Source organism: Pleurodeles waltl, chromosome 5, assembly GCF_031143425.1.
Source record: "Pleurodeles waltl isolate 20211129_DDA chromosome 5, aPleWal1.hap1.20221129, whole genome shotgun sequence".
NCBI lineage: Eukaryota > Metazoa > Chordata > Amphibia > Caudata > Salamandridae > Pleurodeles > Pleurodeles waltl.
In genome coordinates this window covers 735,811,066-735,883,154 of record NC_090444.1, presented here as the reverse complement: position 1 = coordinate 735,883,154, position 72,089 = coordinate 735,811,066, and positions in this window count along the sequence as shown.

Sequence of the window (72,089 nt, the reverse complement as noted above, 5' to 3'; positions counted from 1 at the left end):
GAGGAAGGATGGGAGTGGAGGTAGAGGGAGTGGTTGTAGGAGGAGGAGGTGTGCTGGACTTGGGTGCAGGTGAATGGACAGTGTTCGTGTGTGAGGTGGATGGCTGTTAGGGGTCTGAGTGCGAGCGTTTGTGTGTCTGTGGAGGGGGGTCAGACAGGGGGGAGGACAAACATGACATGTGGATGGATGTTGTGGTGGTGTCTGCAAGTGAGGTGGGTGTGCTGACTGAGGTGGTGATGATGGTGGTAGTGACTGCGCGTGTGGTGTGTGGGGTGCATGTCTGCGGGTCTGCTGTTGTGGTGACTGTGGGCAAGGCTGTGCAGCTGGCAGGTTCAGGGACTATTGATGCAGTGCTTGCAGGTGTGAGTGAGGATGTGACTGTGAGGGAGGAGAGGGGGAGTCAGTAGAGTCAGTGGATGATGTTGTGTGCATCTGGGTGTTGGCTGTGTGAGTGCTTGTGGACTGAAGTGTGCTGCCATGTGTTTGTCTGTGCGAGTCTTGTGTGTTGTTTTGTGGGCATGCTTGTCAGAATGTGTGCGTGGGATGGGTTGGGGGTGAGGAGACTGGGACTGAGAAGTGGTAGTTGGAGGGGGGACAGATAAAACAGGGACACTGGCTGCCGTCAGTGAAGAGGCCAGAGCCTGAAACGATCTCTGTAGGGCCGCCAATCCACTGTGAATGCTCTTCAGGAAGGCATTCCATTGCTGCATCTGGGATGCCAGCCCCTGGATGGCATTCACTATGGTTGACTGCCCAGAAGAGATAGACCTCAGGAGGTCAATAGTCTCCTCACTGAGGTCAGCAGGGCTGATGGGGCAGGTCCTGAGGTGCCTTGGGCGAAGTAGCTGCCCATCCTCCTGGGTGAGTGGGCACGGGCAACTCAGTGGAGGGCTACCGGGAGGGCAGTGCTGGTACGGGGGTTGGCGGTATAACCTGTAGCTGGGGTGGTCCCAGAGAGGTCCACCACCACCAGGGAGCTCCCATCGGAGGATGAATCAGAGTCAGTGGCATCAGCTTCTGTCCCTGCCATGGTGCTCCACTTGCCCTCCGTCCCACTGGTCCCCTCGGCGTCGGTGGACTCTGCCTCCTGGGTCCCATGGGCTACAGCTCCCTCACTCGCCGGTGTCCTTGCTCCTTTGCCAGATGATGCTAATGCACACATGGACAAGATGACAAAAGGAGGGGGGGAAGAAAGGGAGCACAGGGTCAATCACAGCACCAACTGCACAAATGGCATACACATCACTGTCACACACTGAGACTGAGAATGGGCAGTATGGACTACACTGGCATACCATTGGCTAAGTACCACAGCAGGTAGGCACCAAACACTCCGAGCTGCACACCAATTGGGACTAGCTAAACCCTGTCTGACATGGGAAGCCAGCTACCTAACTATCAAAAACATGCATTTCACCCTATTAATCCTAAGCTGGACCACGCAGCAATGTCCAAACTGGCACATTGGGGCATACACTGACTAGTACCCTGCACCCAAATCCCATGCCAGGCAAAAGTGATGGTTGTCAAGCAAACTGTACTTACCCCCTTGTGGCTGCTGTGATGCCCTCAAGTGCCCATCCAGCTCTGGGTAGGCCCCCGCCAGTATGCGGGCCATCAGGGGTAAGGTTCCGACGGGCACCCCTTCCTCGTTGGGAGGCTGTTCCCAGCTGGGCCTCCACAGTCTTCGAGACCCAGCATCTTAGGTTATCCCACCGTTTCCTGCAGTGGCTGCTCTGCCTGCTATAGACCCCCAGGGTATGCATGCCCTTAGCGAAGGCACGCCACAACCCCTTCTTCTGATGGGCGCTGACCTGCAGAGGAACCACAAATAGTGGGACAACATTAACCAGACAATCCAGCCTGTCACATATATGGCCTACAAAATGCATTATCCCCTCATCAGGCACACACATGACCCGTATCCCTGCATTAGCCCTGCCACCAGCCATACCCCCCATATGACACACTGCCAGCACACACACACATCTCCATGCAGCCATGTCGCATGCTACTTACCCATGGTGTACTCACCTGTTGGTCTGGAGGCCCATACAGCTGCCCTTACAGGGGTCGGGCCCCACCCATGAGCCTCTCCAACTCCTCTGATGTGAAGGCTGGGGCCCTTTCCCCTGTTGCGCGAGCCATGGCAGATTCCATACACAGGTCACTGCAGCACATGCAGTGGAGATGTCATCCTGTGGAAAGTCAGGAAACCAGTTAAAGTGGTCGAAAGAAAATGGCAGACACGTCCGCGGCGGTCAACACCGTCACCGCTGGTGTTGATCATCATTGGTTACCATAGTTACCATACTCCATAGATGGCTATGTTAGCCAATGAGGAATTGCACGGCGGTGCAGACTGCCTCCCGCCATGACCCGAACGCCAGCATAGTTAGGTCACTTCCACATGTTCCTGCATACAGGACAGGCAGGTGCCATTTTTTAATGCTGGTACACATGTACAGATTGATAAGTGCATCATTGTAGTCGAATGTACTTACCTATACAATTCCAGTGTCCAACATACAAGCATGCTCTGTGTACACTGCTGTAGTGTGTTCATGGTTCCTCTTGTCACTCCCTTCTTACTTTTGGGTCCCTTAGGTACCAACCACTGCAGGGGAATAGCAGGAGGAGGCAAGCACCCGTGTACAGACCCCTTGTTGACTTGGCTACACTGGAGGACCGGCACATCATACTCACCTATCGTCTGGACAGGGCCACAATCACAGAGCTGTGTGCACAATTGGAGCCTGATCTGCTACCTGCTATCCGTTGCACCACAGTAATAGCCCCTCTTGTGCAGGTACCCCCAGTGCTCCATTTCCTGGCAAATGGCTCTTTCCAGGTGACCATGGGCTTGGCTGTAGGAATGTCATACCCAATGTTTTCTATTGTGGATGCAAGGGTTTTGGCAGCCTTGCTCAAACACATGTGCAGCTACATCGCATTCCCCCAGGAAGATGATTTACCTGCTGTGAAGGCTGGATTCTATGCAATGGGACATACACCACATGTAATTGGGGCCATTTACCTACCCATGTTGCCGTAGTCTACCCTAGGGCCAATGAACAAGTGTACAAGAATCAGCAGAATTTAATATCCAGACTGCTGAGACACATTTGTAGGATGGGTCAACATGTTACTAGACATTTACACAGGATCATGCAGTTCATTACAGTTCTATACATTGTACATGACCTGTAGATAAAGCACTATTACTCAGGTTGTGTCCAAGGGTGTTTATTGAAAACTGGTATACAATGGGAAATACAATAGAGTGGGGTGATAGTTGGGAATAGTCCATCATAGTGGGCCAGTCTGTTTGTAGCACAGGTTCAGTGTCCAAGGGGCCATAGGAAGGGGAGCAATGACAGTTCAAAGTGGACAAGGTGACACAGTGAAACACAAGGGGGACATTCAGGAGGGCCTCATTTCCTGGCTGTGATCTTTGTCTTGGCAAGTGTCTATGGTGTCTGTCTGGGTCGCAGGGACCGTATCCGGGTTGGTTCACCTTCTGCAGGGGAAACAGTGCTGGTGGCCTGTGGGTCCTATGGCAGGGCCTCCTATCCACTAGCTGCAGCAGATGTGGAGGGCTGGTCAGTGCACTGGCTAGTGGAAGGGGCCCGCTGGTGTGCTGTGTAGTCCCTCATGATGTTGGCCATGTCGCCCAGCACCCCTGCTATGGAGACCATGGTGGTGTTCAGGGCCTGCAATTCTTGCTTGATCTCCTGGTGGTGTTTCCCCTGCAGTCACTGTTTTTCCTGCATGATGTTTATCACCTGACCCATCTTGTCCTCGGATTGTTGATATGCCTCCAGGACATTATAGAGTGCCTCCTGAGCAGTCGGTTCCCTGGGCCTGTCCTCCCCCCGGCGCACAGCTGTACTCCGATCATTCCTGGCCTCCTGTGCCTGTGTCTCCTGAATGGTGTGCCTGCTGCCACTGACCCCTGGACCCTTATTGTCTTGCCTGTGAGGTGTGGACTGGTGTCCCTGTACAGGTGGGCACACTGCTGATTGACGTGTCCTGGGGACAGAGGTCTGGGGATGTTGGGTGGCAGCTGTGGTGTAGGATACTGAGGGGGGAGGCTCTGTGGTGGACTGAGTGTGGGCTGGGGTAGTCGACTGACCAGTGATCCCTGATGGGCCAGGGAGTTCATCCAGATCCAGAACTCCAGAGTTGCTGTCATCACTGGGAGCATCTTCTGGTGGGGAACTGGGTAGCCATGGCACCTCCTCGCTGCTGAGATTGGCTGGGTCACCAGTGGGGATGTACGTGGTGTATTATGCTACATGTCTGTGACATATTCTGCATCCCTAGCTTCCCCTATTCTATTGCTGTTGCCCTGCCACCTTTGTGTATGGTGATGGGTTGTGGGATTATTAGTTCTCCATGCTGTGCTTGCATTGGTGGGGGGTTGTACATGCAGGGCTGGAAGGGATGTGCATGCAGTGGGTATGGAATGCAGGGCTTGGAATTTAGGTTTCTTCATTGTCGGGGTGCACTGTGTGGGATGAAGTGGGGTGATGGGAGTCAGGGTGGGGGTCAAGATGGCATGCAGGTATGGGGGGGTGATAGGTAGTATATGTTTACTCACCAGTGTCCAGTCCTCCAGCAACTCCAGTGAGTCCCTCAGGATGCAGGATTGCCAAGACTTGCTCCTCCCATGTTGTCAGCTGTGGGAGAGGAGATGGGGGTCCACCGCCAGTCCCCTGGATAGCGAGCTGGTGCCCTGCTGCAATGGAACACACCTTCCCCGTAGGTTCCACCTCTTCCTTATGTCGTCCCTTGTGCATGGATGTTGTCCCATGGCGTTAACCCTGTCCACGAGCCTCCACCATAGCTCCATCTTCCTAGCAATGGATATCTGCTGTACCCTGTGCTCCAAACAGCTGTGGCTCTACCCTGACTATTTCCTCTCAACCATGACCTGCAACTCCTCATTAGTGAAACGGGGGTGCCTTTGTGGGGACATAGGTGTTGTGTGGTGTATGTAGGTTGTGCAGGGGTGATGTGTGATGTGGTGGGGTGTGTGGTGTGTGGTGCATGTTGGCTGAATTGGTAGTTGTGATATGTGTGTGCAGTTCTCTTTTGGATTGTCTTCGCAAAGTGTAGCCGTCTTGTCATGTTTGCAGACGTTTGTGGGTGATGTGAGTGTGTGTTTTATAGTGCTGTTGGTGGGTGTGTGGGGTGTTAGTATTTGTGTCAGGTGTGGGTTTTTTGTTCTGGCCAATGTTGTCTTGTTTTGTTTTTGGGTGGCCATATCCGCCACGGCAATGTTCACCGCCAATGGTTTACCGTCGTTGAATGTCTGCTGTGGTGATTCGTGGGTCATTATTCAGAGGGTGTTGTTTTCGTGGCGTAATGGTATGGGTGGTAGTTCCGTCAGTTTATAACGTTCAGTGGGTCTGGCGAATTTGTGGTTGTGGCCGTTTTCTGTCGGTTTTGTGTGTATGTGTCATTATCTGGCGGACGGATGTTTTCCTCCACGGCGATATGTTGGTGGCAGTCACCACGGTGGAATTCGGAATTTACCGCCAATGTCATAATGAGGGCTTGTGCCTCTTATTCTAAGTTTACACCCATATGCAAATCAAATCATTGTTTTTCCTCACCCCAAGGGCGCTGTGGGTTATCTCAAATTGGTAAATGTACAAATATATATAAAACAGTTTCTTCAAGGTACTCGTTTCTACTTGTATAAGCCAGCTGCACCAGGTGTCTCGCCACGTCAACCATCCATGATTAAAGCACCATACAAGATAGAATTAATTTCCTTCATTTAACACAAATACCAATATGGGAAGCCAACGATTTTTGGCAAATGCCTTCAACAGGACCAATATATGAGTGTGTGTGTGTGTATTATATCAATTAAAAAATACATATATCATATAAACCATAAATAAACACTTTGAAACATGCATTACAAGATATAAAACAGTTAATTACATAAGCAAAATTAATATAAAAATTTATTTTAGATAAAAAGTACATTTGAAAAAACAAATAGTACATTAAAAAAAATAGAGAAACACAATTAGGCAACAGTAGCAAAAAGAAAAATAGGGAAGGTGTTATACTTTACACACATTAATTTACTATTCACACTCCAACATGATGAAAAACTGAGAAAGTGTTGGACGTCTGAGAAGTTAAATTTACTAATCCCACTCCAGTCTGAGAAACAGTAGGAAAAGTATACAACTTCAGAGGATTTAGATTTACTATGTCCACCCCAGTTTAAGCAATATTAGGGAGAGTGATTTGACTTCAGAGGGGTTTTATTTACTATACCCACTCCAATTCAAGCTGCTGGAAAGAAAGGGCTGGACTTCGGAGTGGTTAAATTACCATTCCTTCTCCAGTCCAAGAAACATTAGGGAAAGTGTTGGACTTCAGTGGGGTTACATGTACCATTCCAACTCATGAACATTTAAAAAAAGAAAAAATACCTAACTAACTAAAAATATTAAAACACATTTAACATACAAAATATATACTATATAAATTGAAAAATGTAAATTTTAATAGAAGCACAAAAGACTTACCAAATAAATTAAATATTTAAATAAATTTATATAAAACTCACATCCTTCCAAATACCCAAAAATCACAAGCACAAAAATTAAATGAAATTATAAATAAAAAAAGAATAAAATTAAGCAAAATAAACCAAACCCCAAAATAATAATACATATAAAATACTTTTTACAACTATAACTATTATTAAATACACTTATCAATAAAATGATAAATAATTAAAAAAATGATTTACATGATAGTCACTTAAAAAGTGTACATAATTCATTACCAATTAAATATTTAAAGAACAAAAAAAATAAAAATAAAAACACTCTAATTAGTATAACTACCCCATTCTCCTAAACAGCAAATAGCCCGCCAGTAAAATATACATTACCAATTAAACTACAAAAAATAAAATGTACATTAAACATTTACAAAATAATCATTAATATAGAATAAAAAACAGTTTGCATAAATAATAGCCAATTAAATATTTGATTTACATATAAATGAACATTAAAAACCTAGAAATTATTACTTAGCTTCCCACCCTATTCCCCAACAAACCCCAAAACCTGCTACTACATTATGAATTACTAATTACATTTAAAAAATCAAATTACATAGTTAAAATTGCAAAATATATCTAAGAATGTTTTTATAACAATCATTCTAATACAACTTACACCTAAATTTAATATACTAACTCATATATATTAAATAAATTAGAAATATTTGCATTACAACTATATAAAAATAAATGCTATTAAATATAACAATATTCTTTAAAACCATATGACATACTAAAGAAACAATATTCCTACCTTCGATATTCTATATCACTATATTTTTATAGTGACAATATTTTTGTCACAATAATCATGTCACAAGAAAATTCTGAGTCAATATTTGTGACATTCACTCTCAGGAGCAACATACTCTTTGCTAGTCCTAGTAAGCCTGGCTGCAGAGTCCCTAAAAATGGTCAACCTCATGTCATTAATTTACACACTGAGCTTGAAGTAGTGATAATTGCTGGGCGCTTGTCAGAGAATACTAGCCTCAATGGAGACTATGATCATCTGGGAGAGCATGCCTTTGCCTTATCGGTTTATGTAAAGAATGAAGCTTGCTGTGCACATACTGTTCAAGTGAGTAGGGTGGCCACTCCAGTGGTTCCTGCTCCATTTTCTAAGTAGCCATCATCTCCTTTGGGTCTAGAGTACCCTTAGCTAAAGAATGCGGCCTCTACTCAGACGTTTCTTTCTGACCTTGATACATAGGATACCAGACTATCTCAGGTATGCTAGGTAGGATGTTTAAAATGGTTGCTCGATTTTTGTGACTGCCCAGCAGACCGTCTGTTATTATTCACCCGGTTGGTAACTATCAGTCTACCACCACAGCCATCTGCCTCAGGTGTGACCCCAGACTGGAAGCAAAGTGATGGTGCAAAAGTGATAGACAATTTCCCCAAAGGTCCTCAGCTAATAATTTAAACAGAGCTTGAAACAAAAGTTGACTTCTTCCTACTCTTGCATCCACCACTCCTATGTCATGTTTTTGCTTCATGGTCCTCTTTAATCAGTCTTGGCTGAAACTGAATGATCCTTCGTCTTCCTATACTTTGGCCTTCCACTCACATCCATCTCTACACCTACTTCTGTGCCACTGGGAAGCAAATGGCATGTGTGAGGCCAGTTTTTGCACCAACCACTTGAAGATGTCACTATTTATGCATGAAGAGTGCAGTAATAGTGTTCATGTGATGTTGGAGTGTTTTAGGACACGCATAATGTTACATTTTGATAATCTCCTTCATAAACCTGGTTATGTTTTATTGGAGCACTAATGTGTACCCTGTTTTTGATGTAGTATAATATTCTGATTGTTTGCCAGCTATTTAGTTTGCATACACTTTTCTGTCTTTCTAGACCGTCAAGGAGAAATCCAAGGTTGCTTTTAGACTTCAGTTCCAATTTTTCTTTATTAATTATCAGGCTTAACGCTGGCAAACACATGGAGTTTGCATAGGCATTTTAAACAATCCTGAGCATATACAATGTATGCTTTCCTTTGTGATTTCAGTGAAGAAGTAATTATTGAATAAATCACTTTTTGTTAAAAGTTAATACACTGTACACTTCAATAGGCTAAAACCTGGATGTATCTACATGATTTATCATAATCACGTAATGCTGTAGTATTCTGCAAATTCAAATGTGCTGCTTCAAATTTGCATGTTTTATTAGAATCGATTAATTATGAGTGTCTGCGAATGCACCTGTTCTAGGGGTGTGACAGGCTCCTGCAGCACCTGCAGCAGATACACACAAATTGTTTTGGCATCTAGATTCTCTCCTTTGAAAAGCGTCCCAAATGTCATATAACAACCGACAGCAGACCTGTCAGTCAAGTCTTCACACTCCAGCAGGATCTGACAATGAAATGTCAGTAAGAAGGTCACTGTGATAGATGCCAGTCTGGCTGGGGGGACAAAAGAAGAAAGCAGGCTTGGATATTACCTACACCTGCTTATGACAGGGTAGGCTGAAGTTGAAGTTAATCAAGTAATTGAGCCTAGTCTACAGGCCATCTTGTCAAGGACACAATAACACCTTCCCACACCCAAGGCCATTTGCCCCTGTCCTGGGGTCAATTTCATACCTCATTCACACTTACTGAAATGCTAATTACTGGCTGGCATAAGTAGGAGAACAAAATGAAGGCTTAGAGCCTCATTATCAGTTTGGCGGTCCCACCACGGGACCACCAAACTCACGGTGAGGACGCCACTGCCATGAAAAGGCTGTCAGAAAGTGAGGTTGTAATTAGCCAGGCGACAAAGAGTTCAGCACTGCCCTGGCTGGTTACAAGCCTGACTGACATCGACCGGTCAGGGTCTATGATCCTGGCGGGACTGCGGTCTTTAGGCCGGTCCACCCACCGAAGTTGTAATTGGGTGGTCAGACCATCTGGACTGCAGTGGTCTGACCATTGATGCCAGTGTGGCAGTCTTTGGACCACCACACTTGTAATGAGACCCCAAATTTCTGGGGACTTCAGGCAGGCCAAAGGTAACTTTTTAAAAGTCACATTTCTAAATAGTTATTACAAATTCGATTTCACCAGTGAATTGGGCGTGTAATTAATAGTTTAAGAAGTCCCAAAAATTAAATTTGTAAGTGTTTCCTACGTGGAGATAACATTTATTAAACATAATATTGTATCCCAATGTTTTCTTATGGAACAGCCAAACCTGCTACAGTGAAAATATCTTTTAGTGCATTTTCACTGTAAGGACATGTTTAACATTAAACTATTACATGTCCTTCTGTTAAATACCATGTACCCTGCCTTATGGGCAATAGGACATACTTAAAGAAGGGTGGCTTATAAATATTAAAAAGGTTAGGCTTGTCAAAAGGAGTTAATGTGACAGGTTGAATCTGCAGTTAAAATCTGCGTAGCCAGGCTACTGGTAGCCGGTCTGCAGTCAGGTTTACATTGTCACTGTAGGGGACGGCACAGTGGGTGCTGCAGTCCAGTAGGCCCTTGGTATACCTTGATACCATATACAAGGGACTTATAGGTACGTTAAAAATGCTAATAAGGAGTACACCAATTTTACCATGTTGAAAGGGGGAGCACAAGCATTTTACCTCTGGTTAGCGACGGTAAAGTACACAGAGTTCTATAGCTAGCAAAAAAAGGTTCAGCAAATACATTTGGTTGACCGTGAAGAAAGGACAAATTTCCAATGTTGCATCACTTGCAATAGAAGCAGTGCCACAACATGATTGCAAGACTCAAGAATTACATCCTGTAGCTCAATATTCCTGTACTATCAGAAACTGAGCGGAATTATACAATCTACTATTATGGAATTATTAGCAATTAAAGAGGCTTTCTTTCACTGTAGACTTTCAGCATCATTACGAGGTGGCAGTCAGACCGCCGCACTCCAGGCGGTCCGACCGCCAAATTACAACTTTGCAGGCAAACCCATCTAAAGACCGCTGTCCCCACCAGGAACATGGTTCCTGACATGGTGACGGCAGTCGGACTTGTAACCAGCCTGGGCAGCGCTGAACTCAGCGCCACATGGCTGATCACATCCCCACTTTCTGCCAGGCTTTTTATGGCGGGAACCCTGCCATGAAAAGGCTGGCGGAAAGCCAGTGACGGGGATGACAGGGGGGCCACTGCAATGCCCATGCCCATGGCATGAGCAGTGCAGGGGTCACCCTGCCCAGCACCGTTGGAATGCTCAATGACTGCTTTGCAGACAGTGCACATTTTGTGTGTGTTGGAGTGCTAGGATATTGGCCTTGGCTACCTTAAAGGAGCCGAGGCCAATATCCTAGCACTGTTCTCATTGGTCAGCTCGGCAGGAACGCGTATTATAATGTTCCCGGCGGTCAGCCCATAGAGAACGTTGTAATATGCTTGGGTGGAATATCACCGTAATGGCGGTGGCGTCCTCCCTGTGAGTTTGGCAGTCCTGTGGTGGGATCGCCAAAGTCATAATGAGGCCCCAGTAGGATGAGGCACATCCTAAAATCACATTAAGGGCTGACCCTAAGAATGTATTGTACCTTACTTCTGTGAAGTATGCCAATGTGCATCATACTAAATGGATACTACACTAATATGTAACTATTTACAGTTCTGGCAAAAGACATGGCTAGGCACATCTCCTCTCATGACAAACTGATGAACCAGAAATGCCCACTACTTTTCTTTGCATCGTTGCTGCATCAATCAATCGATCAGAGGATTCTTTTACTTTTTTAGAATTAGTCAAGAAGATGCACAAAAAAACTAAGAGTCGACAGTGTAAAAAGGGGAACCCAAAAAGAGGTTATTGCAAAGAGAACTGTTGCATCACAGAGAACCTTAATTTCTACCATGCAAGTCTACTCAACAAGCCTCCATGAAATAGTGTCATGATTCTTCCATAGCTGAACACCCAGGATAGTGGAAGATATTATTGGTTATCTGGTCTCAAATCATCAATAAAAGAATACATTCAGAAGTGCACAGTATGCCCACAAGGAAAGACATTGCATGTGCTTACAGCAGGATTATTGAAGCCTCTACCCACTCCGACTCAAGATTGGAACATGATTTCACTTGAGTAGCTTAAATAATCATATTCAACATATCATCTAATTGTCCTACTGGAAACCATCATCTCTGACATAAGAATGCAATTCACAACTCTTTTTTGGAAAGAAATAGTGAGAAGAGTAGATACCAAGCACTTTAAGTCTATCTATTACAAACCACAAACTGATGGACAGAGGGAGCATTTGAATCAATCCATGCAGTAATATCTCATGTATTTGTAATGGCTCAGCTCATCAGAATGCCTGGTTTCGATGGCCAGTACTTGCAGAGTTTGCATATAATATATCTCTACAACAGTGTTTCTCAAATTATGGGTCACAATCATCTGATGGGTGGTGAGCCACATTTTTGTGGGTCGCAAAAGTCCAGGCAATAAATAAAGATGCCTTTAAATTCTGGATTTATCTTGTCACATTTGCTGTGCTTCAAAGGCAAAGTTCAAATGTCAGGCTATGTCTCCTGATAAACTGCTGCTCATTTTTTAACATGGGAATTGGTGTCTACAAACTCCTCTCACTTTGCAGTCACAGAAAGAAAAGTAAAGTGAATTATGTGACAATCTTGCTGGGTGTTGGAAAGTGGGGTGTTATGCAGTGAAGCTGGTTAGGCTTCACTACGCAATATCATGTTACCCGCCCAATAGGTCTCTTGGATTCACACTAATAAATCCCTAACCCAGTCCTGGTAGTGTGGTACAGAGAGGACAGGCTTTACTAGAGGTATGTGTTAAACATTGCAGAGTGCAAACTTGAACGATGGATACTGGACATGAATTGAAAGAAATTTGACACCAATGTATGAAAGTAAAGCAGATTTTTACATAATTTTAGACACCAAAATGGAGACAAGCATGTGAGCATAACCGGAGTTATGAATTTTTAAAGGAAAAATAAATCAGTGCATTTCACTCTTGTAAAACTTTACCATTCTCCCTCGGTATTTCATGTATCTTGACTTAAGGCCATTACCTTAACTACAGTAAGCACCTCACCTCCAGTATTGATCGATGAATCATCAGAGTATTAATGGAGGTTATTTTAGCCTCATGTACACTTTGAGGTTAACTCCAGGATCTGCTAGCTGTGAGGGGCTACAATACATCTGAGAGATCATGGGACCCTGCAGATTTTTTCCATGTTCTCCCACTAGTGATAATGTTTTAGAGATGCTTTCTTTTGAGTCCCGGTCCTTACACTTTTTCCTGGAGGAGCCTGGGGTGGAGGAAGAGCAGAGTCAAAATTCAGGCTCAACACAGACAGATCATCAAGCTTAGAGCTAGCTAATGATGGAGATGGTGGAAAATGGGACAGTGGAAACTGTAGAGATTTTAAAGACTAGACTGCTAACTGACTGATACCCTTACACACCCACTTCCTTGTTAATGGACCACTTGCAGTAGCACGTAAGGGGTACCACCAGTATTCAAGGACATTCTGACATGTCTGGCAATGGGTTGTTACTTGGTTTGACGTTCCACTTCGTACCAGTTTGCACCTGTGTATTTGTGCCTTACATTTGTTTTTTTTCATCTCATCACATTTCCTTTGTGTTAGGTTCCGTCCATTTCCTCTCTTCTTTTGGGTTTGCTGTTGTTCTAGGTACCTTCAGGTATCTGTCTTCTTCTTACCTTCACGGCTCCCATCTGGTTTGGTTTGTATTGTTGTCATGGGTTCCTGTCTGGATTCCTTTTCCTCTAGAGGCTTGAGATAGCCATATCCTCTGCGAAAAACAGTAAGCTTGCATCACTCACATATTCTAATAATTATTTCCAATCTGTAGCCCCCTGTTTAGCTGTGGTCTCCTCAATCAATAGTTTATTCGGTCCAAATTTGGGCCATTTAAAAGGTTTAAAAATATATACATACATACAGAAAGATAAAAACCATAAACCAATACACAGTAAAAGGAACAATAGTAAAAAAAGTAGGGGTCCAGTAGCTGCCTGAGAAAGATTTCATAAATAGGTGGGGTGAAGGAGGTGCTCGGAATAGTCTCTGGATCTTACCCTGTACATAACCCTGAACAGTAAAATAACAATAACGTAAAAACTGTTGTGTAGCACATCTCTATATAAAATCAGGCATTGAAACTCCAGACAGTAAAACCGATTAAAAATTTAAGAAGTCAGACAGTGGTAGATGATGCTCTAGGTTAATTAGTTCTTTTGGGTTAATTAATCCAATAAATTGCATCTTGACAATTATAAAATTAAGTATAATTTTAAATTTATAAAACACTTTAGTTAAAATAACTCAATGTAGCACTTATTCAGAGATACGGTCTTTTGGGCTCAATAAGTCGCGGTTTACAATTAGAGCCCAAGGCTAATATAACAGGATGCTGATTTACTATTTTCTAGACAGCTCTTCAAACAGTGAGTTAAAATCTAAAATAGTCCTATTACGAATTTTCCATGCTGCTGCCAGATATTTAGAAACAGCGCTGATTATCAGTATGGAGGTGTCGTATTTACATATTCTGAATAGACTGTTGCGGGATAGTGGTTGGAGTGTTCTGCACAAGGGAATAATCCACTTCCCTCGGGGACCTTTGTACAGAGGGCAAAAAAATAGGACGTGTTCAGCAGTTTCCTTGCATAAGTGACAATTTATGCATTTGTCCGATGGGGAACTGTTAGTCGACCAACCAGCCGTGTAGCTATTGACCGCCAATGTCCCGTACCTGAGCTGGAGTAATAGAGAGCGAGCACGGGCTGGTATGGGTAGATCCAGGGAGCTTTCAGGGAAGGGAACGTGTTTGACCAGCAGGAATTCTGCTGTCAGCCGACCTGACCCATTTGGACCGAGAGATTCCTCGTTGATTTTTGCCCAATAATGTTCTTTGATCAGGCGTTTAGCACTGCCAGGAATCATCTCGGGGTTCTCCCAGTACTGGGATAGACTCAATTTGGCCCATGCCGCTTTCATCTCCCTAAGCCACCGTACTTTTTCCCATCCGTGATGAGGTGGTAATAGTTCTTTGACTGCTGCCCTGTAGGGTTCAAGTTCATCTGTTTTCCATAGTCTGACCCAATACAGGAGTGGTCTTAGATATGCTATGTCTTTGATACTATTTAAGCCCAGGTCCAGTCTGAGGGGGAGCATTGGCGTGCCCCTCCCCAGTCTAGATATGTGTCTAAGGAAGTTATTTTCTTTGATTTGGAGAGTATCCATCTGTCTGTGTAATCCCCAAAGTTCTGCTCCATATAGGGCCGCAGCACGGATTTGTGCTTTATATATTTCAGAGATAAGGATCAGAGGGGGGCTTGTGGCAGTACTAGCTTTGCGTCCTATTACTCCACATCTTTGGCTAATTGTTAGTGCCCCTTTCCTTATGGCTGGCTCCCAGCTGCCCTTGTCAGATAGTCTAATGCCCAAGTAGTCATATTCCATTACTCTCTCCAGGGGAGTTAAATCCATCTTTATGTTTGCGCTGAGCTTCTTGTTCGGGGCGCTGTATATCATAAGTTTAGTTTTCTTATGGTTTATGTCTAATCCATAGTTTCTGCAGTATACACCAAACTGGTTTACCAAGTTTTGAATTCCCATGGGTGATTTAGACAAAAGAATAGTGTCATCTGCGTAGAGTAGGCAGGGGACATTGGTTCCAGCCTGCTTGGGAGAATCATTTGTGCAGTTTACTAAGTACTTGATACAGTTGTTTATGTATAATAGAAAGAGAGTTGGGGCCAGGACGCACCCCTGTCTAACTCCCCTCTCAATAGCCACTGGTTCTGTGTGATCACCCTTCTTGCCGTTCCTGATTTGGGCATAGGTATTTTCATGTAGGCGGGTAATAAGTTTCAGAAGGCCATGTGGGACACCCATATTGGCTAGCGTCAGCCATAACTGGTTTCTGGGGACCAGGTCGAACGCGGCTCTGAGATCGATAAAAACTACGTAAAGGTTACCCCTTCCTATTTCTACAGTTTTCCATTTTATTGTTAAAAATCTTAGCACCTGATCTATAGTACTGACTGCTGGTCTGAACCCTGCTTGTAGATCAGAGATGGCATTTGTTTCTAAAATCCAGTCTTCTAGACAGGACAAAATTTGCTTTGCAAAGATTTTTTGGAAGTTGTCGAATAAGGAGATTGGGCGATAGTTGGCAGGGTTAGAGGGGTCGCCTTTCTTAAAAATGGGGACTATCTCTGCTCCCAACCAGGAGCTCGGAACAGGTGCTCCAGCAGCTATCTCATTGGAAATGAGGTTTAAGTATGGGGCCCACACATCTGGATTCGTCTTGTAAAGGTCTCCTGGTATTTTATCAAGGCCGGGGGCCTTTCCCCATTTCATTGAGGCAATCGCAGCCTTGGTATCTGCCAAAGTGAATTCAATTTTGGGGGTCTCGGTGGTCATGATATGGATCAGATCCCGGGAAGCAGCATCGGTGGTCCCCAGGTATAATTGGGAAAAATGGTCGGACCATTCTGCAGGGAGTATTGAGGCACCAGGCGAACGGTGTGGTTCATTGCTGGCATCAGCTACCAATTTCCAAAATTTCGTGGTGTCGTTTGTTTTAGCAGATTCCAGGAGGAGGACCCATCTTGATTCATCCCATTTCCTACGGGCTCTACCTTGTTCCTTTTTGTAGTCTTTTCTAGCTTCCCTTATATAATCCATCTGGCCACCTCTTAGGGCTCTCAGCAACTTATGCTGTGCTTCTCTGCATGCAGTGTTGAACCATCTTGCGTTAGAGTTCTGTTTAGGCTCTGTTGCCGACTCTTTAGTAAGTAGGGTTTTTAGAGAGTTAAAAAACAGTGTGTGGGCTGCTATAAGCCCACCACTATCTTTCGTGGGTTGAAGTATATATTCCATATGATCCGCCAGCTGCCTGTACACTTTTGCCAAAGTGGTTATGTCAGTGTTCAGGGATTTCCATCTAACATTTCGCCTGTTGTTGGTCAGTGCGAGCTGCTGTCCATAGGACTTGGGGCAGGAGGCTTCAAGTAGGGGTAGTAGGTTCCTGAGAGATAAAATCAATGGTTCATGGTCGCTTTCCTCATGTTCTGTGATGTTCATATCGACCATGTGGCCCCAAAGGCGGATGTCGAGCAAGATGTAATCAATCTGGCTCTTCTGCAACCCACGCCTAAATGTGGGGTGAAGGTTAAGATCCGAGCGGGAACGGCCATTGCAAGCCCGGAGGCCGTGTGCCAATGTAATGTCCATGAGCTGGTATGATAGTCTGTTGATTTTAGGTCTTTTGCTTGACACTAGCTGGGGGATGCCCCAGTGAGCATCTTCATCTTTATATAGTTCCTGGGCCAGCGAGTAGGGTTCAAAAGTGGTGTTAAAATCTCCGGCAATGAGAATAAAATGAGAGGGTGATTTATCGGTGAGAAAATTGTCTAAAATAGTCAGTGCGTTGGACTCATATTTATTGCCCAGGCTCCTATTATAGATGTTAATTATTAAAAGTGGTTTCTCTCTAAGGGATGGTATTGATAGACCCATTAGATCAGGGCAGCCCAAGTCAATTGGTTCAATTTGACATTTGAGAGAACAGCTGAGCCATATTAGCAGGCCACCTGAGGGTCTCCCTGAATTCGCCTTATTTGCTGGAACCCAGTAGCTTTTGTAACCGATTCTATATTTAGGCTCCAGCGCCCATGTTTCTTGGAAGAGACATATTTTATGTTTGTCTATAAATTTTCCCCATTCAGGGTTGTTCATTTTACTCTCCAACCCGGCAATGTTCCAACTGAGGATGGTATCTAAGCCATCTGGTTTGTTATGGGGAGCTTCAGCCACAGGATTCTCTCTTGGGGCTAGGGTACCGTGGGGAAGCATTGTGCCCTTCTCAGTCGTGTCTAGGGTGCTTCCAGCCCCATCTAGGTCGGGGGGTGGCCTAAGCCATTCAAATACCTGGAGTAGAGGTGGGTCTGCGGGTTTGCTGTGATCTAGTGGGTCTGTAGCTAAGTTAATCTCAATCACCCTGCGCTCCTTATCTGTTCCCCCGATATGGATTTTAGAACATTTAAGATAGTCTGACTGGGCGAGAGCGGGAGTTAGAGTAGACTCACTAGTGTTGCTAATGGGAGTATATTCGGCCCCACAGTTGATTTGCCCTGTTTTATAAGTTTCATTTTTCCCAGCTATAGGATAGTTTTTGTTCCAGTTGCTTGAACCTCGGGAATTAGGAAAAGTCATGTGTAATAGTCAATCGTTTTCGGAGAGTGTGGGCGAGGCAGCATTGCAACTTGGCTGGAAATCAGTTGGCATCTGAGCCCTAGGAAAATCTCTGGATGTCATTGTCACCCCCTTGAAGCCTGGTGCAGCTTTATGGGGGTAAAAGGCCTGAAGCCTGCAAAGTGAAGTGGCCCCCCCTAGGGGGTTGGGATGACATGCATTTAGGGAAAGCTGTTCGACAAGGGAAGGCGCATTAAAGTTAATAACAATACAGTCCCCAGTACCAGGGTTTTTGAGTGGACCCACCCAACCCACCCTCCTCACCATTAATATTGAGGGTATCATATGGAATGCGAATCTAGCATGTTTATGCAACCAATGAATAACCTTATTTTTCAGTTCTGTGAATGATTCTGGGATGATGGACTTGAGCTTAGGGACATTCGTAATAACAAGCACGTAGGGGCAGGCTTCTGGTGGTAGATGTAAAGTTCCCATGTTAGTTCCTGGGTCCCTGCGCATCCGATCTACTGGGATATTTGGGTGGGTTCTATGGAGTTTGGCGCCCGTGTTTGTGGAAGGGGCAATTTCACCAGTCCGCCTTAGGTAAAAGGAATCGCTCTTTGGGTACCACATTTTAGGGAGATTTGCCAGACTAGGGTGGTCATTCTGACCTCGGCGGTAAAAGGCGCCTACCGCCGGTCAGAAATCCTCCATAATCCCGCCGCGGTCGCGGAAACCCGCCTCGGTCATTCTGACCCGCAGAAGGCAAACCTCCGAAAATCCGACCGCCACAACAGACCGCCAGACCAGCGGTCGGCGGAAAGGTGGAGGTGACCAAACCTCCACCGCCACGCCAACAGAAATACGCCCATCCCATTACGACCCACGAATCCACGCGGCGGTCATTCAAACGCGGTATTCCATTGGCGGGACACACCTCCGCGGTCAGAATACACACAAACGAACAAAACTCAGCCACATTGGACGATTTGAATCCCACACACCTGATACACATACACACACCACTCCCACACACACAATACAATATAAAACACACACCCACATCACCCACAAACCCCTACGCTAAAAAATTCGTCAAGAAGGCAAGAGCGAGACACCAGCATCGAAAAAATAACAGCCACAGCCACTCAACACCATCACCCACACACTATCCACACACAAAACAACACACACCACCACACTCAACTCACTTAAATACACATACTCCACCCCACACATCATACACACCAACCCATGGCACCCCAAAGACAACCCCGCTTCACAGACGAAGAACTCAGGGTCATGGTGGAGGAAATCGTTCGGGTAGAGCCCCAGCTGTTCGGCACACAGATACAATACACCAGCATTGCCCGGAGGACGGAGCTATGGCAGAGGATTGTCGACAGGTTGAACGCAGTGGGACAGCACCCCAGAAATCGGGAAGACATCAGGAAGCGATGGAACGACCTACGGGGGAAGGTGCGTTCCATGGTATCCAGGCACAACATCGCCGTGCAGAAGACTGGCGGAGGACCCCCACCTCAACCCCCACAATTCACATCATGGGAGGAGGAAGTCTTGAACATCCTGCATCCTGACGGCCTCGCAGGAGTCGGCGGAGGAATGGATACTGGTAAGTTGAAGCTTCAATACTGCTTCCCCCCCACCTGCATGCCAAATCAGACCCCAAACCTCACCCCCATCCTCGAACCCCACCCTCACCCCCACCCCCATCGTCACCCCCACCCTCACCCCCACCACCATCCTCACCCCCACCCCCAGCACACCTATTCCCCGCCAATGTCTCACCATCACAACCCACACATCCCAAAACCTAGGCCTGCATGCGTCCACTAAGCATGGACACCCATCACCAAAGCATGCCCAATGCATATACACATCCCCCCCACAAGCCACCCTCACCAAAGCCCCCACACACGAATGCCAGCACTTGGGGACACGAGAACCCACAGATACACCCATATGCCACACATTGAAACTATAACCATACCTCTATACCCCTGCAGGACCCGACCGTCAACACACCGCGGCGGAGGGGCCAGAATTCTCCACACCCCCCACCCAAGAGGCCGTCAGCGATGACAGCAGCTCTGTCGACCTGGACACCGATGACCAGCCCGGACCATCGGGGACCTCTGGACAGTCGGTTCCCCTCACACAGGCCCAGGCCACTACAGACCCAAACCCCTCTGGGAACACCAGCACAGCTCCCACCCAGCGGGCCCATGCCTCTGTCTCCAGGGCGCGTCAATCTGCGGTGTGTCTACCACTACAGGGCACCCAGGATAACCCACCACCCCAACAACAACAGGGACCTGGGGGCAGTGGTAGTGGGCACACCGGCCAGGGGGCAGAGGCCCAGGGAAACAGGGGAACTCGGAGGGCAGCTGTGCGACAGGGGGGGGAGGAGAGGCCCAGGGAACCCACTCTCCACGAGGTCCTCACCACCATCATGGGAGCATACAACCGCTCCCAGGAGACGATGGCGACGGTACTGGCCCGGTTCCAGGAGATCCAGGTGCTGCAGGAGGAACACTATCGGGGGTACAGGGAGGACATCAGAGCCATCAACACCACCCTGGTTACCATGGTAGGGCTGCTGCAGGACCTCGTCAACAACAGGGCGGACACTGAACAACACCCAAGGGCCCCTGCCACTAGCCTGGGCCAAGAACAGCCAACCACCTCCGCCGGCGCTAGTGGACAGGAGGCCCCCGCACAGCAGCAGCCCACCAGACCCCCACCTCCTGCAGGAGAAGAACCACCCCGCAAGAGGGCCCTGAGATCTCGCAAGAAGACAGAGTAGGATGTCAAGACCCCCGCCAGCAATGGATACCACCTGATGTCATCCCACTGTCCCACATTGTCACCCTGTCCATCCTTGAACTGCCCATGCTCCATCTCTCACAGGCCTCTGTACAATGCACCTGTGTGACTGTTACTCTGGACTCTGCCATGGACATTCCTTCACCATAGCCCCCACCCACTTGAAACCACCCATCCCATTTTGAGCACTTAAATAAACACCTATTTTGCACCAAAATATCTGGAGTCTGGCTGTGATTTCAATAGATTGTAATTGACATGACAGTGCAAATATGTCCTTGTACATGGTGAAGTCAACAAACAGCTGCCACAAAGCTGTAGTCCATGGGGAAACGAAGCACAGGACTCGTAGTGGGGACCCCAGATCTGAAATAGGGAGGGAAAAGCCAAAACTCAGTCATCATACACTGGGGCAAATAGACAGACAGCAGAGATGCTGGAGAGTAGTTAACTTTTACTAAATTATCTTTGAAATGTTACCTGTGTCCTATTGGAAGTACTGTTCAATGATTCTGTCCCTGTTGTCTGTTTCAGCCCCGTCGTCTTCCTCCTCGTCACTCTCCTCAGGTTCCACCGCTGCCACAACACCACCGTCTCGACCATCCTCCTGCAGGAAAGGCACCTGGCGGCGCAAAGCCAGGTTGTGAAGCATGCAGCAGGTCACGATGATGTGACACACCTTCTTAGGTGAGTACATTAGGGATCCACCTGTCATATGCAGGCACCTAAACCTGGCCTTTAGGAGGCCAAAGGTGCGTTCGATCACCCTCCTAGTACGCCCATGGGCCTCATTGTACCGTTCCTCTGCCCTGGTCCGGGGATTCCTTACTGGGGTCAGTAGCCACGACAGGTTGGGGTACCCAGAGTCCCCCACTAGCCATACACGGTGTCTCTGTAGCTGTTCCATCACGTAAGGGATGCTGCTATTCCTGAGGATGTAGGCATCATGCACTGACCCTGGGAATTTGGCATTTACATGCGAGATGTACTGGTCAGCCAAACACACCACCTGGATGTTCATTGAATGGTAATTTTTTCTGTTCCTGTACACCTGCTCCCTGTCTCTTGGGGGAACCAAAGCCACATGGGTCCCATCAATGGCACCAATTACGTTGGGAATATGTCCAAGGGCGTAGAAATCACCCTTCACTGTAGCCAATTCGCCCACCTCAGGGAAAATGATGTAGTTCCTCACGGATTTCATCAGGGCAGACAACACTCTGGATAACACCTTCGAAAACATGGGCTGAGACATCCCAGAAGCAATTCCCACGGTTGTCTGAAATGACCCACTTGCCAAGAAATGTAGTACTGACATGACCTGCACCAGAGGGGGAATCCCTGTGGGTTGGCGGATGGGGGACATCAGGTCGGGCTCCAGCTGGGCACACAGTTCATGGATAGTGGCACGGTTAAGACGGTAGGTCAGGATAATGTGGCGTTCTTCCATTGTCGACAGGTCCACCAGCGGTCGGTACACGGGAGGATTCATCCGTCTCCTCGCCCAACCCAGCGGACGGTGCCTAGGAAGGACAACATGGAGCACACAGTCAAGCAACCCACAGGTACGTACTCACAGCTAGCACAGTATACGATTCTCTATGCAGTGAATGGCGTGTCTGAGTGGCTATGCAAGGCCTAGGCCTGTGTGACGCAGTTGAAATTGAGCCATGTGGGCCCTGGAAATGGCGGCTGCCTGACCTGTGAAGTGTGACAATGGGATGTGAGGTCAATGCGCTGGCGTGGCACACCGCGGCGGGCAGCGGGCGAAGACCGCGGCGCAAAGCCGCATTGGTTAACATTGAAGCCTATGGGTTTCAGGAGCCAATGGCGAAGGGCGCCGGCGGTGGCGGGACGCACCGCCGCGGTACGCACCGCCGCGGACGTGACCGCCATTTTCTATCTACTTATCCACTTGCGACTTGAACTTTCACAGGAGAGGACCTATACTGCAAGTGTTGCTGTGACCTCGGTCTGGAAGGGACAATGGCTGCTGCGTCTGGGGAAAGGGCCCCTGCCTTCACTGGAGAGGAGTTGGAGAAACTTGTGGATGGGGTCCTCCCCCAGTATGCGCTACTCTACGGTCCTCCAGACCAACAAGTGAGTTTAATTCAATATGGATTTGGGGCCACTGGCTGGCTTGGGGGCATGGCGGGGGGCCTGGCGGGGATGGGGGGCATGTTGGGCATGGCGGGGGGCATGGCGGGGGGCCTGGCGGGGATGGGGGGCATGTTGGGCCTGGCGGGGGCCTGGCGGGGATGGGGGGCATGTTGGGCCTGGCGGGGGGCATGGCGGGGGGCCTGGCGGGGATGGGGGGCATGTTGGGCCTGGCGGGGGGCCTGGCGGGGATGGGGGGCATGTTGGGCCTGGCGGGGGGCATGGCGGGGGGCCTGGCGGGGATGGGGGGCATGTTGGGCCTGGCGGGGGGCCTGGCGGGGATGGGGGGCATGTTGGGCATGGCGGGGGGCATGGCGGGGGGCCTGGCGGGGATGGGGGGCGTTGGGCCACTGGAAAGGAAAATGCTGAGAAACTTGAACGTGGTATTTCTCCCTCCCTGTACGTGTCACATAGGTCCGCGCCCATGAGAAGATCGGGATTTGGCGTGCCATCGCCAAGGAAGTCCGGGCCCTGGGGGTCCACCATCGACGGGGCACCCACTGCCGCAAGAGGTGGGAGGACATCCGCCGCGGGACCAAGAAGACTGCCGAGTCTCTGCTGGGGATGGCCTCCCAACGTAGGCGGGGTGCCTGCCGTCAACTGAGCCCCCTGATGTTCCGGATCATGGCGGTGGCCGACCCTGAATTGGATGGGCGCGTGAGGGCAGCACAGCAGACACAAGGGGGTGAGTACAAGCATTATCTACTCTGTTGTCGCGCAGTGGAGGTGTCTGGGTGGGGGAGGAGGGCTGGGGGTCCCCCTAGGCCAGGGCGATATCTGTAGGCTGGGCACCCCCGTAAGCCCCTGTGTCCCCAGCCACCACCCTCAGTAGTTTGTCAGTACAGCCATCCCTGGGCCGTGTCATCCATGGGTGCAGTTGTCAACTCTAGGCGTGTAGGGCATGTTCCACGGAATGCGTAGCGTACCCCAAGTGCGCAACTTAGTGCAGGGGGCATCTGTGTCTGTCATGTCCGCTAACTGTACCGGAGATCCATGTACTCAATATCCCTTTATTTCTCTCTCCACCCCCCTTTTTGTTTGCCTTTCTGTGCTTGTGTGCATCAGCATCATCAGGCAGAGGAGAAGTGGCATCGGGGCAGGAGGGAGCTGCATCTCACATGGCCCAGGAGGGCCATGCCACAGAGTCAGACTGGACCAGTGAGACGGAGGGCGAGGGGAGCTCCACGACGGGGACGACTGGACCCTGCAGCGACACGGACACGTCCTCGGAAGGGGGCTCCCTTGCGGGGGTGGCACCATCCGTGCCCCCCGCCATTACAGGTACAGCCGCCACCCAGCGCACCATCTCCGCCCTCCCAGCAGCCCCTCAGCGTTCGCCCCGTGCCTGCTCACCCAGGAGGGTGGGCATCTCCTTCGCCCCAGGCACCTCAGGCCCTGCCCCTGTTACCCCCGCTGCCCTCAGTGAGGAGGTCATTGACCTCCTCCGAACGCTCATTGTTGGGCAGACTACCCTTTTGAATGCCATCCAGGGGGTGGAGAGGGAGGTTCATCGCAGCAATGCGTACCTGGAGGGCATTCATTCGGGTCAGGCTGCCCATCAGCGATCGTTCCAGGCTCTGGCCTCAGCACTGACGGCAGCCATTGTCCCTGTCTCCTGCCTGCCTCTACTAACTCCCTCCTCCCAGTCTCCTGTTCCTCTGCCTGTCCCACCCACACCATCAGACCAGCCTGCACACACCTCAACACCCAAGAGAAGCTCATCCAAACATAAGCACCACAGATCACGCAGACATTCACACACGCAACATTCCGATGCAGACATGCCAACAGTCACTACCACCTCTGTGACCCCCACCTCCTCGTCTCCCTCCTCCCTCCCTGTGACGTCTACACTCACACCTCCATTCACCTCACCATCAGCCAGTGTTTCCATCACCAGCACACCCTCCACTCCAGTCCGCACACGTGCAGTCACCACCCCCACTGCCATTTACACGTCCCCTGTGTCCTCTCCCACTGTGTCTGTCACCCCCTCTTCCACACCACACAAACGCAGCCACCCACCCACCCAACAGCCATCCACCTCACGACAGCCTATCCCTCCTGCACCTGCACCCAAAGACAGCAAACGTGACTCACCTACAACCACATCCTCTCCCTCCACTCCCATTCCCACTGTACCTACCACTCTCCATTGTCCCAAGAAGCTCTTCCTCGCCACTACTAACTTCTTTCCTGACCCTGAGCCCCCCCCTCCTTCTCGTCGGGGTAAGAAGAGCACCTCAGCCACCACCAGCCCTGCAGCCCCCTTGACAAGGGTGCAGGGGTATTGGAGCCCGCCAGCCCGCATGTCTGGATCTTCGCCCAGCAGCAAGGGGACAGCCAGCCCACCCCCTGGGAAGAGGAGCAGAAGGCGGAAGGGTCGCCGCAGGAGCCCGCCTTCTACATCCCCCCCGGACACCACCCAGAGACAGTCACCAGCCACAGCTCCAAAGGGAGGAAAGGGCCACAGGCCCACGACTAAGGAGGGCAAGGGCAGCAAGTCAGAGAGGTCAGGCAGCAGGCCTGCTGCCCAGGAGGAGCCCACAACCCCCATAGCCGCTGCCCCGGGAGGAACCGGCACAGCTGCCCCGGGAGAGCCCACCACCCCCATAGCCGCTGCCCAGGGAGGACCCAGCCCAGCTGGCCAGGAGGGCCCCACCACCCACAGCCCAGGTGGGCAGTGAAGGAGCACCATCCCCGCTGCCCAGGAGGGCACCACCAGGCAATTAGCAGTTGGCCATAGACCGTCCGCCGTCTCAAGAACCGCTGAACTGGGCCCCGCCGTCTCAAGAACCGCTGAACTCGGCCCCGCCGTCTCAAGAACCGCTGAACTGGGCCCTTCAGGGCAAGAACCGCTGAACTGGGCCCCGCCGTCTCAAGAACCGCTGAACTGGGCCCTTCAGGGCAAGAACCGCTGAACTGGGCCCCGCCGTCTCAAGAACCGCTGAACTGGGCCCCGCCGTCTCAAGAACCGCTGAACTGGGCCCTTCAGGGCAAGAACCGCTGAACTGGGCCCCGCCGTCTCAAGAACCGCTGAACTGGGCCCTTCAAGGCAAGGAGCGCCGAACTGGGCCCCGCCGTCTCAAGAACCGCTGAACTGGGCCCTTCAGGGCAAGAACCGCTGGCCCTTTGGCAGACGTGGCAGGGCAGGATCTATCTCGGGCAGGGCTGCAGGATGTCCTCTGGCCAACTTGCCTCCTCCAGTGGCAGTGGGGTCTGTTATGGACTGTATGGACTGTGGCTTTGCTCTCCCCAGGATGGCCCAGTGGGCAGGCCACCCACTGTATGGACTGTATGGACTGTGGCTTTGCTCTCCCCAGGATGGCCCAGTGGGCAGGCCACCCACTGTATGGACTGTATGGACTGTGGCTTTGCTCTCCCCAGGATGGCCCAGTGGGCAGGCCACCCACTGTATGGACTGTATGGACTGTGGCTTTGCTCTCCCCAGGATGGCCCAGTGGGCAGGCCACCCACTGTATGGACTGTATGGACTGTGGCTTTGCTCTCCCCAGGATGGCCCAGTGGGCAGGCCACCCACTGTATGGACTGTTTGGACTGTGGCTTTGCTCTCCCCAGGATGGGCCAGTGGTCATGGAGTCCCCTCGTGGATCTGGCGTCGTGTACTCAAGTGGCTGAGGTGCCCCCCCTTCCCTTCCCCCTGAGGTGCCTGTCCTATTTTCTTTCTGATGCCCCTGCAGTGTTCTCTCCGTGGAGTTCTTGTCGTGGGACTGGGCCTTGCCCCTTTGCACAGGACCCCTGTGATCCACGGACAGTGGTTGGACTACATTTAGTAGCTGTATATATTTTGTACATAGTTTATTTATTTATTGGGATTACTGGTGTCCATATTTCAATATATCTGCCCGTTTATGATCTCTTCTTTTGGTCTTTGCATTATTTCGGAGGGGGGTGGTTTGTGGGTTGTGACAGTGATCTGTGGGAATGCATTGATGTGTGTGTTGTAGTGGGTGTGGGTGGGTGGGTGTGTGCCGGTAATCTTTTCCCTCCCCTGTGTCGTAGGTGCCGTACTCACCGATGTCTTCCGCGCCGCCGGGCGTGCTCCTGGTATATGAGCAGGAATAGGAGTGCGGGGATGACCTGCAACTCTGGCTCCATACTGCCGGAATCTCGCGTGGAGTGCGTAGAGGTGAGCGTTTTCCCGTTCGTAGTCTGTTTCCGCCGTGTTCTTATCGGCGGTGCTCCCGCCCCGGAAAAGGTGGCAGATTGGTGGGTCGTAATAGGGTGGGCGGTACTTTGTCTGCCGCCGGGCTGTTGGCGGGAACCGCCGCGCTGTTTGTTTGTACCGCTGTGGCGGTCGGAGTGTTAAGTTGGCGGGCTGTGTTGGCGGTTCCCGCCAGGGTCAGAATTGCATATTTTAGACCGCCGGCCTGTTGGCGGCTTGGCCGCCGCTTTATCACCGACCGCCAGGGTCAGAATGAGGGCCTAGGTGTAGAGAGCTTCGCTGGTTGATGTAGTGAGTCAGAGCAAGGTGGTTTTGGCTTGTGAACCATAGGTGGTGGGAGAAAGGGACTACTGGCATCATTGACAGGGGGGCCAAGGATAGGGTGTTGTCGCAAGCAGTGCAAACCCGATGGGGAAGGGGGGATTGGCTGGCTGGGTTTAATGAGGGCATCGAGTTTCTCCTCGATGGCTGATAGACGGATTGTTATAGGATGTAGTTGTTTTAGAAACTCATCTTTAATAAGGTCTGTGATAGAAGTAATATCCAGATTGCCATAGTTGGTAGTTTGGGCAGGTATATGATCCTTAGATCTGGTAGGCACGGCATGGACAGAGGGGTCCAGGACACGGGCCCGTTTGTTCTTTAGATTCGTCTCCCCCCGTTTCCTTTTGCCCTTTGTGCCATGATTTTTGGAGGGTGTAGGCCTGTTTGGCATAGGCTGGGTAGATCCCGAAGAATGTATGGTTCTGTCCAAGGGCTCTGCGTTGAGTGTTTGAATTGTGAGGGTGGTTGGTGCTGGTGGTTCTGCAGAGGGGGACTGGGAAGCTGGTGAAAAGAAAGATGGGGGAGCAGTTAGACGGCGCTCGACCAGTTCAATTTCTTTTTCTAGTGCCCCTACCGCTTTTTGGAGGAAGCCGTCTAAGGTCTTGTTGTTGCCTGCTTCTTCCAAAGGTATCCCTCCCTTCCGTCTACCCATCTTGTTTTGGTAGGACACTCAGATCCTGTGCAAAAGTTTAACAATCTATTTCCTGTGAGCACTCTCCCTCTCTTTTCCTCACCCTGTTTAGCTCTGCTGAGGTTTATGTTAGGGAGTGCTGAGATGCCTAAGAGGCATGAAGAGGCATGAAGGGCTGTTCACCTATGTTTGAGAAGGTGTCCGGGTAGGTAGATAGTTGTCAGCCACTGCCCAAGTCCTGCATCTGTGGAACCTGTTTAGGGCGTTGGAGTTCCGAACTGTTGGAGATCTTTCTGGGTGCCTCACTCCACCCACAGCACCATATGGTGCTTCCTTCAGGCAGCCTTTACCTATTACAAAATGTCAGGGGGGTGGCCCTGCCCTGGCTCTTCCTGGCAATGACGGGCAAGGACGGGCCCGCCCTTGGCCCGGGCTTCGCCCGGGCGCCGCCCGCGCGAGGAAAATTTAAAGGGCTCCTGCCCTTCTAATTGGACACTGGGCTCCTGCCCCTCCGGTTGCTCTGACGATACGCGCTTCCCGCGTCGGCGGGAGCGCGAGGAAAATTTAAAGGGCTCCTGCCCTTCTAATTGGACACTGGGCTCCTGCCCCTCTGGTTGCTATGACGATACGCGCTTCCCGCGACGGCGGGAGCGCGAGGAAAATTTAAAGGGCTCCTGCCCTTCTAATTGGACACTGGGCTCCTGCCCCTCCGGTTGCTCTGACGATACGCGCTTCCCCGCTGTGGTCTCCTATTACCTTATAGCCAGTTTAATGACTTACCATTACTTCGCTACTGAGGTTATCCTGTGGTTGTGGTTAACCAGGCCATGACAAATTCATTCCAACAGTGAGGTCAAGTCCAGTGTTTCTCTCTCACTCCATTTCCCTAGTTTCTACCGATTTCTGCACCAGGTGTGCTGTCATTCATCTTTCTCACATTTGTATGTGTTCAGGGACGGCTGGAGCTTTCAGGAGCCTGACAAGAAAGGAGTAGTAATAATGTAAAAATGTTTTATCACTATAAATGAGTAAGGCGGTCATTACAACATTGGCGGTAAAAGCTGCATACCGCCGTGCAGAAGACCGCCAACACACCGCCGTGGAATTCCGCCACAGCTATTATGACCCACATTTCAGAATCCGCCAAAATTCAGACACCCACACAAGTCCGCCACACCAAAGGTCAGTGATAAACTGGCGAAAACAAAACCTCCACCGTCACACCAACAGAAATACGCCCACACTATCACGACCCACGAATCCACGCTGCGGTCTTTCAACCGCGGTATTCCATTGGCTGTACATACCGCTGCGCTCAAAATACACACACTCTTGCAAAACACTACCACATTGGACAATTTGAAAAAAACACACACCTGATACACATACACACACCACTCCCACACACCCAATACAATATAAAACACACACCCACATCACCCACAAACCCCTACGACCACAATTACGGAGAGAATGCCAGAGAGAGAGCACCAGCAAGAACAACAGCATCCGCAGGCACACAACACCATCACCCACAGAACTTCCACGCAGCTCACACAACACACCACTACATATCAGCACACATGTCACCACACACTCCTCCCCACACATCACCTACACCACCCCTACACCACCCCATGGCACGGCAAAGACACCCCAGGTTCTCGGAGAAGGAGCTCAGGGTCATGGTGGAGGAAATTGTCCGGGTAGAGCCACAGATATTCGGAGCACAGGTGCAGCACACCTCCATTGCAAGGAAGATGGAGCTATGGCAAAGAATAGTGGACAGGGTCAACGCAGTGGGACAGCACCCAAGAAATCGGGAGGACATCAGGAAGAGGTGGAACGACCTACGGGGGAAGGTGCATTCCGTGGTCTCAAGACACCACCTGGCGGTTCAGCGGACTGGCGGCGGACCCCCACCTCCTCCCCCACAACTAACAACATGGGAGGAGCAGGTCTTGGAGATTCTGCATCCTGAGGGCCTCGCAGGAGTAGGTGGAGGACTGGACTCCGGTAAGTAAAATCTTAACTATTACAACCCCCACCCTACCTGCATGCTATCACATACCCCCACCCCATCCCACCTCCTCACATATGTCCCAATATCACAAACCACCCATCCCAACACCAAGCCCTGCATGCAACAACAAAGCATGGACACCCATCACTAAAGCATGCCCACTGCACATACCCATACAACCCCCAAACCATCCTCACACAAGGTCTCACACAGGAATGCAAGCACTGGGGTACACGGTCACCCACTCATTGCACACCATGACACACACAGATGTAATAACCATCCTTTTATACCCCTGCATGACCCCTACACAACGTCACCGGACAGGAGGGTCCACACATGTCCACACCACCACCAGAAGAGGCCCACAGTGATGGCAGCACCTCTGTCCAACTGGATCTAGATGACCAGCCCGGCCCATCGGGGACCTCAGGACAGTCGGTTCCCATCACCCAGTCACAGGCCACTACAGACCTTCCACCCTCTGGAAACACCAGCACAGCACCCACCCAGCGGGCCCATACCTCCGTCCCCAGGACACGTCAATCAGCTGTGTGTCTACCACTACAGGGAACCCAGGATAACCCACCACCCCAACAACAACAGGGACCTGGGGGCAGTGGTAGTGGGCACACGGTCCAGGGGACGGAGGCCCAGGAACACAGGGGAACTGGGAGGGCTGCTGTGCGACAGGGGGTGGACAGGCCAATGGAACCCACTCTCCATGAGGCCCTCTCCTCCATCATGGGAGCCTACCACCACTCCCAGGAGACGATGGCAACGGTACTGGCCAAGTTTCAGGAGACCCAGCGCCTGCAGAAGGAACAGTATATGGGCTTCAGGGAGGTACTCAGAACCATCAGCTCCACCCTGGGCACCATCGTAGGGGTGGTGAAGGAACTTGTGAACACCAGGAGGGACACTGTGGCACTACAAGGGGCCCCTGACACTAGAATGGACGATGAACTGCCCACCACCTCCGCTGGTGCTAGTGGACAGGAGGCACCGCCACAGGACAACCACACAAGCACCCCACCCCCTGCAGAGGGAGAACCACCCCGCAAACGGTCCCTGAGATACAGGACAAAGCCAGAGCACGATGCCAAGACCCCCGCCAAGAAATGAGACCACCCTGATTGTCATCCTACTGTCCCACTTTGTCACCCTGTCCATACTGAAACTGTCCCAGCTCCACTTCCTAAGCCCATATGGGCAATGCACCTGTGAGACTAATAGACTGGACTCTGCCATGGACATTCCTCCGCCATCACCCCTCACTATTTCACTACCCCCTCCAATATTGAGCACATAAATAAACACACTTAAAGCACAAGACAATCTGGAGTCTGTCTGTGATTTCGAAATAGTGTATTAGCAATTACAGTGACAAAATGCTCTTTCAAGTTGAATGTCAACATACCTATGTCACACAGCTCTAGTCCATGAGGAATCTAAGCAGATGTCACACAGTGGGACCCACATCTGTGAAATCGTAAGGGAAAGTGACAACTCAGTGACCGTACACTGGGTGAAAACGACACACAGTAGAGAGGTAGTAGTGTTAAAGTACATATAGTAGGCAGCTATGTATTCTGACCTGTGTCTCACTGGAAATATTGCTGGATCACTGAGTCCCTGTTGTGCATGTGTTCTTCCCCTGCTTCCTCGTCTTCACTGTCCACAGGCTCCACAGCTGCAACAACACCGCCATCTGGACCATCCTCCTGCAGAAAAGGCTCCTGTCGTCGCAAAGCCAAGTTATGAAGCATACAGCAGGCCATGATGATCTGGCACACCTTCTTTGGTGAGTAGAATAGGGATCCACCTGTCATATGGAGGCACCTGAACCTGGCCTTCAGGAGGCCCATGGGCCTCATTGTAGCTTGTCTGTGCCCTTGTCCTGGGATTCCTCACTGGGGTCAGTAGCCATGACAGGTTGGGGTAACCAGAGTCACCTGCAAATGGTGAGGGACAACTGTTAGACACGCACTAACCTGGAGGGATATCCCCAGACCCAGACAACCATTCCCACTGACTTGCTTCCAGGTGCTCACCTAATAGCCACACACGGTGCCTCTGGAGTTGACCCATCACATAAGGGATGCTGCTATTCCGCAGGATGTAGGCGTCATGCACTGAGCCAGGGAACTTGGCATTCACATGGGAGATGTACTGGTCTGCCAAACATACCATCTGTACATTCATAGAATGATAACTCTTCCGGTTTTTGTACACCTGTTCACTCCTGTGGGGGGGGACCAAAGCCACATGTGTCCCATCAATGGCATCTATGATGTTGGGGATGTGTCCCAGGGCATAAAAATCACCTTTCACTGTAGGCAAATCCTCCACCTGAGGGAAAACAATGTAGCTCTGCATGTGTTTCAGCAGGGCAGACAACACTCTGGACAATACGTTGGAAAACATAGGCTGGGACATCCCTGATGCCATGGCCACTGTTGTCTGAAAGGAACCACTTGCAAGGAAATGGAGCACTGACAGCACCTGCACTTGAGGGGGGATTCCTGTGGGATTGCGGATTGCTGACATCAGGTCTGGCTCCAACTGGGTACACAGTTCCTGGATTGTGGCACGGTCAAGCCTGTAGGTGATAATCAAATGTCGCACCTCCATTGTCGACAGGTCCACCAACGGTCGGTACACCGGAGGATGCCGCCATCTCCTCACATGTCCCAGCGGACGGTGCCTATGAAGGACAACAGCGATCACAGAGTCAAACAACTCAGAGGTACGTACCCACAGTTTACACAGAACACCTATCATACAAAAAAGGTGGCCTGTATGTGTGTTGAGTCTAGGCCTAGGTATGAGTGACGCAGTTGGAAATGAAGCCATGTGGGCCCCTGAAATGGCGGCTGCCTGACCTGTAAAGTGGGACAATGGGATGTGAGGTAACAGCGCTGGCGTTGTACACCGTCGCGGTAGGTGGTCGAAGACCGCGGCGCAATGCTGCATTGGTTAGCATTGGACCCTATGGGTCCCAGGAGCCAATGGTGATGTACGCCGGCGATGACGGTACGCACCGCCGTGGACGTGACCGCCATTTTCTATCACTTCAATCACTCGATACCTGATCTTCGACCGGAGAGGACCTACACTGCAAGTGCTGCTGTGACCTCGGTCTGGAAGAGACAATGGCTTGAGTGTCTGGGGAAAGGGCCCCTGCCTTCACATCAGAGGAGTTGGAGAAACTCGTGGATGGGGTCCTCCCCCAGTACAAGCTACTCTACGGTCCTCCAGACAAACAGGTAAGTACACTGGGAGCATGCTGTATGGGCTATGCCTGTGTGGAGAGGGCTGGATGTAAGAAGGAAGGGGGGAGAGTGCTGCGTGCATGAAAGACGGTGAATGCATGTGCCACATGGCAAGGGTAGGGATGGGGGCCAATCACTTCGACGGTGCAGTTGGTAATAACTTCTCTTTTTCCCCTGTACATTTCATGTAGGTCAGCGCCCACCAGAAGAAAGATATTTGGCGTGCCATCGCCAAGGACGTCCGGACCCTGGGGGTCTACCACAGACGGAGCACCCACTGCCGGAAAAGATGGGAGGACATTCGCCACTGGAGCAAGAAGATGGCGGAGGCTCAGCTGGGGATGGCCTCCCAAAGTGGGAGGGGTTCCCGTTGCACCATGACCCCCCTGATGTTCAGGATCCTGGCGGTGGCCTACCCGGAGTTGGATGGGCGCTTGAGGGCATCACAGCAGACACAAGGGGGTGAGTACACTCTCATTCTGCAGACTTTGCAAGCAGTGGGGGTGTCTGGGTGGGGGAGGAGGGCTGTGGGTTTCCCTAGGCCAGGGCGAGTTCCGTAGGCAAGGCCCCTCCGTATGTCAGGCCATGTGGCTCCCCAGCCCACCTCTGTAGAGTGCCAAGTACAGGTAGTCATACCCCTGTGTCATCTATGTGTGCAGAGGTTGTCCATAGCCTTGTAGGCCATTTCCCAGAAATTGAACAGTGGAGCCCAAGGGCGCGGCTTAGTGCAGGGGGTTCTGTGTCTGTCGTGTCCGCCAACGGTAGCAGTAATGCATGCACTCAACATGTCTTTCTTCTGTCTCCCCCCCTCTTTTTGTGGTCTCCCTGTTCTTGTGTGCATTAGCATCATCAGGCGGAGGAGCAGTGGCAACGGAGTACAAGGGAGCTGCAACCCACATGGCCCTGGAGGGCGACACTACGGAGTCTGAATTCACCAGTGGGACGCAGAGCGAGGGGAGCTCCATGGCGGGGACAGGTGCTCACACCAGAGACACGGACTCGTCCTCTGATGGGAGCTCCCTTGTGGTGGTGGCAACATCTGTGCCCCCCGCATCTACAGGTACAGCCGCCACCCCCCCCTACCAGCACCGCCCTCCCAGCAGCCCCTCAGCCTTTGCCCCGTGCCCGTTCACCCAGGAGGGTGGGCATCACCTTCGCCCCAGGCACCTCAGGCCCTGCCCCAGTCACCCCTGCTGCCCTCAGTGAGGAGGCCATTGACCTCCTCAGGTCCCTCACTGTTGGGCAGTCTACCATTTTGAATGCCATCCAGGGTGTAGAGAGGCAGTTGCAACAAACCAATGCATTCCTGGAGGGCATTCATTCTGGTCAGGCGGCCCTTCACCGATCTTTTCAGACTCTGGCCTCAGCACTGATGGCAGCCATTGTCCCCGTCTCTAGCCTCCCCCCTCCAACTTCCTCAACCCCGACCCAATCCCCTGTACCTCAGCCTATCCCAAGCACACATACAGACCAACATGCACACACCTCAACACACAAGGGAAGCTCAGGCAAACATAAGCACCACACATCCCACAGGCACTCACGCAAGCATCACACACATGCAGACACACCAACATCCACTGCCTCCACTGTGTCCCTCTCCTTCTCGTCTCCCTCTCCTTCTCGTCTCCCTCCTCCCTCCCAGTCTCGTCTACACTCACACCTGCATGCAGTACCTCTACAGCCACTACGTCCCTCTCCAGCACACCCACCACCACACCCCGCTCATGTGCAGCCACCACCCCCACTACCATTCACACGTCCCCTCTGCCCTCTCCCAGTGTGTCTGTGACGCCCCCTCCCAAGATACACAAACGCAGGCACACACCCACCCAACAGCCATCCACCTCATGACAGCCTCCAGCACATGCACCTTCACCCAAAGTCACCAAATGTACACCTCCTACAACCACCACCTATTCCTCCACTCCCAAACCCCCTCCAGCTACCCATCCCAGTGTCTCCAAAAAACTTTTCCTGTCCACCCTTGACCCTCCCCCACCCCGTCCATCTCATAGGTCCCGAACTAGCACCTCAGCCACAACATCTCCGGGACCAGTGGTGCCTGTAGTCACTGGAATCTGGAGTGCACCGGCCACCAGGGCAGCCAGTGTGGCACGGAGCCACAGCACAGACAGTCCCCCACCTGTGAAGCATCAGAAGTTGGCCAGTGCCCGGCGGGAGAGGGGGAAGACTCCAGCCACCAAAGCCGCTCCCAGGGATCCCGTTGGGAGTGTGGAGTCAGCTGTGACACCTTCCAAGGTGGGGAAGGGCCACAAGAAACCCAGCAAGTCTGGAAAGACCTGCACGGCGGAGAAGACCGCCATCATCCCAGCTGCCCAGGAGGCCAACGCCAGCACCAGCCCAGCTGCCCAGGAGGCCACCGCCAGCACAAGCCCAGCTGCCCAGGAGGCCACCGCCAGCACAAGCCCAGCTGCCCAGGAGGCCACTGCCAGCACCAGCCCAGCTGCCCAGGAGGCCACCGCCAGCACCAGCCCAGCTGCCCAGGAGGCCACCACCAGCACAAGCCCAGCTGGGCCATGAAGGACCGCCAGCAAAAGGCCCGTTGGGCCATGATGGACCGCCAGCCCCGCTGGGCCATGAAGGACCGCCAGCAGCTGAGACCCTGCAATGGAGACCGCCATCTGTGGCACTGCTGAACAGGGCACCGCCATCTGAAGCACCGCTGAACAGGGCACTGCCATCTGAAGCACCGCTGAACAGGGCACCGCCATCTCAAGCACCGCTGAACAGGGCACCGCCATCTCAAGCACTGCTAGCCCATGAGCGGCAGGGGCACTGACGCAACTGAGTCCGTCACGGGGTGAATGATGCACTCTGGGCACCATGCCCCCTCCAGAACCAGTGGAGACTGACATTCACTACCTCTGTCCTTAACAGGATGAAGCACTCTGGGCACAAAGCCCCCTCCAGAACCAGTGGAGACTGCCATCCACTACCTCTGTCCTTAACAGGAAGAAGCACTCTGGGCACCATGCCCCCTCCAGAACCAGTGGAGACTGCCATCCACTACCTCTGTCCTTAACAGGATGAAGCACTCTGGGCACCATGCCCTCTCCAGAACCAGTGGAGACTGCCATCCACTACCTCTGTCCTTAACAGGATGAAGCACTCTGGGCACCATGCCCCCTCCAGAACCAGTGGAGACTGCCATCCACTATCTCTGTCCTTAACAGGATGAAGCACTCTGGGCACCATGACCCCTCCAGAACCAGTGGAGACTGTCATCCACTTGTGAGACTGTGGCTTTGCACTCCCCAGGATTGAACAGTGGGCAACCCACCCACTGTAGAGACTTGAGAGACTGTGGCTTTGCACTCCCCAAGATGGAACAGTGGGCAACCCACCCACTGTATAGACTTGAGAGACTGTGGCTTTGCACTCCCCAGGATGGAACAGTGGGCAACCCAGCCACTGTAGAGACTTGAGAGACTGTGGCTTTGCATTCCCCAGGATTGAACAGTGGGCAACCCACCCACTGTAGAGACTTGAGAGACTGTGGCTTTGCACTCCCCAGGATGGAACAGTGGGCATGTGGCCCCCTCGTGGATTTGGCGTCGTGCACTCAACCGGCTGAGGTGACCCCCCTTTCCCTCCCCCTGAGGTGCCTGTTTTCTTGCTCACTGATGCCCCTGCAGTGTTCTCTCCATCATGGTCGGGGATCTTGTGTGGGCCTCGCCCATACTGGGTGGTCCCAGTGTTCCACGGACTATCTTAGTGCACTACCTGGACTACTATGCTTGGTATATATTTTGTACATGGTGTATATATATATTTCTGCCTACTTGTTTTTAATATAATACAATGGTTACACTAATTTTCTATTGGCTTTGCATTCTTCCGGGGAGTTTGGGGGGTGTTACTGTGATGTGTAGATTTGCATTTGTGTGTGTTGTAGTGGGTGAGGGTGGGGGTGTTGCGTGTATGTGTTCCTGTTTTTTGCCTCCCCCCTCCCCTGTGTCGTAGGTGCAGTACTCACTGTGGTCTTCGCCGCCGGCGTTCATGCTCCTGGTAGAGGAGCAGGAAGACTATCGCAGGGAGAATTTGGAGTTCTGGGTCCATGGTGTCCTCGTTCCTCATCGGGTGTGTAGAGGTGAGCGTTTTCCCTTCTAAATTCCTGTTTCCCCCTTGTTTTTATCCGCTGTGAATCCGCCCCGGAAAAGGTGGCGGATTGGTAGGTTGTGATACTGTGGGCGGTACATTGTCTCCCGCCTGTCTGTTGGCGGTGACCGCCGCGATGTTTGTTTGTACCGCCGTAGCGGTTGGAGTGTTAAAGTGGCTGTCTTTGTTGGCGGTTTCCGCCATGGTGGTAATTGCAATTTTTTTACCGCCGGCCTCTTGGCGGTTTTACCGCCGCTTTAACACCGTCCGCCAGGATTGTAATGACCACCTAAATGTCTCCACTTGTGTTTGGACAATAGTGATCACAGCAAGTACCTCCAGACACCAAGGGAACATTATCAGTAGTAAGACTCTGACCTCAGCAGGAATTATCACTTACATACCACTTACATATTAGCACTGAATACATTAGGCAGTGCCATAATTTTGCCTTCAAACAATAGCTAACTGGTTACTGAATATGTACGGTTTTTAGTATCAAATGCAAACTTTAAAAAAAAAAATTATATACATGCAAAAACCCCAAACAAAAACGTTTTATTGTTATAAAAAACGTCACAAAATATCAGTTTTTGATTTTTACCTATTACAGATTTGATCTTGAAATATCATCATGTCATTTTTCACAGACATTCTACTTCCACAAATACACACAATCTGTCTTACATGCTGGGGTGTAGCCATCACATACCAAGGATGCCCACAATATCTTATGGATTTCTATCATTCTGAAAGAGATGAGCATAATTGTGTAAAGAATGCTTACAAGGATAGGCACTAGTATCTCACCTAGCGTTTGCAGGCCATGACCTGATCTTTACAGATCTTCAGATGTCCTTAAAAGATCGGAATCTGGTCCTCAATCAATCCTAAATTAAACCAAAACCTCCCTTAGAGACCCATTGCTGGTCTTTGGACACCTTTTACCAGCCTTCAGAAATTCTCTGACCAACAGGCAGCCATCAGATCTACATGTGGGACTTAGGCTAACTCTACCAGAGCTTAGAGGCCACCAAACCCTCTGAGTCAGTCCAAACACTGCTACTGACACTGTTAGCAGGCCCGTGTGTCGCCATAAGCCACCAACAGGCATCCCTGAGACATACCCAGTACTCAACATCCTTATTTGAGCAACACATTCCCTGTTTCCAGGCTTCACAGACCAATCACTGGAACTCATATAACTTCGGTCAGCCCTCATAGTCCTAGAGACCCTCCCTGTCAGACCCAGGGCCCTCAAATGTCTTAAATTGGCTCAAACTTCTTTGCTCAATTCTCAGATCCTGTTTCTGGCTACCTTATCTATTCAGACCTATTCCCATCAGTTGGCCCTCTAAAATGCTAAGACTTCATCAACTGGCCCTCGGAGCCCCTGTTCGCCTCCCAGAAACTCCCAGCTCATTCTCAGACCATCTGTAGCCACCTAGTCACAGGTACATTTTCTAGCCCTCAGATCTGCTTACTAATCCCACTCTACTCCTTAGCCCCAGATTACTTTCCTTGCCATAAAAGCCCATGATACTCCAAGTCAGCCTGCCCTCATTTCCTCTTTGTTGTCCTCTGATCCTGTTAGACACCTTCTGCTACTCCCAGATCCACTTTACCTCCTGTGAACCTGCTCTTAGCTACCTTTCGTGACCCAGTGCACCCTTTAGCCCCCTCTGCCATCCCTAAGAGCCCCCCTTTCATAATATGCACTGTCCATGTCAGCCTGCCCCCTGTGTGGTCATTTTAGCCCCTTATATTTCAGATACTGGTCACCAGACTCTGGTAACTTTGTCTCCCAGTTTAAATTCCCTGCCAGGATGCTCTGAGCGCCATTTAAAGCCATCTGTAATCCCACAGAATCCTTTTCCTGGCCCTCATTGGCTACAAGATGCACTATAAGTCTTTCCTCACATTCATTTAGACAACCTCGGCTAGCACTCAGAGCCTCACTGCTTGCCATTACCACCCTTAAGACTTCCTGCCAGCCTGTCCTCATCTCTCCTGTACAGCCTTCAAAGCCTTTTAGAAACTCTCCACTAGCTCCAGTGCATGTTTCCTGGCCCGTCATGCCCTTGCGGTTCCTTGCTAGTGTCAGAGTGAATTTCGAATTAATAAAAAATGTATGTGTAATTAACTTACCAAGTCGTAAATGATGTCATTGAGCTGTATTTGACATAATAATGTGTTTAAAGTTGACATAACTCGGCCGCAGATTAATTTGTAGTTTTTGTACATTTGTACATTTTAAATGGTTTCTCAATTCTCTCCCTGTGCAGCTTGAGTTGAAATGTGTCCTACAGCATTTTGTAAAATTCTCTTAATTCAAGCAGTTTTATGATCATGTTTTAGTACATCTCAAAATACATTCTTTTTGGCTTTCCTGGTGTTCCTGAAAGACGCCTGCCCTTAATTTTTCAAATTTTCAAGGTTAATGCTGTTTGCTGGTAAAACTGTGTTCTATTCATCATTTCTATAGTTTGCTTTCAGAAATGCAATTTACCCTTGTATGTGGGTTAGAGGTACTCATTTATTATTAACTTTGGGAGGGTAGTTCTAGAGTAGCCCCTTTTACGTTAAATAATTTTGACATTGTTCATTCATTTCTGCCAATGTGTCTTTGTGAGTAAAGCTCATGGTTCCACTTCATTCCATGAATAGGGCATAATTCTTCAATTCTGAAAACCTAAGTAACAAGATTGTTTAGAAAGTGAGGCAAGACTTTTTATTATTTTCCCTAAAGGCAGAATTCATGTTGGTCTTCTTACTGACTTTATGCTATTTGCCTTGTGCTATAGTGCATTTGCGTCTGTCTGTTAACTAGAATACCGCACAGTCTCTATTTTCCAATGCTAATTCCCATTCATGTTTTATTTAGATTGAATTGACTATTTGTGTCTTCTGTAATAATTTTGAAAAGTTAAATAAACCTTCATGTTTTTCACTTTGATCTTTTTCTGGTGAAAGTGATTTGAAAGTGATTTGACTTGGTTTATCTCTATTAAGGCATAATCGTTCTTTGGTACTTACACAAGGCACCATGTCACACAAATGAGCACCTGAGAGAGTAACTTAGTGACAACAGAATTTGGGAGAACAAATTTAGCGACAACATTAGCCTGCACTCATCTCCACAGCCCACTCAGTCCCCAGTTGCCTGCATACACCATTCAGGCAGGTGAATCTACTCTCGGGAACAGAAATAAATCCAGAACAGCCTGATCTCTGCTCCACTTGAAAGAGTACTGTGGACAGGACAGTCAGCAACATTTGTGGTTCGTCCGCATCCACCAAACTTTAAATGATGATATGAGATCCTCACTGCCTAATCCATAAGTAACAGTGTGCACGTGTGTACACTCTAAATAGGCACACACAATGAGTAGAAATCACACTCTTTACTTTGTTTTAAGAAATAGATTTATATGTGTTTACATCTTGAACTGATGGTGACTCTGATCAAACGATTTGAGTCATGCTTTTGTCCATGGCCATCTGAAGAAAGATGGTCAGAGGGTCAGGGAGTGGGCATTCATGTGAATGTCATGTACAATAGCTGAACACCCATAAACGTGCAAGTTTGTGGGTATTCACAGCATTTTCAAATATGAAATTGGAAGCCCCCTTCTTCAAGTATGCTCTAATTTACTCTTTGCATGCTATTCATGTCAAAGAAAAATCACTCTCTCAGGCTGTTCCAGGTCTGGCAGTCTGGAACATGCTCATTACCAGAAAGCAAATACATTAGGAATTGCAAAATCAACATAATCAAATAATGTTAACAGATTTAGAAATTACATTACCTTTATAAATGTTCGTCATATAGACAAAGGAAAGATTCCCATGATCGAGAATGAAACCAGAAAAGGGCAGGTGCCCGGCGTTCTCATGAGAAACGATTGAAAGGACCTTCAAAAACAGATACAGGACAGACGCTTCTCTGCTGAGCAAACAGGAATCAACTTTATCATTTACGTGCACCAAAGTGAAAATGAGGGTTAGTTTTTGGCAGATGAGAAGGCATGCACATCATGAAATAACATAGGGGTACATTACAAATGCCTTTTAAAAACAACAAGGTTTATACAAATGCGACATTTTAATAGGCATAATGCTATTTGTACATCCACAATTTCCTCCGTTTTGCACCTCAATGTGCTAACATAAAGCAAATCTATAGAATTCAACCTATTAACTTCTAGTTCAAGCTCAATTTACTGCTTCAATATTATATTCTTCGTTGGTGTCATCATCAGTGATTTGTGGACGAGCATGGGCAATGCCCTTATTAGAACCAATGTTACAAAAAATGTATTATTATTTGCAGAAGAACTTAAAGTGTTAGGAGCATATTTAGGAGCCCCTAGCGCCATTCTAACACCACATTTGCGTAATTTATTTTACGCTAATGTGGCATTAGAAGCCCAAAAACGGCACGCCATATTTACAAAGCGGCACAATACATGCTTTGCGCAACTTTGTAAACCTTTGCGCTACATTATGCCTGCACCAGGCATAATGTATGCAAAGGGGGCGTTCCCCCATTAAGGGGGCTGAAAAAATGGTGCAAAGAAATCTAAGAGATTTCTTTGCGTAATTTTTTCCGGCACTTTTGACGCCGGTTCAGAGCAGGCATTAAAAGGAGGCTTCCATTGGTTATGATGGGCCTCTGGGTGCTTTGTAGGATTAGGGTCAACATTTTTTACGCTAATCCTGCAAAGCACTGGACTAACGTCAAATAATTCTGACGCTAGTCCCCTAACTCCCACCATGGTGCGCCGTATTTTAAATACGCTGCACACATGGTGACATTAGGAAGTGCTAAGGGGCGCAAGAAAAGTGGCGCTCCACTGTGTGCAGCGCCACTTTCCTTAAATATGCCCCTTAGTATTATTATCAGAAATGTTTCTAGGATCTTCATTCCTCACTTTCCAAAAGAGCTAGTAAACCAGGAGCATAACCATCCCATGTTTAAATTGAAGTCTTTTTGGAGAGTGTGTAGTTCCTTAATGCTGTACTTAATGTGATCTATCTGCTCATGAATACTAAAAAAGGATGCAATAGAGGGTACAACATTCGGAACCAACAACAGCACAAATACCACTGTTGGCTGCCATTCTGTTCTGCAACATCATAGTTCTTTGGGACTCTAACTACCTATTGATCAACCCAGAAGGAACAGCCGTGGTGTTGGAAATCTCATCTACTATTGTAGAATTCGTTCTTTTTTGACAGATAGATTGGGCAAGCCCCACGCCATACACAGGGAACATAATGGAGAATAATCTATTTGCCTCACATACACCACAGTCTTTTTGGTGTCGCAGAGTGGCAGCAAAGTGTTTATTAGCATGGGCAACACAGACAGGGTAAAAGACACCAGTCCAGTATCTTTCTAGTCAGAGACTGAATTGTGACAAGAGTGTCCTTGCCACAAATGAAAGGAGCATATTCCTTCTGAAACAGTGCTTATAATGAAGTCGGTCAGTAGGAAATTTAAGATCAAAGGGAGTAACATAGAGAAGGATGGTTTTCAGGATGGTACCACAGTCACTCTGGCCCTTAAAGATACTCCACTTATTTGGATGTTGATACTCATAAATATGGCCTACATTCTGAATAAGTAAGATGAATATTGTCTGCCAGGAATTGATATAGTGGATAAAGAAGTCATCCATTTAACATGGATTTTCAAACTGAATGTCAGTACATGCTGGTAGATGCAGCCCATTGAACCACAGATCAAGGCATGTTTCATCTTTGCTGAGGGTCACATGATTGAAAGTTCATCCCCTCAATCTTCAGTGGGCATGTTAGTGCAGTTCCAGCAAGAGGAACATGTATTACCTGGTAATATTTGTCTAGCAACAACAAGTAGGTGTTACATTGGTAGACAGACCAGTGGTTCATGTCAAGTATAGGCTCAGTGCACTTTCGCGTTACACTTATGCCCCACTTAGTTACCCAGAGATACCCCACAAGGAACCGGAGAACAAAAGCTGCAGCAAAGAAGCCCGCCACACCCACATTGGGATCCGATAGCAGGAAGTCGATGATCGCCTTGAATGGAGGTGAAAATGGCAAAGTAGAGGAGAGGCATTCTCAGAACTCCCATAATAACAGTTGAGAGTGACGGTAATGATCCTCTCAATGTACCAGCTCCAGTTTCAAATTTGGAGATGGAAGCAGTTGATGGAGCAGCAGAAGCCTTGACCTGCTGGGCAGGTGCATACTTGCAGGTTGACAGTTGATCTAAGTAGGCAGCCCGCAACACTTGACAGCTGTTTTGGTGATCAGCAAGATTTGGCAGGTGCCCTTCCACCATGGTTTCAGACAAGTATTTTGCTGGTGTAATTTCATGTAAACCTACCTGCCAGGGTTCAACCCATGGCAAAGATTGCTTGGGTATCCTGGAAAGGCAGACCTTAGAATGGAACCTGCAGAGAAGGTGAATCAACTGCCTGCAGAACCACAAAATGAAATCATCTTTCAGCTCTAAGTTCAGAGCTGTAGTTGCCATATGTGGTTTGGAGGACAATATCATGGGTTGACTTGGTTATTTTGAACGAGCTCAGTTGTGTTACCTGGGAAGGAGTAGCACAGATTGATCAAAGGGTTAAGGGTAATGGTCAAACCACTTGAGTTAAGCCTTAGAACATATTTTTCCTATTTTGTTTTTGGAGAGTGGCATTTTTGCATTCTACTTTATCTGCTGATTTGCTTGACAAGTGCAGTGAATATGTTGAGTTATCCCCAATGCTTTGGACAACCCCCTGAATAGCAGATGAAATGAAGTGCAGGCCCAGTCCATGGAGAGCCACAGGTAGTCTCCGAAATGGGGAATACAGTCTTGCAAAACCTCCACTCAGATGAAGGGATGAGTCTTCATCCTACCTGAGAACATACAGAGAAATAGAAGGAAGACACGCATCTGGGCGTTTGGTTAAAAAACATCGGCAAATAGATGTAGATGCCCAAAGGAAGGAGTTTGGCAGCATGTGTGGTTTTACTCCCTTTTCCAAAAGTATGGATCTGTCTGGTGGCACATGGAAGACAGTAATTCTGAGCAACAGAGGTGAGGAAAGGTGGTAACCAAAGCATAGCATCAGCCCACGTCCTACCATCCCTCCCTCTGTGGGCAAAGCCATGGTATCGTCTGACAAGGTTGGTCACTGATGTCCATCCACACTACTTATATGTCTCCTTCACTGGTTACGTTAACCCAGTTCTGTTTCACAATCTTTGGGGCTTGTTCATAGAACAATGCTACTGCTTTGAGTATGAACACCGGGAAGACATTGGATCTTAAAGGATACAGGGTAGTCTTATGGTGAGATGAAGAATCAGCTTCTTCAGCAACCTGATCTGCTAGGGCATTTCTTCAAGACACATCATCTAGACATCTAGGACTGATTGAAGGAGCAGCACATTTCACAACAGCTATCCAAATTGGTGACACAAAGGTATGGAGTAGATTCTTCATATTCATTACTTCTTTATAGGGGCCTCTGCTGAGGTCATGAAAACTCACTCACCGAAGGGCTACCCCACAAGCATACTTGGAGCCTGTGAATATCTTTAAAATCTTTCTTTCAGTGAAGATGCATGCTGTGGTCAGGGCTACAAGTTCAACTATTTGCAAAGAAGTAATATGAGGTAGGTATCTGCGTTCATTAATTTCATACACAGTGTAAACAGAATGACCAACAGTTACATTTCCAACATCATCTCTGACATGAACCGTCAACATAACACAATAGTTTGCTGCTGCATTTTGATGTACCAGGGAGATCAATGCAGGTTTTCGTGACATGTTGGTGACTACAAGACAATCATGGGGTTCTCCCTCTTGGGAGGTCGGCAACAAAGTTTATGTGGGACAACATGCTAAGGTTATGTGGGAGCCAGACCATAAGAGAACAGATATCTTGTACCTGGATAGCCTGGCAGTAGAAAACTGTTGTGTTTTGTTGTGGCTGAGTGAGGGATGGCTACAGTCAGGATTGATCCCAGCATAACCTTCTCATAAGCTTCCATAAGATCGGTAATCACAGCAAGAGAGCAGAGACACAGTGGAAGTCCTGTTGCTATGTGGTAAGGCTGGATGAGTAGAATGTAACAGGTGTTTTTTGATCCCTATAATCTTGCACCAATACCCAAGAAGTATTCCAAGCTCTTTTATGGCAATACATTGTGAATGGGTTGCTGTAATATGGGAGTCCCAGTGCAGGTGAAGCAGCCAATGCATGCTTTTGCTTCACAAAGGCACTTTCTGCCAATGTTGACCAATGCAAGGGTTCCTTGGTGTTCCTTTCTTACACAATTTTGCAATTCTTATACCAGGGCAGTGAATCCAAGGTTCCACAGCCATCACCAAGAAAGTGTGAATCTGAGAGATGGTCACTGCCCGTGGTAATTTATGAATAGTTTCAATTTGCTCAGATGGCAGGTGGTACTCACAAGCATGCATTTTTTGGCCTAGTATTGTATGACACAGGAGAAAGACAACATTGCACTTTCTCCTTGGAAGCTTTATGCAGTTTTTGGCCAATTTAATTAACAAGTACACTGACTCTGGCTGGCATTGGTCAAGAGTGACAGATGCAATTAATACTTAATGAATATATTTCACTAAAGTGACGTTTGTGGGGAAGAACAAAGGCCCTGATTTATACTTTTTAGGGCAAAACTGCACTAATGCCGTTTTGCACTAAAACGTTTAGCACCGGCTTGCACCATTTCTGTGCACTAGCCAGGCACCGTATTTATGGAATGGTGCAAGCCGGTGCAAACGGTAGGCTAGCGTCAACAAAAATGACTTTAGTCGGGTGGGGCTGGCGGTATGGAAGAAGTGGGTTTTGCACCAAAAAATGGTGTTAGGCAGGTTAGAGTAAAAATAAAAATGACTTTAACCAGATTAGCGTAATTTTATGGCGCTAAACCTACCATGCCACATGACTCCTGCCTTGGAAAAGGCAGGAGTCATGCCTACCACTCCAATAGCCAGCACAGAGGACAAGGGTCGCCTGGGCATGGCCATTGCACCCTGTGCCATGTATGGGGTCCATTTCAGGGCCCCCTAAGGCACTTTAAAAAACAAAATAAAATACTTACCTGTACTTACCTGGGATGGGGTCCCCATCCTCTGCTGTTCCTCTGGTGTGGGTGGGGGTGTCCCTGGGGCCTGGGGAGGGCACCTGTGGGCTTATTCCATGGTGTTCCACCATGGAAATAGGCCCACAGGTCCCCTGACGCCTGCCCTGACCCAGGCGTCCAAAAATGGGCCACAGCAAGCTTTGCCCCATTTTTTGACCCCTCCTCCCTCCTGTGCACCATTTTTGCACAGGAGTATAAATATGGCGTTAAGGCCATAGAGTCATTTTTTGCACAGAAACCCCTACCTTGCATCTCATTAAGGCACGGTAGGTTTCCACGTCCACAAAATTAGTTTAACTCCATAAATTTGGTGCTAGACGGGTCTATCGCCAAAGTATAAATATGGAGTTAGTTTTGCACCAAATTAGAGTTTTAAAAAAATGACCCTAATTCGGCACAGAGTATAAATATGCCCCAAAATGTCAAAATCTTTATTTAAAACTTGGGAAAAGATGGAAAGAGACACTGTAAACCTTGAGGAAGGATCATTGCCACTTTGATTGAGATCTGATAAATGAGAAAGTGGAGAGGTACTGACATTCTTTATATGTGAGAATGAAGAAGAAGATGGAACAAACATCCACCACCGTAAACCACTGAGCTAGAATTTGGATGCAGGAAAGGATGGTGGCAAGGTTAGTGTCTACAGGAAAGTTGGGAATCACCATGCTATTGATGAAGTAGATGTCCTGTACAAAACAGTACACATTGGTTTACTCCCCTTACTTATAGCGACAACTAACAATAGGCACTACAATCTCCTTTTTGATGAGGTCACTGATTATGAGCTGGTTCCTTTTTCAGTTTCAGAAAATAGAGGGTATTGAGGAATGCAAACTAGCGACATCAGATGGCTCAATTTAATCTTGATGGGTTCAACTGTTGCAATATAAATAAGATCATTTGCATCTGTGGACCACAACTTAGAAGTATCTGCTCGAGCACTTTAATCAGTGTGTCAGAAGAATTGGAACTGCATTCAATAGGAAACAAATCTGATTGACAAAGGATGGCCAAAACTGTCTCTTCATGAAGTAGTGAAACCTTGAAAAAACACCATCATTATCACAAATATCATTAAGTTTGATTCATAAAGCAAATCTCTTATGAACAGTTTTGCATAGGATGACATGCTTAGCAAGAAAGCATGGTTTTCAGTGATGGGACACAAGGTAACAGGAACGGGGTCTGAAATGTCATGAGGAACTCTCTGATTGGAGATGCCAACTACATCAATTGTCAAGTCTGAGAGAGATGTGGATGGAAATTCAGAGGATTTGAGGGCAGACCAGCTGGCACTGTTATTAATGAGGCATGAAGTAGGGTTCCATTAATGGTACACTTCAAGGAGCGACCATTGTATTCAGTAGTGATAGAAGTATTCATGCTACAGTTGGCACCTCTCATGGTGTCCTAGTAATCTGGATACTGGTTATTGGTAATTTGAACGAATTTGGGAGGGTTGGTTTTTGTGGGGACGCTGGAAGCAAAGTTTGAGCATTACCTCTTGCAATGTCCCAGCTACCCACAGTTAAAACAGGATCTACCCATGGCTGTTGGTCATCTCTTTTGCACCCCCCACCTCTGCCAGTCTTGGTTTCCTGCATTTGCAGCATTGTTGTAAAAGCAATATTAGTGTCTTTCTTACGCTCCGTTACTGATATTCAGTGGTTTGTTATAGTAACATATTCAGCCAAGTTCTTTGTTTGCCATCCAAAGCTAACTGTTATCAGCTGATGCTGCACATTTGGGGGCATATTTATACTTGTTTTGCCCCGAATTTGCATAATTTTTTGATGCAAATTCGGTGCAAAACTAACTCCATATTTATACTTTGGCGCTAGATCTAGTATATATTTTGTTTTTTAAAGTGCCACTGGGGGCCCCGAAATGGCCCCCCATACATGGCACTGGGTGCAATGGCCATGTCCAGGGGACCCTGGTCCCCTGTGCTGGCCATTGGAGTGGTGGGCATGACTCCTGTCTTTTGTAAGACAGGAGTCATATGGTATGGATGGTTTTGCGTCATAAAATGACACTAAGCTAGTTAGAGTCATTTTCTTTTACACTAACCTGCCTAACGTCATTTTTTGGTGCAAAACCCCCTTCTCCCATACTGCCATCCCCACCCAGCTAATGTCATTTTTTTTTACACTAGCCTACTCTTTGCGCCGGCTTGCACCATTCCACAAATATGGTGCCCAGCTTGCGCTTAAGAATGGTGCATGCCGGTGCAAAACATTTTGATACAAAACTGCGTTAGTGCAGTTTTGCACCACAAAGTATAAATATGCCCCTTGGTAACAATCCTTGTGCAAAGGCATTAGACACAGCTTCCTGAGCTTGTTCTGGAGATGAATAATACCAAAATAATGCATGAACACAGCCTTTAATCTGATATGTCTAAATATTCTGCCAGTGACTCACCCTTGTTCTGTTTAAAATTTAACATTTTAGACCAATCAGTTTTAACTGGACACACTTCGATCACTGCATTAACCAAATATTTGTTTACATTATTCAAAGCAATTTCTGTGGCTGTCTCGACCAGTAACATTTCTCTTTCAGCTGATCTCTCACTTCACTTGGAACCACCAATCGCAATAGCTAATTCATATTTGCTCAATTTGGTCAGTACAGTTCAAACCCAGTTTGCATGCAATTCTTTATAGAACTTAGCGGAGTTTTCGCATACATTGGAGAACTGCTTCTTCTTGTTTATTAAGTCTTATTGGTACCATGGTAAATGTATGATTATTTTTTCCTCCAGACCTGGGGTAATCCTCACAAAGGAAACATAAAAGTGGGCGGCTTCTCATCCTCATTATTGCTAGAAGGTGAGGAGGCTTAATTGCTCAATTACTCTACTTCTCATGCAACATATGACCCAGTGTCCCATTAGCTCTATTTTGCCTCAGTAGAATATAAGTTCCCTCTCATGTGGGAGCTTCATCGTTACCTAGTGTGAGTGAGTCCCATGACCAGTTTTCCAAGTTGCAAGTTTAGTCTCTCATCCTGCATGTGTGCACTGTCCTCTGTCGCTTGCCTTGTTTCGCTAGCTACTGAAGCCACTCTGCTTACTAAGAAGTTATCTTGTCCCCATTGATTGAGGGGCCAGCAGTGCCCCTTTTCCAGGTGCGACTGCTGCAGGTGCATCCGTTCTGCTTCAGTTGGTCTGGTTATCTGGGGGAAGAAGTAAGAAGGCAAGGAAGTGGAGGGTTTGAGAAACTACCCTTTCCCTCAAAGAGCTAATTCAGTATTTGAGTTTCTCCTGGGCCTGCTTCATTCCACAGACCTGAGGCTTGTGTTTATGTTTGTATACTTCCTCAAACCAATCAACAGATGCTGGCCATTGCTCTTGTTCTGTTTTGTTCTTAGACTCCTTTCGCTTCTTCCTCAAATTAGTCAATCTTTATACATTAAAAGTACCATTCTCTGGTAAGGATGATTTTCCATCCTCATTAGTGAGTTAAAAAAATATGCATATGATTTTTCCATACTGGTGGTACATACTGTGGGCAGTAGTCCATTTTGGGCGTTGGTACACCAGGGATCCCCCATGGGCTGCAGAATGTATTGTGCCACCCATTGGAGCTCATACAAACTGTGTCTGCAGGCCTGCCATTGCAGACTGCATGAAATGATGCACCACCGAACCTGGTCACTGCACTTAAACATTATAAGTCACCGCTCTGGTAGGCCCTTCAGCCCAAGGGCAGAGTGCATGTCTCTAAGTGTGAGGGCACCTCTCATGAACAGGGTGCCCCTACAGAGCCCAGGCCAATTCCTAGACTCTGTAAGTGCAGGGAATCCATCTTAAGGTATGTAGTGGATAATGTTCAACACGAGTGGTCCACCTACATAATGGCTTCTCTGAACCTAGGCATGTTTGGAATCAGTCATGTTGGATTTAAGCAAATACACCGATTCCAGTTGCATGATACCATGTCCTCTGGGGGTTACTTAGAGGATCCCCCAGTTCTGCCTGTGCAGGCTTATGGGGTCTGGCTGCCAGCCCACGCTGCTGCTGACCCCAGACACTGTTCTGCCTTTCTGCTGGTGAGCCGGGCTCAGGCTGGAGAAGTAGAGCAAAGAATTTCCTGCAAGGGAGGTGTGACCACCTTCACCCATGTATTAAGTTGTATTAGGTGTCTAAGGGCTGGGGCAGGGCGGCCTCTGAGCGCCACCAGACCGCTTTGAAGGGCACATTTGGTGCCCTCCTTGCATAATCCGGTTTGCACCAGTTCAGGAACCCCTGGTTCCCACTCTGGTGCAAAAGTACACAAAGGACAGGGGAGTGACCACACCTACAGAGGTGCGCAGGGCTTTGCCAGGTAGCCACTTGATTTTGCCATCTTGGAACCAAGATGGGCAGAGGCCCCTAGGAGCATCTGACTGGTTAGGCTAGGTAGATGGCATCACTTATCCCCTTTGATAGGTGGGTCACTTCAGAGAGTGATCAACCCCCTTTTAGGGTTACTTAAGGGCTCCTCCGTTGGTGGGTCCTCAGATTCATCGAGCAAGACTCTTCAAGGAACTCTCTGCAAGACATCTTCTGCTTCTGGCATCTGGAACCACTGCTGGTCTACTTTGGAACCAAAATACGACTTCTTCTGGTGGGAAGGTGTCAAACACTAACCTGCTTGTCTCACGGAGACATAATGTTGACTAAGCTACTTATTCCCAATTCCTCCTAGACGTTACGTGCCTTCCACTTAAATGAACATGATCAGCATTGGCAAGTCCTGGAGCAAAGGGTATGGGTGAAAGAGAGAGAGAAACACACTGGAGCCGAAAGTCCGGATCCGAACAACTGGTGATGGTCCTTGAAGAGCCACGATTTCCTATGATAAATTACATATCAGTGAAACAGCTCATAACTTGTAACCATGTATATACTAGTCTGTGACTACTATGTGCAAGCTAGGTGTACCTGTCAGGTTCCCCTTTCCTGCTTTAGATTGCTCTACCTCTCTCTAGGAATTTTCCGGAAGCGATTTTGATTACCTGAAATTAATTAAGAACCTTGAACCTCCTATAATATCTATGACTACTACCACTGTAACTCCAGATTGATCCCATGTCACCTTAATTAATGCCTACCTAAATGTCCTTGAAGTTCCGTGGATATCTTGTTTGATGACCTTGCTGAGATTTCCTAAGATGCTGACTCACTCAACTCCATAGACATTTAAATAGGTAACAAATAATGACAACAAATTACAAGTAATTAGGTTTGCAGACATTCATGGGTTAATTCAAGCACTGTACTCCGGTGCAAAGTTTGCATCACTCTGGAAACATAGGGTTAATACCAAAGATCACAGTGCATTGTTTGCACCACTCTGGGAAAATGGGGTTAATATCAAAAGATCACAGTACAATGTTTGTAACACACTGGGAACCTAGGGTTAATACCGAACGATCACAGTGCAATGTTTGTAACACTTTCAGAACATAGAGTTAATATCAATAACACAAGCGATCGGTTTTATCACTATTACATCACAGAGTAGGTTGAGCACAGCAATGAAATGTTCCGTATCACCAGAACCAATAATGTAAATGCCATATTAAACTTAGCGATAACAAACATATTCATTATACATTGTTTTTATGATAATTGCATGAAAGAATTTATTTTCTGCAATATATATCATGCAACAACGATAAGCATTACTACGTGACTAGCGACAAGCATTCAGTGACCTTAAACGCCAATAATTCTTAGGCGCATCTCGCTTCGAAATATCCAACTTTTGAACATCAAGTAAGAAAGTGTCAAGTTTTCACAAATAAATGCTTTTCGAGCACGCACAGCTCGTTACCGCCTTTTTAGTAGTCAGTTCTCTTGATGTCTTGAACTCCCCAGAAGCAGCGTCCAGTATAAAGGACTGAACACGAAGATCAAACGTGGAGAGGCAGAGACTCCTTCTCTGCAGCCGGTGGCCTTTACAGCAAGCAATTTACTCAGGCCGTGTGTGGTCAAAATACCTGCTGCATCCAGCCACACCCACTCTGAGTCATAGAATGTCACACCCAGTCTGAGTCATAGGGATGCTGGAGGCTTGAGCAACACGCGTCCTAAACAAGCATTGGTTCCAACAAGCATTGATCTTTGTAAACACGCATTGGTATCTATAAAACATTCTTATAGGGTTACAACAAACATTGGTCCCTGCGAAGGCAGATGATTGGTTTAAGAGTTCTTTACGGGAGCACATCCAGGTTTGCATGCCCAACAGAAGACTACCACTGCAACATTGTTTCTCTGGATTCTGCAAGAATTGTGCAACATCCAAAGCTGTGCATCCCCCAGGGTCATAAGGACTCTGTTTGCACCTGTAAGCACAAAGGAATCTCCTTTGAAGTTAAGGAGTCATTCCCTTGCATCTGCAGGCACCTCAGGACAACATTGACCGGCTGGTGGGGTCTGCTGTTCCACATACATAGAAAGGTTCTGCTTCACAGGTGGTGCGTCTGTGGCTTCTTCTGGGTCCTACTTGTCTTCTGACCAACTTGGTAGACTGTGGGCCCCTGCTCCTGCCACTGGACTTGAACCCCCTATGCACAGCAACTGTCGCACTTGTCAAGGCTTTTTGACCCTTCCTCCAGGAGATCTTCAGGTGCCAAGAAGCCCCTGCCTCCAGCACTCTGCAACTCGAAGATGAGCCCATGTCCTGCAACTCCTATGACATGGGACTTTTGTTTTTTTGTTCTGGCAAGGCCTCCTTGTGGCTCCATGTGTCCATCGCCTGTGGGTCACTCATGGGGGTTCCATTGACTTCTTCTGGCCTTCTTGCGTGCTGAGAGTCAGCCATGAATCCCCCTCCTGGATAGAGTCTCCTGGACCTTTCTGGTCCCCAGAACTTTGCAAATACTTTTTCAGCTCCTGCTTGCATTTCCCAGTGCTTGTTGTTGACCTGGCTAGTCACTGACCCTCCGGCTATTCTGCGATCATTGAAGGACAGCTTGTAGGCGATTCCTGGGATCTTCTGCAGCTCCTGGACCACGCAGCTGGACTTCTTCCACCGACATCCAGAAACATCTTCTCTAGGAGGGTGGGCATTGCCACCTGCACCACCTGGGCACCTCCAACGGTGGTGGACTCTGACCCCTTCCTTTACAGGTCCTCCACATCCAGAATCTCTCTCTGGGTTTCACCGGCCTGGTCCATGGGTCATGACAGCAGCTGGACAATCCGAGGCTCCACTGACTTCAGAGAGAGTCCCTGCTCCCCTCTACATCCGGGTCCCCTGGTGTAGGTACTCCATCTTCTGGGGTAGGGGCACTTTCCAACCTTTCTCTTGTCAGCTGGTTTCCTCGGAGTCCACTGGGAAGGGTCCCGAATCCCACAAACTCCAACAAAGAGAAAAACAGGGTGGAATAAAAGCATTCCTCTTTGTTTTACCATGCTAACACCACCCCTGAGGTGGCTTTCGTGTTTGGCGTTGCCTCAGGTTTACGACAACTCGTAAATCAAGGCAGCGTCAAAAGCAATGGGTGTTGAGGTGGAAAGCCCACCGCAACACCCATCCCAAGCCCCTCTGACGCAGAAAACTGTGTCAGAGGGGCCCATATTTACAAAGAGGCGTTAAGCCACAAAAAAGTGGAGTTACATCTCCTTGTAAATATGGAGCAGTGCTTAGTGCCACCAGAGCGTCATGAAAAGTGATGCTCAGGTGGTGCTAGGGTCCCTTAAATGTGACCCTTATTCTCTTAAATTAACTTATTGAGAATGACACACAGATTCCTGATAGAGAGAGGGAATTAGATGAAGATGGTGGACCTTCAGTATTGGAAAAGGAGGCAGCAGGTACTTCCTCTGACCTCACTGGGCAAGACCATGAGGATCCTGGGAAAAACTTTAAACCTGCAGGGAGCCGTGTTGGTAGCACAAGAGGAGGTTGTAGTTGCAGGCCCACTTTTTCTCCCCCAGGGTTTGTAAAAGGAGTCCCCAGGATGAGTGAATCCACCTCATCCTCAGTTTCCTTGCCTCAGTATCTGCTGTTGGCACCATCCACTTTAGCTCAGATGAGGAATCCCTAGATAGGGGGGTCAATTTGCTGAGACTTGAGCAGGCCAAACTCAAGATGAAACAGCAACAACTGATCTACGGATAGGTCCTAGAGATGGAGAGAGAAAGAAAGAATTTGGGGTTAGAACCCCATGGTAGCAGCATAAGAGAGACCAGGGTCAGGGAAGACACCTTTGATTCCAGGAATCTCAGCAGGATAGTCCCTCCTTACAAGTCTGAGGATGACATCCATGAGTGGATCATTGCTTTAGAAGGGGCCGGTAAGGTACATAAGGCCTCTCAAAGGCAGCGGGCAGCTATCCTGTGGCTCTCCTTTGCAGACAAAGGCAGAGACAAATGTTTGACTCTGAGGGGAAGAAAGATGCAGATAACTACCAGGTCTTGAAGAGGCTCTGATTGATGGGTTTGGGCTCACAACTGAGGAGTATAGGATTAGGTTCAGAGAAACTCAGAAGGAGTCCTCCCACAACTGGGTAGGTTTTGTGACTGTGCATTTAACGATCTGGAGGCTGGTCACATGGTAATAATGTGCATGACTATGAAGGGCAGTACAATCTTATCATGAGAGAGCAGATCCCTAATAATAGTGTTTCTGAAAAGCTGCATCAGTACCTGGTGGACTCAGATGTGACCTATCTCCAAGAATTGGAAAAGAAGGCAGACAAGTGGGTTTGGACCAGGGTAAGAAAACTCACCGTGGGGGTGACCAAAAGAAGAAGGGTTCTTGTAAAACCTAGGAGAAAGATGGGGAAAAATCTACTGAAAAGAAGAAAGAGTCTTCATTAGGGCCACAAAATTCTTCTGGGAGTGGGTCCAAATCCTCTTCCTCCTCCAAAAAGAAACCTTGGTGCTTCCAGTGTAGGGAAAAAGGCTGTAGGGCAGGTGATAGCACTTGCTGTAAGAAAAACACCAAGGGCCAGATGTATCAAACATTTTTGCGATCGCAAACGGCCCAACGGGCCACTTGCGATGGCAAAAATGCATTTTGGTATGTAACAAGACCAATTTGCAATTCGGTAACTTTCTACTGAATCACAAATTGGATTTGCGACTACATACCGATTCGGTATTAGGAAGGGGCGTGTCAAGGGCGCCCCTTCACAATATCGAATTGCAGAGGTATGTATGATTGTTTTGTGACCGTGAATGCGGTCGCAAAACAATTGCAGTTACCACCTATTTCAAATTGGTGGTAACCAATTCGCAAAGGGGAAGGACTGCCTACTCTTAAAAAAAATAAAAGAAAACTTTTCATTTTTCTTTTTTAAATGCATCCCGTTTCCTTTAAGGAAAACGGGCTGCATTTAAAAAAAAAAATTGCTTTATTGAAAAGCAACCACAGACATGGTGGTCTGCTGAGCCGAAGAGGCCACTATCCCTGTGATTGTAGCCATTCACAATGGCTCGCAAATTGAGACCTACTTCATGAATATATAATCACTATATGAAGCTCCTAGAGTTTCATACATTCCAATAGTGATTACTTAATTGTGATTCGCAAAAAATCACAATTTGGTAATCGATATTGTAAAGAATGATACATCTGGCCCCAAGAGTACTACCACCACTCCTCCTAGTACCCCTAGCAATAACACTGGTGGTAGTATCTCAACCAAGGGTGTAGCTGGGTTCACCCTGGGGGAGTGCAGTGGACTCTGGCCTAGTCAGAGAGACCAATGAGGCTGTCTTAGTATCAGAAGGTGGAATTGACCTTGCCACACTGGTTGTCTGGCCTCCTAATATAAGGAAATACAGTCAGTACTCCCTTATAAATGGTATTGAGGCAGAAGTTTGCGTTGACACAAGTGCCAGTGTCACTATGGTGACTGAAAAACTGGTGTCTCCTGAGCAAATCTTACTTGGTCACTCTAGGAAAGTGCCTCTTTTGACATGGTTACTCTCCCACTTTTTGCCTGATATTAATGCTAACTTGACTGAGAGTGTGCTGGGATCCTGCTAACCAGGCCCCAGCATCAGTGTTCCTTCCCTAAACTGTACCATTGTTCCCACAATTGCCACACCCCTGACACACAGCTAAGTCCCTTGTGAAAGATACCAGTGGTACCAAGGCTCTGTGACCAAGGAGGGTTCCTAAGGACTTCAGTATCTATTGTGCCACCCCAAAGGACCCCTCACCAAGCACATGCATTCTGCCATTGCAGATTGTGTGTGTTGGTGGAGAGAAAAAGGTAAAGTCAACATGAATCCCTATCAGGGTGCCAAGCCAACCACCCTCTGCCTGTGGCATAGGTAAATCACCACTCTAGCAGTCCTTACAGCCCTAAGACAGGGTGCACTATACCACAGGTGAGGGCATAACTACATGAGCAATATGCCCCTACAGTGTCTAAGTCCATTCTTAGACATTGTAAGTGCAGGGTGGCCATATTATGTACATGGGCTAGAAATTTGTCATTACAAACTGCACAACTCCATGAGGACTCTGTTTGCACCTGGAAGCATGAAAGAATCTCCCTTGGAGTGAAGGAGTCACTCCCCTGTATCTACAGGCACCTCAAGACAACATCATCGGCTGGTGGGGTCTGCTGTTCCGCAAACATTGACAGGCTCTGCTTCACATGTAGTAAGTCAGTGGCTTCCTCTGGGTCCTGCTTGTCTTCTGACCAACTTAGGAGACTGTGGGCCCCTGCTCCTGCCACTAGACTTGAACCCCTGTGCACCGTGACTGTGGCACTTGTCGAGGCTTGTTGACTCTTCCTCCAGGAGGTCTTCAGGTGCCAAGAAGCCCCGGTCTCCAGCACTCAGCAGCTCGAAGATCAGCCCCTGTCCTGCAACTCATGCGACGTGGGACTTCTGCTTTGTTGAGCTAGTAAGAGCTCCTTGTTACTCCCTGTGTCCATTGCCTGTGGATCACTCATTGGGGCTCAATCAACATCCGCTGGCCTTCCTGTGTACTGATGGCCAGCCCTGACTCCCCCTCCTGGGTAGAGTCTCCTGGACATTGCTGGTCCCAAAACCGTTGCAAATACTTTGTCAGGTACTGCTTGCATTTGTCAGTGCTTGCTGGTGACCTGGCTGGTCACTGACCCTCCTGCAATCTGGCGACCATCGAGGGACAGCTCGTAGGTGGCTCCTGGGATCTTCTGCAGCTCCTGGACCCCACAGCTGGACTTCTCCTTCCATTGACTTGCAGGAACATCAACTCTAGGAGGTTGGACATTGCCACCTGCACCACCTGGACACCTTCAAGGGTGCTGGACCCTGTCCCCTTCCCTTAATGGTCCTCTCCATCGGTAATCTGTCCCTGGGTTCCACCGGCCTGATCCACAGGTCGTGACAGCAGCTGGAGAAACCAAAGCATCCAATGACTTCCGAGAGAGACCCTTCTCCCCTCTGCATCCAGGTCCCCTGGTGTATGTACTTCATCTTGCGCGTATCCTCGGGTGGGGACACTCTCCAACCTTCCTCTTGTCTGCTGGTTTCCTCGGAGTCCGCTGGGAGGGGTCCTGAATCCCACACACTCCAACCACAAGTCTCTGCGTTAGCCTATAGGACGACTGGGTGGGTAACTACTGTGCACCTGGTCGCTGGTGACACTTACCATACTTACCTCTGGTGTTTCTATCTAACCCCAGCCCCTAGTTAAATACCACACTTACCTTGGTTGGGTTCAATATTTCACATTCCAATTGTTTAGTATATGGTTCGACCCTCCCATATGTATGTGTATTTTATGCTATTTTTGTTGGTTATTTTGTGTATATATTGTGTGCAGATATCTCCAAAGGGAGATATACCAATGCTAGTCTAGTAGTAGTGCTGTAATAAAGTATCCTTTAATTTTGCAAAACTTGTGTGGTTTCTTCTTGTGAGTGAGTTACTGTCTGACTAAAGTGGTATTGGAAGTGCTTTACATTACTCCTGGATAAGCTTTAGCTGCTTGCCTCAGCTACCCTTAGAGAGCTTTTGCTATCTGGACACCTAATCACTATCACTCAGGGTTGCCTGGACTCAGTATAAGGTGCCACGCCATAGGTGTACACCATAAACTGAGCCAGCCTTCTACAATCCTGTGGAGGGAGGAAGGGTGACAGAGGAATGGAAAGGGGGATGGATTCCTCAGGTAGTTATATCTAATCGATCTTGCGGAGGGAGGTGGGAAATCTCTCGCCCCTTTACCCATTGACCCCCTTGTTTTTTAAATTTTCTTAGGTGCTGCTAGTGAGTGAAGGAATCGGTGTGGCTGCATCAACGAGCGCCTTTCGCACTGAAGCCAACTGCATCAATGGACGAGTCGGAGGGAGGTATGGAGGTCAGAGGGTTTGAGGGCAAACAGGCTGGCGCTGGTATCAAGGAAGCACAAAGTAGGGTTCCCATTAATGGTACATTTGACGAAGCGGCCAATGCTATAAGTGGTGATGGGGTATTCATAACAGGATCATCTGTGCTTAGGGTCTTGACACTCCTCTCTATCTTTCCGTTTTCACACTTTTCAAGAGCTTGCTCGCTCCATAATGTAGAAAACACACACTTTTCCTTCTTTTCCTCTACTCCTTCTTTTCCTAACTATCCAGGCAGTCTTGTCACCGCCTATCCAGATAGCCTCATATATTCCTGTAAAAGCAGCACATACTGCAAGCACAACAGAACAATAATCACGTTCAGGCTTCTTATTGTAGTAGCTCTTTTAGCTGCTCTAACAATATCTGTCTCGATTCTGCATATCAGGTGCTGGGCTGCGCCCCACCTCAGTTTCCCTGAAGAATATTACCATACGTTCGGAGCCTGGTGTCATCATTTAACGTCTGGTCCAGTTGTCTTTCCAATTCAAGGCAAGAGTCAGTAGTCTCCCAGCTCGAAGCACCAGAATTATGAAATAAACATCACGGTCTCAGCCTACCCGAAGTTTGGAACATTTTTAGCAACAGAAAGCAAAGAAATTAGTAGTTGCTAAATTAACCAACCTAGCTTTGCCCTCACAAAGTTAAAGGGTGTAGAATGCTGGCACGACTAGACATTAGGGCCCTTATTTATACTTTTTGGTGCAAAACTGCACTAATGCAGTTTTGCACCAAAATGTTTAGCACCGGCTTGCACCATTTCTGTGCACCAGCCGGGCACCATATTTATGGAATGGTGCAAGCCGGTGCAAAGGGTAGGCTAGAGTAAAAAAAATGACTTTAGTCGGGTGGGGCTGGCAGTATAGAAGAAGGGGGTTTAGCACCAAAAAATGACTTGAGGCAGGAACTCCTACCTTGCATCCCATTAAGGCAAAGTAGGTTTCCACTTCCAAAAAATTACTTTAATTCCATAAATTTGCCGCTAGATGGGTCTAGCACCAAGGTATAAATATGGAGTTAGTTTTACTCCGAATTAGAGTAAAAAAAAATGATGCTAATTCGGTGCAAACAGAGAATAAATATGCCCCTAAATTACTATGACACATTTTCTTCACATAGGTAAAGGAAGGAGTTACATGATTGGGAATGAAACTTCAGATAAGAGGAGGTAAGTCAATTACCCCTCATTCTCATCAGAAATTGTCAAACGGACCTTGAAAAAGACCTGCATAACAGAAGCTTCTCTGCTGAGCAAACTAGAAATCTAACTTTCTAGCTAGCGAGTGTCCAAGTGAAAACGAGGCTTGGGTTTTCACAGACAAGAAGGCCTGTGTGCCTTCACATTAAATAGAGGTACATTACAAACGGGGTTTGAAAATCACATAAGTGACACAAAAGCGGCATTCTAGTGGGCGTACTAATGTTTGAAAATCCACACTAACGCGTCAAAGAAAATGACAAAAAGTTGATTTGTTTATTGTTTGCCTCCAGCATATTACCGGAAAACCAGAGCATGCAACCAAGCACTAGGAACCTGGTTAATTTTTCTTTTCAAACACTCATTCAAGGTTGAGGATTTCATTCATACAGTTTAAAAAAAAAACATTAGGCCCAGATTTAAGAGGGCATAGAGACATTTTAGCGCTGCCTTAGCATTTTTTGTCTTACGCTAAGGTGGCCGTTTTCCACACCATATTTACAAAGTGGTGCAATGCTCAAAGCAGGCGTTAAAAGGAGGCTCCCATAGATTTTACTGGGCATCTGGGTGCTTTGCAGGATTAGCGTCATTTTTGACACTAATCCTGCAAACGCCGAAGTAGTGTCAAAAATTCAGATGCTAATTTCCTAACTACTGCCATGGTGCGCCGTATATTAAATATGGTGTACACATGTTGATGTTAGTGGGGCACAAGATAATTGGCGCTGCACTAAGTGCAGCACCACTTTTCATAAATCTGCCCCTTAGTTTATAGAAGATCCAATTATAATCCCAATCATACACTCTTTAAGCAGTGTTCAACTGAAGAGTCAAACAAACCGTTGTTCATCAATTTCCTCTAAACACCATTTGGTGATGTCATCCCCAATGCATTTAGGCTAAGCCCATCTTCAGGATGAAACTATCCAACTGCAAATTGAAACACACAGACACCATAATTACAAAACATTAACAAGGGCCTCATTATGAGTACGGCGGTCCACAGGACAGCTGTACCTGCAGTGGTAGTCGGACTGCCACACTCTTGGCAGTCTGAATGCCAGATTACGACCTTGGCAGTTGGACAGCCACCACTGCCAGGATCATAAATCCCAGCGTGGTGGCGGCAGTAAGAGTCGTAGACAGCACAACGACCCTGAGTTCAGCGCCACCATGCTAATCACAAGTCCTCTTTCCTCCAGCTTTTTCATGGCAGGGTCCCTGCCATGAATAAGCTGACGGAAAGCCAGTGCTGGGGGCCACAGTGAGGCCCCTGCACTGCCCATGTCATGGGCAGTGCAGGCCCCCTGCCAGTAACCTTGGACTGTGCACTGTCTGCATTGCAGACAGTGCGCATTCAGAGGGTGCTGTTGTGCCACGGCATTGGCTTTGGCTTCCTTAAGAGAGCCAAGACCAATGCCGTGGCACTGTTTAAGCTGGGCTGACCTGCGGAAATGTCGTAATATGATGTTTCTACTGGTCAGCCTGGTGAAAACATTGTAATATGACTGGTGGGAGGTCGCCGGTATGAAGGCAGCCTCCTCAAAGTGGCTTTGGCCTTCGAATAGTTATGACTGCCAAAGTCATAATGAGGCCCTGATTCTAAAACAAGTATCAAAGATCTACTGGCAGTATGACATCGCTTTTCATTCCTCTTCCTACTCCCGAAGAAGGCTTGCAATAGGCAGAGACTTATAATCATGCCCTTTGGAACATCTACTCTTGATATTATTGATGTATGGACTATGGATTTCGGTAGATACTTTTAACACTGGAAACACCTTTATAAGGGAGTACATAGTTCTCTGTTCTAGCTAGACAGGGAATACTTTCTAAGTAAATATATTACTTTGCAGTGGCGGCCGGCAGCTTTAGGAGGGAGGGGGGCGGGCCGGATACACACACACACACACACTCATTCTTTCACACACAGACACGCACACATGCACATCCATTAACAACACTCATACCATTCAAACATGCATGCACGCACCAAACATTAATTTTAAAAGATCGCACACACTCATTCTTTCACACATGCACGCACATCCATTAACAACATTCATAACACTCAAACATGCACGCTCGCACCAAACATTCAATTTAAAACATCACACACATACACACACACATACACACACACACACACACTTACCTTCAGCCTCCAGGTCCCAGGAGGGTTGGGACTGCTGCCTTCCCTCAGCCAATGAGGGAAGGCAGCAGTCCCAGCCTTGTCACAGAGTGGGATGGGGTCATTGAGACTGCTGACCCCACCCCACTCTGTGACAAAGTGTCACTGATTGACACTCGCCCTGGCACTTCAGGGCTTAAACCTAAAGCGCCCAGGGAGAGTGTCAATTGGTGACGCTTTCCTCGTCACCCAGGGGAGGGCCTCGAGGCACCTTTGCTGAGCCGAGGAGGTCACGCCCATAGGAGTTGTGACCTCCTCAGGCCAGCAAAGTTCAGCTCAGGCAGCCAGGAGTGTGCGCAAATCATGCATGTCTTCTCCTGGCTGCCTGAGCTGAACATGGAGAGTGTCTGTCAGGCTGACCTTTGTTCAGCCTGACAGACACTCTTCATGAGGGGCAAAAGGTGGGGGGTGTGGCCCACCGCCCTAAAGGACTCTGTACAGGACAACCTCAAGTTGAGTAACCTCTAGGTTTTGCATTATTTTGGCTCCCTTTGAGTACACAGAATTGTTTCTACCCATTGCCAGAAAAATAAAATACTCCCTACTTTGAACTATATTCCAAAGTGCACAGAGTGAACATGTGATGCGTTGAGTTTCTCAACTAGTTTGGGGTTGTTTCCTCTAAGGAATTTTGAAAGGAATGTGGCCCAAATGCTTTCTAGGTAGTTTTATATAGGCATTCATAAAATAATGAAATTCGTTAAGGGCTGCCAATTTTTGCCACCCATCCATCCATCTATCGGCTGAAAAAAACTCGAAATAGCCTATAAAGTCTAACATTGTTTAATTGCAGCTAGCAATAAAAAATAATGCAAGACAATTGTTGTTTCAACAGACCAGTGCGTCACCCTTTATCAGTTGGAGCATGTATTGGTACATACTATACAATTGTACACCATTGTATTCATTTCCTTCCATGTAAGTGAGTAGGAGCGAGACTTTGTGATAAAATACAAATTTAAATAAAACAACTAATGAGTAGGAGCCAGGATCTTCTAAGGAATGTGAGAACTGCTTCAGAGTGTAATGCTAACAGGAGCTGACTCAGCCTCATTCCAAAGTCCTCATTGTGACAACCTGAGAACGAGGACACGCTTCACTTACACTGTAAATGTGCATTGTACAACCTGGATGTCCAAGTCCAGGGTACATTTAAAATACATGTAAATATGCAGAAATACTAAGGTTTTAGTGGCCTTCCTGCAGATATGTTACAGGAACACAGAATAAGGTTGCGGATTTCCGTAACAGGTCTCCGATGTCCATCGCAGAGCAAATGCAGAGTGAGTGGTATGAGTATTGTGTGGCTTCTGGGGACAATGTGAGCCCAAGTGTGTTCCTCGAAGAAAAGTAGCAAGTGGAATACAACGGTGGCCCTGTCTTGAATAAGATAAATACACATACACAAGTTGGATGGCCAAAGAAATGTGTGCTTGATGAGGATTGTAAAATGTTTTGGGAAGTGAGGAGACTCTGGGAAACAGGGTTATCTCCTGAGAGGTGAACGTATACATTTCCCTTCCACTTTATGAAGTAAAATTCTTATGGCCTCATTTACAAGGCCATTGCGCCACCGTTGCATTTTTTTTTTGGACACAGCGGTGGCTCTAAGAAGTGATTTACCCTGCTCCAGATTTACAAACTGACGCATTGGGCCTAATGAGTCAGTTTGTAAACCTTTGTGTCACATTATACCTGCGCCAGGTATAATGTATGCAAGGTAGGCGCTCCCAGGAAAAAGCCACGCAGAACTGACACATTGAAATTTACAGCATTTCACGGAGTCATTCTGCAACTTCACTGCATCAAAATTTTAACGCCTGCTCAGAGCAGGCATTAAAATGACACAGTGCTTTTCTCAATGGAATCCTTCCTCGCATTGCTGGAGTAGAGTAATTTTTTTTTTTTACACTAGTCCAGCAATGTGTCAGTTTAGCGCCACAGATGCATCAGAATTTGTGACGCATCTGTGAAAACGTGCGCCACGGAGCTCTGTGTAATAAATTGCATCTATGGCATCGTCGGGGAATTCTTGGGCAGCACAAGAAATCTGACTGATGCGTCAGTTTGTTGTAAATGAGGCCCTTAGCTTGATATATGAATGTCATCTTGGAACCATTAAATCAAAACAGAGAGCAAAAGTTTCAAATTGGTGGCCTGGGCTAAATCTTGATATTGAGAGGCTTGTTCAGGACTGTATTCAATGTGCCAATGCTGACAAAAGACAAAAGGTATTGAGGCTACCACTTTGTCCTGTTTGTCCAGAAGGCCCAAGGGAGTTTTTGGCCATTGATATTCTAGTACCTATTTTAGATATATTTTGTACTCCTAAGTATGTGGTGGTGCTAGTTAATCTGTGGCTGGAGGTGGAAATGTTGACTAAGTTGTAATCCAAACTGTTGTTTTTTTCTTGGAGAAGGTTTTCCTTAAAGAAAAAAGTCCGAAGGTACTGTTAAGTGATAATGGCCCACAGTTTGTGTCCAATGCATGAAGGACGTTTGTCTAGAGATAGCATTAAAGCGAGACATACTTCATTATATTACCCAGCCAGCAATGGAGCTGTGGAGTACTTCTATAGAGTGATAATGGGTAGTGTTCAATGTGCAATTGTGGTGGTGTAAGTTGGGAAGTGGAGCTCAGCAAGTTGCTTTGGGGGTTACAGGATCAATCCCTTACTTGCTGCTACATTCCTTTCAAAGTATGTAGGGGTGAAGAACCTTTGTTCTCTACCCCAACTTAGGGCCCTATTAACAAAGGTAAACTTAGACCAAACGTTAGACCAAAGTCTAACTTTACTTGTAGTAAAGTTAGACTTTTGGTCTAAGTTTAGACTATTGGTCTAAACTTAGACCAAAATCTAACTTTACTACGAGTAAAGTTAGACTTTAGGTCTAAACTTAGACTTCTGGTCTTAACTTTCACTTTTGGTCTAAGTTTATCTTTGTGAATCAGGCCCTTTTTTGTCAGGGGGTCAGAAAAGGGAGTGGTCATCTGCTGTAGTGAGGAACAACACTGAAAAAGTGCACTGTGTCTACAAGGAATAATATGATCGGAAACCTGGTCTGAGGAATGTTGATTTGGAGTTAGGGGACCACGTTTCAGTTAACAAAACCTTTTAAGAATATGAAATTAATAAATTCAGCAAACCACTTCATATGATCAATCTTTTCCTAAATGCTGCAGAGTTGAGTTATGGTAAGGTGAGGCACTTTAGCAAGTTGGCTAAATGCAGTATGATTATTTTGTGGAAGTGAGTACGTGAGGAATTTCTTGGTCTTTAAGTAACTTCGTGCTGGGGGATGGTAATGATAGTTTGGACAAGGAAGCAGCGAGAAATGAGAGTGAGAGCGTACCATCTCTGCCTGGTTCAAGTATGAGGATTTCAACCAAATCGTGTACCCCTCGTGTCCCAGAAACGTGGCATGGAGTATGTTGATCACAGTTGTGTCCTTTCCGGAAGGTTACCAGGAGTGGCAGGATGGTAATAAGACTAGATAAATTGGAGGACTTTGTTAAAGATTAATGTGTTGGCTTTATTTTTCTTTTCCAGTGTAATGCATGATTCAAACGTTTGTTTTTGTTATTTTATTATCCTGATAAGAATTCCGTTAAAGGGCAGTGTTAGTTGTTTTCCTATTGTGTACATTCTACATTGTGTTAAGGAGGAGAAGTGAGCTATGAATGTCCTCGTGCAGAGTTCTGCACGAGCTGATGGGAGGATGGAATGCAGGGGTTGGATCTTACAATGGTTATTCTGATTGGGTTGAGGCAGGAGTTGGAAGCTCCATACTGTTGTCCTGAATAAAGCTTACATTTGATCTAACCCGTGTTGCCTACTCTATACTTGCTCCAGTCCTGTTTTTTTCTTGGAATTTTGACACTTGTAGGTTTAGTTTTATAATGGAATTAACAAGAATACATGTCCCAGAAATAAATAAAAAACAAGCATTTGCAATGCAACGGGTCTCGCATTTGCCCGAGTTAGAGGTATTAGCGTTGTAAACTCCTAACCAGACTTTTCTTGCCACATAAATTGAAAGAAAAAACTGAGCTTGATCACACTAATTAAAATCCAGCGTGATTGAGCTGAAATTGAAAACCAAAAAAACGAGCGCGATCACGCTATGTAAAACCCAGCGCAATCGCGATGCATGGAAACTAAAAACAGAAAGTAGTGCAGAAATCAGGCTGAAAACATGGAGCCTTGTATGTTTTTAGTAGTTGGCCCGGGGTGCTCGAGGAGGGCTAAACACCCGAAAAGACATGACGTATGCATGTCTTTCACTAATGAAATCAAGTGGATTTTAAAAGGCAAGCTCACAAACCAATGAAAGTGACAGGCGTGATATGGGCGTGAGTAAAAGCTCAAAGAGATATTACACAGGGATGGAACACTTGTGCGCTCAACCCTAAAAACCTAACTTGGAGCAGCAGGTCATGGGGACCCAGGAAACCTGGCGGGCTGCGTGGTGAAGTTTAGCTTTAAAAATAATTTTGACTCAATTGCTCATAAGGTTTCTTGGCGCAACCCACAGTCTTTCTTCCATTTTCTGAAGATTGAAGCCGTTTTTAACAAACCGTGTTTATGGTGCTCTCCAGGGTACCAGTTTGGAACTTAGCATTCTTACTTTGTGAAGTATTGCTGAATTTTATGCACACTATCGATGTTCAGTGGCTGAACTGCCTGCTAAATACTGGTTTCATCGTCCAAGGGTTTACTGTAAAGGCATTTTTTCGTAGTAGAGTGTGCACTTTCACCCATCTGGCTTTCTGGCTTTCCCGCTGGGCCGGCGGGCGCCCGCCAAAGGAGCACCCGCCGGCCCAGCGGGAAAGACCCTGCAACACAGAGGCCGGCTCCGAATGGAGCCGGTGGTGTTGCAGGGGTGCGACGGGTGCAGTTGCACCCGTCGCGATTTTCACTGTCTGCTAAGCAGACAGTGAAAATCACGCTGGGGCCCTGTTAGGGGGCCCCTGCACTGCCCATGCCAGTCGTATGGGCAGTGCAGGGGCCCCCAGGGGCCCCACAACACCCGCTCCCGCCATCCTGTTCCTGGCGGTAAAAACCGGCAGAAACAGGGTGGCGGGAAGGGGGTCGGAATCTCCATGGCGGCGCTGATTCAGCCCAGACAGGGGAAATCCGGCGGGAAACCGCCGGATCCCCTTTTCTGACCGCGGCTTTACCGCCGCGGTCAGAATGGGCAGGGAAGCACCGCCAGCCTGTTGGCGGTGCTTCCGTGGTCCTCCACCCTGGCGGTCGATGACCGCCAGGGTTGGAATGACCCCCTTTGTTTTGTTAGTCATCACACTCAGTTCCTGGCTGACTTTAAAGCTGCTGGAATATTGTTTTTGTAACATCAATGGAAACTTTTACACAGTGCCTTTCTGGTGCTTGCACAGCATATAAATATCAATACCAGCACGCATAGACAGTCTGCCACATGGTGGTGCTGTTTGGCTAATTTGGTGATGAGCACACCAACAGTCGTTAATGAAGTCATCATACATCAAAAATGACTAATACCTGTCACCCAAGCAATTCTTACGGCTTTGGGGGCCTGAAATAGTTTGAATTCTCAAACTTGCAGGAGTGTGATGGTCAGTAGTTGTGTTGTTACTGTCATTGACAGCGCTGGCAGGGGCAATGGGTGGTGCAGGCATCAGTGGCCTCCTGACAAGGGCCCTGGCTCTTATATTTTTTGCAAATTAAGCACTGCTTTTATGGTTTTGTAAGCTTTTTTCAGAGCAACATGCACAGCCCAGTGCTTAATTAGATCTGGTGATTTCCGTGCTCAGCACCGCCACTCAAGTGTCTACACCAGCACTTGTGATAGTCTACCACATGGTGGTGCTGGTTGCCTAATTTAGAGACAAGCACAACAACAATTGTTTATTAATTCATTACACAATAGAAATGACTAACACCTGTCCCCCAAGCAATTTTTTAAGATTTGGGGGCCTGAAACAGTCTGAATTGTCATACTTGTATGGTTAGTAGTTGTGTTGGTAATGTCATTGGTAGCGCTGGCAGGGGCAATGGGTATTGCAAGCTGTAGTAGCCTCCAGTCAAGGACCGGGGCACTTATTTGTTTACAAATTAAGCACTGCTTTCAGCTTTTGGAAGCTCTTTTCTGAGCAACATGCACATCCCAGTTTTTAATTTGATCCAAAGTTTTTCGGTGCTCAGCACCGGCACCTAAATGTCAACACCAGCACTTGTGACAGTCTGCCACAAGGTGGCGTTGCTTGCCCAATTTAGTGACAAGCACAACAACTGATGCAGTTTTTAAAAATGTAATAGACATTTAAAATGACTAATACCTGTCTCCCAAGCCATTCTTATAGATCTGGGGGTCTGGATTAGTCTGAATTGTCACACTTGTATGGTTAGTAGTTGTGTTGGTAACGCCGTTGGTAGTGCTGGCTGGGGCAATGGGTGTTGCAAGCTGCAGTAGTCTTCTGACGAGGGCCCTGACGCTTATGTTTTTTACAAATTAAGCACTAACACAGCCTTTAGTTGATGGATATAGTGAACCTGTATCTGGCCCAATGCAACGTTTTCTACAGCAGTTTGTTATTGTTAAGATATTATGTTGTACTTGTTTATTGATATTTTGCATTCTTATCACACATTAGGGATAGCACAAAATCTCTGTTGACCATTTCCAAAGTATCACTAGAGTTCAATACAAGTTGTGTTATGTCAGTAGTGCAACAGTGGTACAGTATGTGGTGATCGTCGCAATAAACACATTATGCATTAGTTTACAATCAATTGTCAAGTAAACAGTCAAACAACAATACCCTGATCCAGCTTTGGGTCAGTCAACTATATATAGTCAAGCATGCTATCTATGCTTCTTAGTCTGCTAGCTAGTTAGTCAGTGGTGCGGGTGGGAGGACGTGAATGAGACATCCATTTGTTCCCATGGGGGGAGATGCTACCTGTCCCCTATGTCAGGTGTTTCCCATAGACAGTTCACCCCTAACTGTCTCGCCCAGTGGCACCTTGCTTCCAATCTTCTTATTACAAGTCTGGCTTCTATCGGACATTAATGAAATCTCTGGCTACTAAAGTCTAATTTAGTCTGTCATTTGTTTTGGCATGTGCCGCTGATAATACCCTCCCCCATTGCGTGAGACTGGTGGTGCATCACCGCCTTCAGTTTGTCTCTTTAATGGCCATTATCTTGGCTCTATTTCTGGATATTGACTAGCCACCTTTTGAAGTCTGGATGTTGACCAGTTTTCCACAACATTGCTCTGGCTCGGTTAGCCAATATGAGCCCTAGATCTAGAAATCGAGAAGTGTGTTTTTGTTTCACCGTGTGCGCTTCAGCTCTAATAGGCATGTCGCAGTCTCCAGTGGTATTGGTCTGTTCATGAGTTCCAGTAATGTTATTGTGATTTGCATAAAGAATTGCATTGCCACAGTACATATCCATTCTATATGTAAGAAATCTGTCTCTGGAGCTGAGAGTGTGGAAAAGTATCTAGAGACCCTGGGTACATTTTCACCACTGTAATCAGTGTCAGGTACGTCTGATGTAAATAGTTGAATTGGGTGTATTTGAAAATGTGGGTTTCTGGTGACAATCTTCATTTATTATAAGCTCTTTTTCCCAATCGCTATCTGTTATCTCTTTGCCATCCCACTTAGTTTTGGCAGGATCTAGGCTTGTGTGTAGTACTGCCGACATCGTGCCCAGGGAGGTGTGTTATGGCTCATCCCTCAGTCTCATGTGTAAAGATTGTGTGTAAAGTTTCATTAGTAGGGGCTTCAATCTCTCCCTCCCCATGTGTCTTTGATTTCCACAAGAGTGTATTATGTGCGAAAAACTGGCCTGTGCCCAGCTCCCAGGCATCAGTCTGGGTATCATAGAAGTGAAGGGTACCATTAGAAAACAAATTTCTCATTGCTAGCATCCCTGCATCGGTTGATGCTTGGTAATTATTGTGGGTCATCAGTGGTTTAAAACTCACTGCGAGCCAGAGCGGAACCTCTGGGGCATACACTACCATGTGCCCTGTTTGCTTCATGAGACTTTGCTAGCATTGCGTCACCACTTGCACTGCCTGTGGGCAGTTTCCAGGTAGGGGGCTGTTGCCCGGCACTGTCACATATGTAGTAATAGGTGCCAGTCTGCAGGTGAATTCACCACATGGGATATCACCACACATTGGCCACTGAGGTTGCACTGTTAGATCATTATCTTCGTAACTGGGGGCACCAAGGCCCCTTCCATCAATTAGGCACTGCGGCGTGGTAAGTACCACTCCACGTCTATCTGCTCCCCCATATCCATTGAGAAAGGTAATAATGTTTCTAAAGAATCTCAGTGGTACCAGGAGCAGAAGAGTCATAAATTAGCAGAGGGCCTGGGGGTTCAGTAACATGTTGGCTATTGCCCATAGGCGACAGCAGTAGGCTGCACCAGAAGTTAAGAGATTGTCTGGCATGGAGCAGCACCTGCCCCAGATTGTTACTGTATAGCCTGGCTTCTTCTTTGTATAATTTGCCCGAGTACCTGAACATGTCTTCTTCCCGGGGACAGAGATGGTACTCATCATCCACCACTCCAGTCTGGGTGTGGGGTGCAGTGGGTACAGGTTAGACTTGTTCCAGTTGATCTTCAACCGGATATTCTGTCTGAAAGTTATTAGTAAAGTAATCACCTCCAGTAGCGATACCTTGGGGTTTTGGAGGTACAGTAAAGTAGAATAATTTGAGTACATGAACACAATATGCGTGCAGCGGGAAAATCTGATGCCCTAGTCATCCCACCTTTCAAGTAGCACATGAGCCAGCAGCTCTATCACCAGGGCAAAAATGAAAGGTGGATTTTTAGTCCAAAACCTAGCGCTCAAAAAATTGCGAACAGGTTAGGCCACTGGATAGTGTTGTTAAAACAAGATTTAAAGGTGGAGATAACTAGATATGATAACAATGTAACTCATACTATGTAAACATTTATCCTGTAGGTTTCGTATGCTAAGCCATTAATTAATTGAATGCTGTTTTTTCATGTTACATTGGTATTAGATTTTTGGAAACCTATTCATAAGTATATGTGTTGGAGTGGTGCTCTACCTAAGTTAGCAAGACATGGTTTGATACCAGATTGTCTTCTAAAATTGAAAAGCTAACAGGGGCATACTATAGACAAGTCATGGGTGTGGACTACCTTTGATTATTACACTAAGTAAAGACCAGGTTTCTAGTTTATTCTATCATGAAAACTGGTTCCTTTGTAAGCAATTAAGCATGCTTGGAATTGCCAATTAGTTAATGGCAATGTGATAGTGTTGGCATATCTCCAGCTCTAGATTTAATAACGTTGTATATTTATGGTATTTGTGTATTTCAATTTGCTGCTGGATAATTTTTCCCATAAGAAGGGTTTGTTTCAAAAATATCTGGGGCTGATATCACCAGATGGTGAATTGATGAACAATGACTTATTTGGTTTTGGATCTTCAGTTGAACACTAGTTGACGCTTGATGATTGGGATGCCAATTGGATCTTGTCTGAACTAAATTAAAAAAGAAAATCTCTATAAGGAAAATCTTGAAGCTTAAATGAATGCTTGAGAAGAAAAATAGTTTAGTTCATTCCACCGGGGTGCTTGGGTGAATGCTCTGGATTTCTCAGGCTGCTCCTCCATTCATATCCTTTGCAGGGCATATGCCCACCCTAGACGCATTTGGAGATTTACTCCTGTCAAGTTCATAGGAGTAATTACCTATGTGAGAGAAAAGGGAACATCCTTTTGTGATCTATTATTATTTTCTCACTGCAGAGCTGGCCTACTGTGAAAGCAAATGCAAAGAGTCT